The sequence below is a fragment of the Mya arenaria genome, chromosome 3 (assembly GCF_026914265.1).
Source record: "Mya arenaria isolate MELC-2E11 chromosome 3, ASM2691426v1".
NCBI lineage: Eukaryota > Metazoa > Mollusca > Bivalvia > Myida > Myidae > Mya > Mya arenaria.
Window position 1 is genome coordinate 53,922,097 of NC_069124.1, and position 72,089 is coordinate 53,994,185.

At 34.7% G+C, this 72,089-nt stretch overlaps 3 protein-coding genes across 7 annotated transcripts in view; 2 read left to right on the forward strand and 1 right to left on the reverse strand.

The window, feature by feature from the left end:
- Positions 1-21,160, forward strand: part of LOC128227635 (myosin-1B-like) — a 22,293-nt gene extending 1,133 nt beyond the window's left edge. The window contains exons 2-11 of the mRNA XM_052938350.1: positions 334-4,351; positions 4,486-4,684; positions 5,074-5,148; positions 5,260-5,349; positions 5,609-5,898; positions 16,399-16,597; positions 16,870-16,944; positions 17,322-17,411; positions 17,530-17,678; positions 20,645-21,160. Coding sequence (XP_052794310.1) covers positions 1,257-4,351; positions 4,486-4,684; positions 5,074-5,148; positions 5,260-5,349; positions 5,609-5,898; positions 16,399-16,597; positions 16,870-16,944; positions 17,322-17,411; positions 17,530-17,678; positions 20,645-20,789 — 4,407 coding nt within the window. The 5' untranslated portion in view covers positions 334-1,256 and the 3' untranslated portion in view covers positions 20,790-21,160. The remainder of the gene's footprint in view (positions 1-333; positions 4,352-4,485; positions 4,685-5,073; positions 5,149-5,259; positions 5,350-5,608; positions 5,899-16,398; positions 16,598-16,869; positions 16,945-17,321; positions 17,412-17,529; positions 17,679-20,644) is intronic.
- Positions 21,161-26,041: 4,881 nt separating this feature from the next.
- Positions 26,042-29,471, forward strand: LOC128227638 (uncharacterized). Of its 4 annotated transcripts, XM_052938356.1 has the most exons (7): positions 26,042-26,096; positions 26,641-26,732; positions 27,019-27,350; positions 27,614-27,812; positions 27,939-28,058; positions 28,181-28,270; positions 28,467-29,471. In XM_052938356.1, the coding sequence occupies exons 2-7, from the start codon at positions 26,652-26,654 to the stop codon at positions 29,163-29,165; spliced, it is 1,521 nt and encodes a 506-aa protein (XP_052794316.1). In that variant the 5' UTR covers positions 26,042-26,096; positions 26,641-26,651; the 3' UTR covers positions 29,166-29,471. The 4 variants fall into 4 exon arrangements, with proteins under 4 accessions (XP_052794316.1, XP_052794314.1, XP_052794315.1 ...); XM_052938354.1 differs by lacking the exon at positions 26,042-26,096 and having other exon boundaries at positions 26,522-26,732; XM_052938355.1 differs by lacking the exon at positions 26,042-26,096 and having other exon boundaries at positions 26,522-26,732; positions 27,978-28,058.
- Positions 29,472-42,544: 13,073 nt separating this feature from the next.
- LOC128226682 (extracellular matrix protein 3-like) lies at positions 42,545-49,146 on the reverse strand. 2 transcript variants are annotated; one of them, XM_052936662.1, is made up of 7 exons: positions 49,001-49,146; positions 48,121-48,305; positions 45,010-45,137; positions 44,577-44,812; positions 43,849-44,030; positions 43,409-43,559; positions 42,548-42,921 (listed from the first exon to the last, which is right to left on the reverse strand). In XM_052936662.1, exons 4-7 carry the CDS (start codon positions 44,590-44,592, stop codon positions 42,917-42,919), a joined length of 354 nt encoding a protein of 117 aa, XP_052792622.1. In that variant the 5' UTR covers positions 44,593-44,812; positions 45,010-45,137; positions 48,121-48,305; positions 49,001-49,146; the 3' UTR covers positions 42,548-42,916. The 2 variants fall into 2 exon arrangements, with proteins under 2 accessions (XP_052792621.1, XP_052792622.1); XM_052936661.1 differs by lacking the exons at positions 44,577-44,812; positions 45,010-45,137; positions 48,121-48,305; positions 49,001-49,146 and adding an exon at positions 44,190-44,385 and having other exon boundaries at positions 42,545-42,921.
- Positions 49,147-72,089: the final 22,943 nt, after the last annotated feature.

Below are 72,089 nucleotides of genomic sequence, written 5' to 3' on the forward strand. Positions count from 1 at the left end.
TTGATTGACTAAGAAATATATATACATCAATTTTTCTCTTAATTGTTCAATTGCAAAACCCACTGAACTGTTTTCTTATTACAATTATAAGGTCATGCCCGAATTCAGACCTGTAGTACAAGTTATTACAGTCGATTACTAATAAGAAATAATATTCTCTTGACAAATCATCAAAAAGTACAATTTGTGATTCAGGAAAAATATCAACACAACTTACAGTGTTGAACACACCATCTTCGTCGATTAAAAGTCTCACTCGAACCGATATAGATATTATTTTCTCTTCCAAAGTATTTTATAACGAAATATAATGTTTTGTTATATCCTTTCTAGGATTGCTTCCTTATATGAAGAGATACCAGATTAGCTCGTCAGATACTTTTGGGGATCGATACACAGATATATACAAGTTTTAAACTAAACGGTGAAACCATGGACTATTTAAAGGATGAGTTGTATGATATGCAACATGACAAAATTGCACGTCGAAAAGAAGTACATAGACTACAATTGGATAATGAAAACTTATTACTTGAAAACGAAAGTCTCAAAGAGCAACTTAATCTTATGCAACCTGAAAACAGTACATTAAGCAGTGATAACGACAGCTTTGAACAACAATATGAAGAAGACGGTTTAGACGACCGAGATCACATGCAGTATAAAAACATGTTACTTTGCCGTCAAATTGATTACTTGCAACGGGAGAAACAGGATATTTTGCTTAAAAATCAGAATTTGGTTTTAGCTAATAAGCGACTGACAGTCAAGCGAAACAACAGCGATTTGAACCGTTTACTGGATGAGGAAAGAGTGAAGAACAAACTTCTAGAAAGAAAAAATTCTAAACTTACAACAGTCCAACATGATACATGCGAACGTGAAGCCAGGGCTCAGAGTAAAAAAGCTTCCATTGCAGAGGGAATTACACAAACAGTACAAGACGAGAACCTCCATTTAAGGACAAAAGTTGCTGAAAGTCAACGACAACTGATTGGTCTACACAAAAATATGATCGATTGCGTAAAACGAAGATTTTTATCAAAAACGACAATGTAAGCAGTCCTAAGGAAGTCATCGACAATTCCTCACCAAAATTGACCACTTGTTCAAAACGATCTTTAAAAACGACAATTGCAAACGATAGTGCTTTGAATATCGGTTTTAATTATCATCAACAAGAATGTGATGACTGTAAACACTTACATACACAAAATGAAGAGTTAAAAAATATAAATGCGTCCATACAGCGAAAGATGGACTCGCTCCGTGCTGAATCGAACGAATTTAAAAAGGAAATGCAAAAACAAAAAAATCAAATGCAACTTTACGAAAATTCCATTTCAAAACTGCAAAGACAGAACGGAGATGTTCAATCCCAGTATGAGCGATACCTTAGTTCAACACAGCAAGAACTAAGCTCATTACGTAACACAATTAGAAAACAACAAGATCATGTAAACATGTTAGAAAATAAAAACAACAAACTAGAGCAAGACAGCAAAACTGATATATCAGAATTGACCAGACATTCAAAAAATGAAAAAGAGCATCATTATCTTGAAATACAGAGGCATAAAAAGGTTTTGGAAAATGCTCAACAAGCACGGTATGATTCCCAGCTAAAAATGGGGAAACTAGAACTGCGAATCAAGCAAACCAAAGGTGAGCTTCAAAGGGCCAACGAAACAATCAAAAGCGAAAAATCTAGAAATGCAGTACTGTCTAAAGAAAGAACACAATACAACGAATCTTCTGAAAATCTTCGTATTTTGACTGAAGAACTGGATAGCGAACGGTTAGCAAAATCATTATTATTAAAAGAGAGAATCCATTACAAAGGGCAAGTTGATAAGATGAAAGCATTGCAATTAGATCTCGAACATTCCAGAGCTCTCCTCAAACAAGAACACAACAACTCGGAAGAATTACGAAATACAACTGAAAGAAGTCTGCAGTTGGAAGGACAACTTTCTGATCTCAAAACCTCTGAACAAGTCTTGATTGAGAAAAATGATTATCTTAACAATGAAGTCAAACAGTTCTCAAATGTTCTCGAAGGTAAAGATGTAGAAATAGGTATGCTAAAAATTGAATTGTTGGAGAAAGATCAAGAGATTAAAGAAAGAGTGAATGAAATTGCCGTGTTAAAAGAGAAGCATGTAGAGAGTCAAGAACTGGTATCTGATCTACAAACCGAAATCAACCAATATAAAAGTAACTTGAACGCCGTTAATAATTCAAACCTACAACGCGAACGGGATGCATATCAACGGAAACTTATGAAGGCCTGTTCGGAATTAAAAAACGCAACTGAAAACAACAAACTGATGGAACGAATGTGTTCTGATCTTAAAACGTCTAAACAAGCGTTAGGTGAGACTGTCCATTCTCTTAACAAACAAATGAGAGAGTTAGCCATGGGAAAGGAAAGCGAAATAAACAACCTAAATTATGAATGTCAACGTAAAGGTAAAGATATTGAAAATACAATGACTGAACTCTCGTTGATAAAAGAACAAAATAAATCAAATGAACAACTGGTCACTGATTTACAAGTTGAACTCGGCCGATATAAAAGTAACTTGAAAGAAAAAGACTCTGACGCAGCAAAGATGATTTTAAACCTAAGACGTGAAGTGGAAACATATCAGATCGAACTAAATCAAGCACAGGACAAACTCAGACATGTGACTGAGAATACTTTTAAAAAGTCTGAACAAGCGTTCATTGATGAAACAGGTTCCTTAAATGATAAAATCCGAGAGTTAACAAATATGCTCAAAAGAAAAAATAGCGATGTGCGGAAGATGGAAACGAAAATGGCTGAAATTTCCTCAATAGAAGAGAAAAATACCAAACTTGAACAACAGGTCACAGATTTACAAATTGAAGTAAACCAATATAAAAGTGCCTTGAACGACAAAAGTTTCGCCTACACTAAATTAACTGATACTATTTCAAACTTAAGACATGAAATGGAGACGTATCAGAGCGAGATCAATCAGGCACGAGATGAACTGAAAAATGCGACTGAGAAAACTAAACAGATGGAACGAAAGTGTTCCGATCTAAAAAAGAGTAATCAAGCGTTCATTGATGAAACAGGTTCTTTAAAGGATAAAATCCGAGAGTTAACCAATATTCTCAAAATAAATGACAGTGATGTACGGAAGATGGAAAAGAAAACGGCTGAAATTTCCTCAATAGAAGAGAAAAATAATAAACTTGAACAACAGGTCACAGATTTACAAATTGAAGTCAATCAGTACAGAAGTGACTTGAACGACAAAAGTTCTGCCACCGCCAATTTGACTAATACTATTTCAAACTTAAGACGTGAAGCGGAGACGTATCAGAGCGAGGTCAATCAGGCACGGGATGAACTGAAAAATGCGACTGAGAAAACTAAACAGATGGAACGAATGTGTTCCGAACTAAAAAATAGTGATCAAGCTTTTATTGATGAAACAGGTTCTTTAAAGGATAAAATCCGAGAGTTAACAAATATTCTCAAAAGAAAAGACAGCGATGTACGGGAGATGGAAGAAAAAATGGCGGAATTATCCTCAATAGAAGAGACAAATAATAAACTTGAACGACAGGTCACAGATTTACAAATTGAAGTCAACCAATATAAATTTGACTTGAACGACAAAAGTTCTGCCTCTACTGAATTGGCTAATACTATTACAAACTTAAGACGTGAAGTGGAGACGTATCGGTGCGAGCTCATTCAGACACGGGATGAACTTAGAAGTACGACTGAGAAAACTCAACAGATGGAACGAAAGATTTCCGTTCTAAAAAAGTCTCAACAGGTGACTATTGATGAAAGAGGTTCTATAAACGATAATGTCAGAGAGTTAACAAATATTCTCAGAGGAAAAGACAGTCATATACAGAAGATAGAGACAAAATTGGCTGAATTGTCCTTGATAAAAGAGGAAAATGTAAGAGCTGAACGACAGGTCACAGACTTACAAATTGAAATGCAGAAATATAAAAGTGAATTGAAAGACGAAAGTGGTAATTTGACGAAACTGACCAATACAATTTCGAACTTATGTCATGAATCGGAGAATTGTAAGAGTGAGCTCAAAGAGGCCCATGAAAAAATACGGAAGTTTGATCTACAATTGAAAACTGTAAGTGACGAGCATGAAAATTGCAAACATCTCATTTCTTCTCTACGTAAAGAGAATGAAAAGCTGTCTATGTGCAAAGTTGACCAGGCAAGACGTTCAGAAGCAACGCTTAGTCAAAGAGAACACGAACTTAGTCTTGCTTTGGAAAAATCAAGGCGCGAGTTCCGTGAAGTTCAGCATGAAATAGATGATACAAAAACACGGTGAGTTCCACAGTTTTATTGTATATTTCATAATCCTTCTGATTCAGGTTTGTCCCCAATTTAAAAAGAAATGTTCAAAAAAATAAAACGCATCGAATCAAACAACTTTGATATTATATAAGTATGTTATTCAGGCTTAGTAAGGTCATGGAGCAGAAACGGACTGACAACAATCCAAATATCGCCGAACTAAGCGATATAAATCGACCAACAAAACTTTCTGAGCGTTACTCCGAATTGTATGACAACCAATGGCCACAAGCATTTGATGTCATTTGCAAACAGTTACACGACGAACAATCTACAATCGAAACCCTCATTGGTATACTGATGGTATGGTATCAATTAATATTCTGTTTAAAAGCGAACGCCTCTTTTATTAATAATAAATCATGTTGGCATTTATAGACGACCCTGCTATGCTTGAAGTATTACAGTAGAAGAATGTAAATAGCAGAGTTTTATATAATAGAAACTGTTGCGTGCTCGCTGAATTGGTCCAGCCTGTAGTTTAATTAACAGAACACATCACAATATTAGTTAAATCAGTGGCGTATGCATTTTGCTTTTTAACATTCATTAAAAGCGTATCTGTTACCTTGATTTGAGAACATCTCATAAACTGTATCAAATATGTAAAAGGAAAAAAGTCAACTATTATGTAAACTATTTTTGCATATTGCATTCACAATTTGTTTGTATTTTGTACTATATATTTGAAGAATGCTGCCAAATATTGTCGGGAAGAAGCCATGACACAGTTGGAAGCAATACAAGGAATTTTGCTACCCCGGAAGGTAGGATTTGTATTTTATAGTTTCGTCATTTACGATGATTATTGTATCTAATATTGAAAGCCCATATACAGTGTAAAGCGTTAGGGCAACTATTCACGAATCTATATTCAGACTGGATCCACTTTTCCGTCACTTCTTCACAAGAACTTGAATGATTTTCGAAAAGTACTTGGAGAACAAACAGGAGCCGCCATTTATGAGGTAGGAGGTAATCATTAATATTAAGTTTGCTTATACCCAGAAACCCTATTTTACCTATCGCTCAATTGTATACAGCGTGAACATTACAATTGTACACGTCGTAGTTACTCTAATAAACTCTGACTACAATTTAAACTACATGGACAAGCCAGATGAAACGCACTGGTAACACAAATGCAATCATTTCAGCACCGGATATGTATCAATACACATTACATGAACAATAAATAAACATTGTTAGTTGTCTTATTCATTTTAGAAATACATACGAGACATTGCTAAACAGCGCCAGCAGTCTTTGCAACTAGACGTAAAACCATACGTCAAGGAATGCGTTGAACTCTGTTGGCTTATGAGCATACAGGACCCACCTGTTGTTGTTGCCCAAGAGGTACAACACGGTGAAAATTTCGACACGGACTTCTACAAGGCATACACCAAGAGTGGTCCTCTCGTTGACTTCGTCGTCTGGCCCGCCCTTTGCCTCCACGAGAATGGTCCACTGCTTTGCAAAGGCATCGCACAGGGATATGGCGGGAAGAACACAAAGTACTAGCGATATATGGTTGTGTTTCTTTGACGTTAATACTTATTACTATGTTTGGTATAAATATGCTTATATTTACATTATGGTAAGATGTAAGTGTCATAAAGAAGTCACATTTTATTTTTGAGTGACTTAACTTGTATAAACAGCAATGTTATTTGTTATATGTAAATAAGATATTCCGTCCTGTTACTTGCAATTAATTTCTAATACAGCCACTAGTTTTACCTTTTACATATTATTTCACATTTATCCAATTCATTCTTTTAAATGTGATTACTTTTCCGAACATTTAAGATCAATTGTTTTCTCGAAAAGTCAACAAATAAAACAAGTGTGATTATTTATAGTTTGAATAAAAGTGAATGTAACAGTATTGATTCCTTTGCACAAGGAAGTTAGAAAAATACTTAAATTGTCAAAAGCATAGTTAGCAATATAAAAACAATGGGAACAATGTAAAGTGTGTTATTATAATAACAATTCCACGTCAATGATACATGCGTTTGAATTTCAATGATTTTTTTTTCATTTACTCATCATCTTTTTTTGCAAGAGCACAGTATAAATAGTATATATACGTTAAGCCAAATATTTTGTATAACAAGTTTATGTCTACTCGTGTTTTCCGTGTGTGTGAGTAAATTCTGACATAAATAATTGTGTGTGTAAATTCTGACATAAAGAATCTTTCACGCATAACATTACTAAACTATTTTGTTTCGACTGATTCCAGTCCATGTTATTCTATTATATGTATGTAAGTAAACAATTCGAGCGTAATGGTTGTATTACTGTTACTTTTTTTTAATTAATTATGTTATATAAAGTCAGTGTACCAAACATAAATACATGTTATTAGTATGTATTTCAAAAATAGACATGCTTTAACCAGATAACCGTTGCGAACCTTGAATTTCAAATTGCGTTTTAAAATAGTAGTAAATGTCTTTAATGGAATTAAGATATTTAGCAAAAAAGTTTTATAATTATATTGTAGTTATTCATAAAATGACTCTTTTACACAGATGTATGCTTGATTTAAATCAGAAAGCATTATGATTAGTGGTGTTAAATGTATTGATTTGCTACTCTTCCACAGAGGGTTGTATATTTACAATATTTAATTTGTTCTTATCTCAATGAGTTTGAAATGGTGCATACGCTCTTTAATGATATACTTACTTTATAGCCCCTGAAGTATTTCACTCAAGGTTTAGGTGAAAATGAAACGAAAGTTATTCTTGGAGAGATTTTGCCACGTTCAGGGCGTTTGAACAAGCAGGTGATTTTTTTCCGTTGCATATAGGGCTTCAGGGGGATTGTTCATATTTATATGTAAAGTATATTCTAACAGTTCAAATATCCCTCAAACGTATGTTTTCATTCTCCTGCAAGACCTTGTACTTTCTTAAGTGCTCGTACGTGCTGCTTAAAACTTTAGTAGTATGTCAACATGACGAGAGTCATTTTTAACATAGGATTTTGGCCCTCTCTTTCATTATTCAAAATGCCTAGAATGGCTCAGTTATGTTTCAAAAATGGACCTTTTTTGGTAATTTCCATGAAACAATTTATGTCATATATATTTTCGAAATGGCCTTAAAGTTTAATTATTTTTTTCAAAGATTTTATGGATAAACAAGCCCTTCTTAATTTGTCGTTTTTAAAGTTATGAGATGAACGAATATATGTAATTAAATTAAAAACTTTTGCATGGAGTATATATGAATTTAACACCACCTTTTATGATAAAAAAGGTCAGAGTTGCAAACCGACTCACAAGGATCAGCGAGATAGAGACGATACTAATTTCTTTGTATACAGAATACTGTTTCAAATACGAAATAATATTAGTAATACGACCAACTTTGGTTATCAATTATATGTTAAAAAATGATTTTTATCCGAAGCAAATGATCTTGTATTTTCAGGTTAAATTGTAAACACACAATATTTACAAATAGTATTATCCATTTAGCCAATGAATACATAAGATCTCGATAAATGACAACCAGGAAGTAAATCAAATGACATACACTGAATGTGCTTAGGCCAAAAAAAGAGCTTCTTTGTTTCCACTAACATCACTCAAAATAGGGAGTAGGTAGATTAGCATAACATTTATTTTTTGTTTTTTACTCTTTTTTTGAAGAAGAGGGAATCTTTATCAAATCGATCTATATCAGGGTTTATCACTGTTGTAGAATATTTTAAATCATTTCTTTGTACGTTACGCCTTAGGTATTTAAATGGCTGATATCTACTGATATATGGCTAAGATACTGTGATTTATATGAATAAATACCTCGATATACAAAGGGTTGATTTATACCAGCCCAACAGACCGGACGGATAAAATAGTATGTAAACACATGTATTATAAAAAATACAAAGGACGAGCAATACATTTTAATGATGGCACAATTTAAACGTTGATATAATTAAATCAGTTACAATGATGTTTGTACTCATATAGATTTGGACTTCCGCCCAGTGGCCGTCGATTCTAGGATAGGGGTTACAATGTTAAACTAGAACTCCGTCAATCAAATATGTCGCCTGCTGGGAATACTCAATTTAATGTCCCCCCAAAGGATGTGTATACACTAATCGCAATGTCCCTTCGTTCGATAGTCCGTCCGTTTGTTTGTTCGTTTGTCTGCGTTTCTGTCCGGCACAATGAACCTTATCTCAGCAAAACATTGCTATCATTGTTGGGATTTCATTAAACATGCACAGACTTGAAGAGCACCGGGGGAAGGTGAGTTGTGCAAACACTTTTTTTCAAAAATCAAGGTCGTTCATTGAGGTCAGTTTTGAACTGTATTGATTTATTTGCAATAAAATTGTGTCTAAGCCATATGTTTTGACTATAAATGGGAATCAAGCGCCACACAGCACAAGGGCACAATCGGAATGTGTGTCGCGTATAAAATACGTGCTCTTTTCTGAAAGGTCAAGGTCACGGTTGGAGGTCAATGTTATAGAATGTGCATATGCTATTCATCGTAATAATTCGTGTGTCATCTGTATAATGTGAACCAATATATATTTAGATAAATGAAACAGTTTTCACGCTTTAGATTTATATGTCAGTTACAACCTAATTCAACTGTCATTTATAATACAATGATCGCTTTGACAAGGCCAAATCGGGGGCAAAGGTTTCAGCTCTTAATAAAAGGAAATGTTACTAGAGCGATATGTTGCACTGTTGAACTTGATAAAGTTAGTCTAAAAATATGATGTAGTATATGGAGAGATTGTCAAATCTTATTTAAGGCCAATAACTCTAAATTGAATGCAACAATCTGGCAAGCTATCAAACTTTGTCAATTTATTATGCAGAACATGTTTTACGTTTATACAGATTGCATAAGAAATGATTATGTAAGGGTTATGGACAGACTAAATTGGGTAAGGTTTGGCAGTTCAATGGTCATTACTCGAGGTTCTTTAGCATTAACTGGCTGGTTATTGAACTCAGTTGTGACATGATGCTAAAAACATTGAAACCAATGTTGGTTTATATGGATAGCATATGATTAAGTTAGACAGCGGAAATGTAAGTATGATGTCGTGATTAAGGACGACGACGCGGATGACGACGATGTCACAGGTCAACATAATCTCTATATGTCTGTCATGTTACGGAGTCGACATAATAAAGTATCCCTTTACGCAATCCAAAATATATGATATTTCAAAATTTGGTTTAACGTGTCAACTCTTTGTACAAACTTCTATGAAACGAAAGCCTTAGATTACCTTATTTCTGTAAAACCTTTGTATTGCACAAGTTTTTCAGAAACCATTCGTTTAAAACTTGGTATAAAGGACGAGTTTATGGATACCTTTTATTGGATTGCGTTTGGGTCCCTCGGGTCAAGGTCCCTGTTTAAAAAAAAGAAAAGCGGTTGAAACAGAATAACTTTAGTTAAGGTTGTCATATTGTGACCAAACTTGGTAAGTAGGAAGGGTTTTAGAGACCTTTCATGGCATTGCATTAAGGGCCCATAGGGTCAAGGTTAATGTCACCGTTAAAAAAAGAACGGTTGAAATTGAATAACGTTAGTAAGTGTTCGCATATAGTATACTTGGTATGTAGGAAGAGTTAAGGAGGCTTTTCATGTGATTGCATTAGGCGCCCATGGGGTCAGGGTCAAACTCACTGTCACTACAAATAGAAAAACAGTTGAAACTAATCTTTGAAAATAGGCTGAACTTCTTCAGTCAATCTTTAAAGTAAGTCTTACTTAAAATCAGAAGTAATTTATCGTGATACGTCAAGTGCATGTCCAATAAATGTAATCGAATGTATTCTAAAATAAGCACCAATAACATGATTTGTCACCATTCGTTCTCTTTTTGTTATGAATATACTTTGATCATAAGCCTTTTCCATTTCTTACTTCTGCTTTGATGAATCTGATGAAACAAGAAAGAGATATATGCTAAAATGAAAATTTGGAAATACAGTTATAAGAGGACAACTGTATCTGGTCATGACTTTTTAATTACTTGCATATATTGTTCAGTTTATTTCAGTTTATTTTTGCTTTTTTTCAATCTATTCCCAATTTGCAATTGTTTTTCTGTAACAGTATGTTAGCACAATTAATCTTCAAAGCAATAGTGGCCTGTAAATGTCAGGTACACTTATGTTGTCAAAAAAGGAAATAACTCGACTTAGAAATTTGCCCCCCTATGTCAGTTATAAGGCGACATATATGATCTAACAATATACTTAAACTATACTGACTTACATGTAACTATAAGGCATTTTAAGATATCAGACTATTAAACGCATTTTATTCGAGAAATGTCATTGACTTTAAAGTGTATATAAAAGGGTTATTTTATAAATTTGCACAAATGCGACATATATTATATCTACATTACAAAAATCATAATTAGTATATTTGACTATATTTGCCTTACAGAACGAGGTCGAATTTGGCAAAGATATTCAAGTATTCCAGCAGACAAAAACAGCACTGTGGTAATGTATACTTTGATAAGAGTTACCTTTAACGTTTTTTCCTTTATTCAGGATTATTGGGATAAGAGTGAGGTTTGTGCACGTAAACTGGTTTAAACCCTCAGTAAATTTACATTTTACTGACTTTTCCTTGCCACAATCCTTGATAAACATACCTAGACATGTATATAGTATATATGCACTGTACTGTAGTTTTGTGCTGTTGTTCCATGTTTGTGATTTTTTTGTTTTTGTGTTCTATGTCTTTGGCGTTTAGCCTGTGCCATTAAACGGGGTTTATGTTTAAACTTTTAGCTACAGAGCTTGTTTCTGTAGTTTTTCACATAGGTATTGTCACGTGATAGTATTTATAGGAAAGTAATAATGTTATTTTTGCATTCCGGCTGAAAAACAACAACATTTTCTTTAAAGTGTTGTCATTTGCCAGTCTATAAGAAGGACCCTACAGTATAAACGGTTGATTGTTAATGTGTTTTTCTTCTGGAGTACGAGTCATACGCTACAAACGGATGTTAACACATTATATAACTACAGCAATAATAAGCAGTTACAAGTTATGACTGATGTATCTAGAAATACAGGGCTAACGAGGAAGCTCTAATTTATTATCGATTTAAATAGTTGTACAATTATAGTTTGCCTAGATTCCCTCGGTTTTCAAAACCATATCATTGACTGATATAATATTTATCTCAAATTTGAAACAATATACAGTACTTAGTGTAATGTGGCTTATTGTCTTAAATTCAACAGTCCTGTTACGTAATGACCACATCCTCAAACTTAAGTAACGGTATAAAGAATAAATGCTAACAACTGTTCCATTGCATTCAACTCTGAAAATATGCATGACGGTATGAAATTACAAAGTCAGATTGAAGAACTATATTAATGAATTTATCTCGAATTTTGAAACAATATAGTACTTATTTAGTGGCGTATTGCCTTTAAATTCAACAGTCCTGTTCCGCAATGACCACATCCTCAAACTAAAGTAACGGTATAAAGAATAAAGGCTAACAACTGTTCCATTGCATTCAACTCTGAAAATATGCATGACGGTATGAAATTACAAAATGAGATTAAAAAAGAATTAAAAAAACTAACGCCGTTTATGCAGGGCAGATTGAAATCGAGCCAAAGTGTATTATGAAAGATCCATTTGAAAAAGGGAACATTTTGTAAAAACAGTCAGAATGAAGGAAGTACAAAACATGTTTTGGAAAAGCAAACCAATGGGGAAGACAAACTCAAACAGAGCAACTGTAGTAAAGCACCACCATCACACGTGGGTATTGCAATATGTTAGGAACCCAAGACGTTATAAATACACGAGAAGCACTCACAGACATAAACTTTGGCATAAACTGTATAGCGAAAACAAATGTTAATTTCATGTTCAACAGAAACTAGTTGTTTTTTTCTTATTGAAAACCAAACACTGCAGTCATTATCGGTTGGCTACGCAACGTTGTATGAAAGCGTGATAACATGTATATCATACGTTCACCGATCGGGGAAACATGCTGACAGAAAATGCGGTTCTTGTAAACATTTTAGTGTAAATATGACAATAAAATGTAATAAATTTGATACAAACTTCGAAATTTCTTGACCCCAACCCCCAAAACACGACTGAGCCATAGGGGGGGGGGGGAGGGGTACGTCCTAAATAGTGCCCCTTCTAACATCAAACCCTGGAGCCGCCATTTCACTTCTTAAAGAGATCATTCTGGCATAATATAAATAAACCTTTTATTGGTCAGTCTAAATAGTTAAAATAAAGTGTTGGGGTGGAGGTCTGCACCAACAAGAAATACATTATGTAAATTGAAGCAGAAAAAAATGGCAAAGAAGTGGTTGTTGGATCGGGAAGGTCGGTTTACGATGAATTTAAATATCGTAAATGGAGAACTCGGAAGGCTTTGTAAATCGCAATTTGAAGGCATGCAATTTGAAGGGATATTAAGTTAAGTGGGCTGATTTCAGTACTGCAGACTATTGTCAGGGAAGGCACTTCATTCGGAACTCCTCTGCCATTTTTTTCAAAAACAACCTAGGATATATGCAGGAACATCAGTTGAAGTAGTTAGTAAAATTTTGAATTATCTCATTAATTAAATGTAGTGCTTTAGAGCTGTATTTATTGATCTAAGTTTAAATTGATTGCCATTGAATTGTTTACTCACATATACATTTCAGGGCGATTTTCGCTTTATCATACAGTTCATATGATCAGACATAAACCGCGAACCCGTTTAAGCTATTGGCAGGGGTTCAAATACACCTATCATTGATTTAATTTCACGCTTAAGGCTTCCTACGGCTCATGTTATTGTAATGTTACTAGACAAGGAAGTAAGTTAAGTATTCAAATTTGAAAGTTTGAATTTGATTATAGAGTACTTGCTGCAAAATGTGACGGTTAAAAGTTAAACGGAAAGAAATATGGCGATGGATATAAAGGGATACTTTGGTGTATATAAGGTAAGTTGATTCAGCTTACTTAAATAAGTAACAACCATGGTGCTTCCATAAAATGCATAAACAGTGTAAGCTTCAGGTTTTGTTAAACATTTACTTGTAACGAAAATTGACTGTACATGGTTTCAATAGATGACAAGTTTGCTAATTGGCTTACGTGTTAAATTATCAACATATCACATATTTTATTCATGTACTTTCAACAAAGATAGTATTTCATTCTTTAGTTAAAGCATATCATATAATATCTTCTTGATTAAAAACGACTCAGCTAGCGAGCCCTTTCAGCGACATTAAGTTTTTACACAATAATGTATTTATTGACTTAGATCATAACATGTCCTCACCAGGAAGGGAGCTAAATGATGGCGTCAGTGATGTTACTGCACTTCTTAATAACGATCAGGCGCGTTACTTATTGAAGGCCAATACGCGTTGTTTTTTGTCTGAGAATGTAGGTACTAATCTAAGATTTTACATTTATAAATCATAAAATGAAAGACAGAAATGTGACTTGCGCGAATATAAATGTTCAGTGATAGTCATTTGAGCTACAACAGCTCTGTCTAGATAAGATCATAGGGAATAAAGACAATTTAACCCATATTTGGGTAGGTGTTTAATATTTCAAGAGGTAAATGGTTGGAATGAACAACTATGACTATCAACATAATTAAATAGTATTTGTTATGCAGGATTTATATTTAAATAAACGTGTATTCGGAAGACAAGGGGGTACAATCTCATTTATAGTCCCTTTAAGCCATATATATATATATATATAAATATATATATCAATTTTAAAGATATTTGTTGTTTGTTGCGGCTGCTAAAGCGTTGTATGTAGGTGGGGGTCATTTATTAAACGTAATTACAGTATGGTGTAGAGTTTCAATACATGCACTTCTAACACGTCAGCATTAGACTAAATACTGTATGGAAGGGAATTTACATTAGTTTTTATGAACTTGTTTTCCGAATCTTGAATTGTTAGTTCTGTGTTGTCAATTTTGATTCAAATATGGTGTCGCTAACAGCGCAAGTGATATGTGGATATATTCTAGGGTCGGATGGACTCAGTGTGCAGAACCTGTCAACTTTATGAAGTGTTTTCGATAAACGATTTGGATTTTTATCAAAGGCAGCAGCAGTACAACAGCGATTTAGTTGAAAGCTCACGGGATGAAATTTACGAACTCCAGCAAGAAAATGAATACTTACGGAAAACATGTCAACATCTTAAAAGTTTGCAAAATTGTTACTGGAATTGTGACCAAAAACTTACGCAGAAGAAAAACCCGGTTCATATTTACCAAAATCGATATCCCGAATACCAATTCGAAGAACTCCAAGATGAACAAATAACATATTCGCTCCATATGCATGACAAAGACAGTGTAATTGAGACTCTACATCAGGACATAATAAAACAAAACCATGAATTGGATGCTTCTCGGCGTCAGTTTAATAACGAAAAGCAAACAAATGAAGAACGAACTTGCATTATTTTGGATCTCCAGAGAAAGCTTCAACAACAAGAAAGAGATAACAAAAGATATAATGGACATGATGAAGAAATCAGTCGACTGAGAAAAGAACTTGAAAATTGCAAAAACAATCAAGATATACAGAAAAGTTTAAAACCGTTGGAACAAGAGAAGAAACTGTATACTGAAGAAGAACAAAATGAACTCGCACTGGCGTATGAAACGATACACAAAATGCAAGCAAAAATAAAAGCACTACCGATCGAGTTGGCGTCGAAAAGGGACGAGGCCGTTGATACTGGTAATAAAACTAAACAATTATTTGAAAATAGCATGCTTCTCAATAAACAAAACCATGACCTCACCGAAATGTCACAATACCCGGAGAAAGAACGGGAATGTTTACAACTGAACATGCATCAATTTAAAGAAAAGTTTGACTCGGTTTCGCTCAATAATGAAATTTTGAGGAAAGAATTTGAAGAAATGAAAAATCAACACCAGAAATTGAATGATGAATCAAGAACACTGAGATCAGAACTACACTCGGAACAAGATCAAAATGCTGATTTGCAAAAAAAAATAGCTACTATGAGTCAGGAAAATGATCTGTATAAGACACGTTTTAAAATCGAAACAGTCGAACAAAGTCAGAAAAGTAACAGCATGCGAAATTTTCATGAGGAAAAACATCAACACAAAGCAGCTGTTGATGCGTTAGCAGCTGAAAATGAACATTTAAAAACACAAATTCTAAAGGCAAATGCTGATTTAAAAGAGCTTCAGAATAAAAATGCCCAGTATCACAACAAACTGCAGAATAGAAGTGAAGAATTACATTTGATTGAACAAGAAAATAATAATAATAAAAGGCACATAGACACACTTAAACGGGAAAACGAAACACTGCAAGAAGAGCTAGAAACTCGGATTTACACTCAAAAGCAACCAGGAAGGATCCCGAGTCAAAACGCAAATCTTGAGCGTGAGCTCGAAAAGACACGACATGAGCTGCTGGAGGTCAGACATGACCTTGAGGATGCAAAAACAAGGTAAAGTAAACATTTATGAGTGTTTTGTTTACATGTCTTAGTTCACGATTACGATAAGTATACCTATTTCCTATTCAATTATTTAAAACGAGCTGTACTAGTTAGCATTAAGGTAAACCATTAAATGTTTCAACCTTATTCTAACAGAACAATGTTTTCATGCAAACGTAGGTGTGTGAAAAACAAACACGCAAATAATAGTCTGTTTGCTGTAACTAGTATCGCTGTTATACTGTTTAATAGTATCAAATAAATCAAAATAGATTGTTGGATTTGATTAACATTATAAAAGCATAATACGTTAAAATATAGACTGTATATAATGGTTGTTCTTTGATTTATATGTTTTATGCTGCATATACTGTAGGACAACAGTGTGTGTTCATAGTGTATTAAAATGAACGAGATTGGACAGCGAACAAAGAGCGATTGACAAGGTATTGTTTTATTTATTTGATTATGAATACTCAACAGGTTAAGCAAAGTGATGGGTCAGAAGCTTACAGACAACAATCCTAATATTGCTGACCTCAGTGATAAAAACCGGCCTACAAAACTGGCTGAGCGTTACTCGGAGTTGTATGACAACCAATGGACAGATGCCTTCGAGGTCGTTAACAATCAGTTACACGACGAGAAGTCTACAATAGATTCACTATCTAACATTTTGCTGGTATGTTTTATTGTTGCATCTGTGTAAGGACGCACTTTCACTTGTGGATGTCCAAAGTCCTCTTATATCACAAAATATAGCGATTGCATAATTCTACAAGTTTCGAAACACTTAATAAACTTCCTTATGAAACAGTTTTCGAAGGAAAGTTCTTAGCCGAATGCATAACGGTCATTAACAGAAAATCGGGGTCAGAAAATTAAAGAGATGGTCTACGTGAATGTAGTATTTTGTTTTTCTTAAATGAATGTTTTGTTTCTTTCATAAACAAGAGTGCCGCCGATTTCTGTCAAATGGAATCTGAAGCACAGATGACAGCTTTAAAAGAAATACTGATTCAAAATCAGGTAGATAACATTATTTGTATGCTTACTAATCCAAAGCAGATTTATTCTTATCAGCTATTGCTTGATTTTTTGTTAAGAAAACGTCTGAAATTTCAGATTAATTAATTGAGATTTCAATGAAAATAGGTCCATTACGTTAAAACAAATCGTTGAAAAAATAATAAAAAACACAGCAATAAATACATGCATCTATATTGTTATTAAAACCATATATTTTAAACAGTCTTAGACATTCGTGCGATGAGATGGTTACGGTTTTTTAAACTGCTTGCAATCTCAAATAAGGCTCCATTAAATGATTCTTGTGATTACGTTTTATGCATAATTACAAAACTTAATCTTCTTGAGTTGACACGTCAAGTTTTATTATCGAACAGGCTGGATCAACTTTTCCGTCACTTGTTCAGAAGAATTTGAAGGATTGTCGAAAGGCATTAGGAGAACAAACTGGCGCTGCCCTTTATAAGGTAAGGAAACGATTATATCTATTTCATAGTTCACGCATTTTAAAATACATGATAGATGGGTTTTGCAATAAGATACATACATTTAAAAGCATAAGTTACATGTGTATTACGCTTTTAGAAATACATCGACATAATGGCAGGTCAGCAACAGAAACCCCTACAGTTGCAAGTTAAACCCTTCGTCAAGGAGTGCATTGAGCTTTGCTGGTTGATGAGCATCCAAGACCCACCCGTTGTTATTGGACCCAAGGTAGAACACGGAACCAGGTAAGTGTACAGACAATTATTATGCACTATGCTAAACGATTATTTATGAAGCGAAATGCATTTTAACACGATCTGAATTTCAACAATATATAGCTAATGAAGGCACCATTCACTTAGTCAACACCTATCTGTCCCGTAAAATCAAGCTACCATCACACGGTGATAATGCATAGCGGATTCTATCCATCTACATTTGCAAATTGTGGGTTCTATCCGAAACCGATGCGAAATCTATCCGTCCTTTTTAAATGGACAATTAGTTGATGCAGCGGAAATCGGTCGGACAAAGAGCAAATGTTGAAAGTTTGATTGTGATTTGATTCCTAAGAAATTCTTTATGAACTGTCGATGAAGATCAAAGGTTTATTTTTTGTTTTATTTATTTAAACGAATGAAAATAAGACGGCAATCATTATTATTTTGAAACCATATAATGTACTACCAGCTATATGAATAATATTACTTACGTTTCTCTGTTCAAAAAAAGTTCCCAGGTAAGACTTATGTAATTTGTATATAATCTATGGGATAGAAAACAGACGATGCTAAAATGCATCGGATTCTTTCATCATTAGCAACGGCATAGAAAATTTCGATTTATTTAATATAATTTGTTGTTGTTTTTGTTGTTGTTGTTGTTGTTGTTTTTCGGTCGGAAAAATATCTTATCCACCTCTAAGTAAAAGAATACTAAACAAACGCCACTATAACATGTATTTCTAATGACGTTATCAACTATCTCCCTGTGGATTGCCCCCTCAACCCAAAACAAATTAATAAAAAAACCTTCGAGAAACTAATGCAGATAACTATTCTTATGTAATTTTAGCGGTCGAAGACTTAGGAATTTGTTGAACATATCTCCAACTTTTCTGAATAAGCTAAACAAATCTTGACCTTTCTACCCTTTCTCTTCCATTTAATTTGGCATATATGTTTATATATTTCATAATTAGGTATTAAAGGCAACGGTCCACAAATCTTTTGCTTTATTCATTTCCCCTTTTTAAACTATAACACTTCAAAGTGATAATGCTCATGTCTCCGTCAAACGAACATGAAGTCATTCAGATGAGCCCTGGCAACCCACAAAAAGCAAATCACAAAACAGCCAAATGTCCACTTCGTAAAGAAAACAACCATCAAACTTTCATTAAGTCATTTACTGGTTATATTGATTGAATGTTCTAGAAGATTGAGCATGCGCATACGCACATCTTAAATATGAAAACTTTCATAAGGCATTTCTTGCTGAACACAATTAAGCATTTATGTTTGGTCTTCTTTAACAATAAATTCAAAATTAATGTAAAATTCTCCATTGCAATACTCCCCGGGCTTAAATATGTCAGCTATAAGTACAAATAAGCACTGTTATGAAACTCTTCCATTTTGCACGATTTTAACTTATATTCCCTGTTACGCACGATTTTAACTTATCTGCCCTGTTTCTGACTGTTTTTACATGTGAGGATAAGGCAGTGTTAACATGTTAACAAAAAATTTCAAAGCATGCGATATATACTACAACAATGAGCATTGATTTAAACTTACCTGAGATCGACTTCCAAATAACTATGAAACTGAGACCAAAATTTGTTGCTGTGTTAATTAGGTAGAGTCGGGTTGACTCTACCTAAATATTTTGATTCTCTAGCATAATGTTCCTAAATTAACCAAGTTTTTATAAAGACCAGGTCAGTAGTTTTTTTAAGAACTTCTTAATTTTGCTTTTTAATGTCTATGTTCCAATTTTAATCAGGTCAAAACAGTATGTTAAAATTGTAAAACAATATCACATTTTCAGTACAGTTTGATTATATGATCAATAATGTAATATTTCCGGAAGCAAATATTTTTCCTCTTACTCTGATACCAAATTATTTAAAAAATGTTGACCATTAAAAGAAAAAAAAGATTTTTCTTGTCTCGGGTGATGTCGTTTTTATCAAAATTCTGAATTTGGCGAAAGCGTCATGAAAGTTATTAAGAAATTGTTATTTGACAGTATATTTCTTTAACATTTTATTTAGGAATCCAGTAAATGATATACATTAAAAAATAAGAAATGATACTTATTAGGGTCTTACTACCTTAAGTTCTGCACACAATTCTACAAGGCCTTAAGATAATAGTAATAAATCGAAAATTTAACGAGGTGTTCCGCTTTGTCACGATGTGTTCGAATAGATTCCGCATCGGCGTCGGATGGGATACACAATGGCCTTATGTTGACTTAAAATCCGTTATCGTCGTCCCCGTGCATTAGTGTATCATCAACGAAGAGTTAATTTAAAGTGATTTAAGTAATAAAACATGCATTTATTCAGCTACAATGATAAGTAACCTTATAAAATTTCACCAGAACTTGTTCATAACATATGTTGGCATTTAGATTTAAAAGATTTTACTTTAAGTTAATGTATTTGTTGAAACAAAGTAAGTTGTTATCCCAAAACCTCATATATTACCAATTTAGCATGTAGCAAACTTTCAAATATGTTCAACGAATAGAAGAGCATTTTTTTAGAGATAGATGAATATTTAATTTGCTTAATTCTGCATCCTAAGGACAATTCATTCACTACCTGACAATGTGCACTTAATACACAGGTAATAATGATTTACAGAGAATCAAATCCAGAAATTCTACGTTGATGCAATGCTTGATATTTCGCAAAATATCAGATAATAATTTGAGGAGTGTTAAAAATGCTTTTGTTTTGAAAAGTTTATTTCCATTCCTTTGTTTCAATATCATTTAATCTCCTTTTGTTTAAGATAGTTTGTCGTTTTTGTGTTTGGATTCTTTAATCATATACAAAATCATGACGGACCATACTTTAATATTAGGATTTTATTAAAATGGTCTTCTTTCTCTATCAAGAAAAGTAATTTAATACATGTAAATTTATTCGATTACGCGTCCGTACTTTGATAAACTTCTAATGTTTTACATTTTGCAGGTTTGACACGGACTTCTACAAGGCGTACACCAAAAGCGGTCCCTTTGTCGACTTTGTGGTCTGGCCCGCCCTGTGTCTTCATGTGAAAGGGGCTTTACTCTGCAAAGGAATTGCACAGGGGTATGGTGGGAAGAGGATAAATTAAAATGTTCAACTGATTAGCATCGCTTATGTTTCAACTATCTAGACAGTTATGGGTTTTTGGTGTGGCATATATCAATTACAATTTATATTCTCTGCATACATACGTGCAAGTTTGTACATTAGATATATTTGTGAACATATCAATTTGTATCAACTGCATTGGATGTGCTGTTTGAATCAGGTTTATTTTTGAGTAAAATCGAACAATTATTTGTTTTAATAAGACTTGATTATACATTCCTCTTTCGTGCCAGACTGTGTACAGCTTAATGCGTTGTCTTCGTGTATTTTTATGCTGTATTGCTTTTTTGAAAGTGTTTGTATCATGTATTGTTTTATGATAATCAAAAAATAAAAATAATGTATGGCGAATATTTAACAACATATTCTTAGTGTCTCCAAAATAAGGCTACGTGTTCGTTTGTTGTAGCCCAAGTTGTGATGTTGTGTTGATTGATAAATAACTGCGGTAACCAATGTTCGATTGGAAAGAAATTTCCTGCCTAACACAAATGCGACCAGAACCAGACTAACGTTTGTTTGGGAACATTACGAAAAGGCATGTGAATTCAGTCAATGAAATAACAAGCAATTCATGACCATGAGCCGAAGACCTCGAGGCGATCAAATCACAGACATAGTTTTACATTAGGTTATATTAATGTATTATCTAATTTGAACAAAATCCAAACATTTTTTCATCGCGTTGTTGCGCAGCGCTAACGAAGGATTTGATAGTTCAGTTCGGTTTGAAGTGGCTTTGGTAGGTAGTATAAAATATTTTATATATTATCAACACTTGTTCTCTTAGACACATTCACGTGTTTAAACTTAAATCAACCTTGTCATTTAGTACTTGTTTTGGCAATAAGCTTAACAATTATGCCATTGATAAAGCTCACAACTAGTTTAAGATTACCAAATACATCGACCAATTGATCAATAACTAAAGTATTGACAGAGATTTTAAAATGTTTGATCATTCATGGAACAGGAAGTAAATTCAGAAAATGTCGTAGAATAGTTAAGACAATTAATATTCGTTAGCAATAAGGCAATCCCCAGGGTTTTTTACATGTTTTCATGAGTTTGTAAGTACATAAAGGAAAGCATACATGTGACAACATCTTTATTAGTGCTACTTTGTGAAGACCTCTTTAGCATGAAGATCTAATGATGCACAGAGTGTTTTAACAGCATGGCATTAGTGCTAAACAATACGTTAAAATTATCGTTCTCAATTCAAGTTATCCCATTTTTTGTTTTATTAAAAGAAAAACGAACATATTATGTAAACGTACAAAGTAAAGGCATTGCTACAATCGATCATAAGCCTCAGCATTCATATACTAGTTTGTGTGAAACGGGAAAAGACAATTGCGAGATACATCGAACCAACCGCAAACTTTATGTAACATCTGTCTCAAGAAATATGTGTGACATTTATTTTACTACGCACTACAATATAAACGATGCGTATTGTTAAAACTTGAATTTATGTTACTCTTGTAACACATCATTACTGAATGATTTTACTAAGGTTTAACTTGTGGTTTCCGTCTATATTTAAATAAAAAAAACTTTAAATAGTATCATTATTGTATTTCCTTAGAGTTTTGCAAACATGATGACGTCAGAGCGAGCAGAGCATATAAATGCTTATCCAAAGTATCTCCAGCGAGATTAAAGCTCTTCCTTTAAAGGTTATACATTATGTAATACATGTACTTTTATATATTGCTCAACGTAAGGTTATGTTATTTTCAGTATTCGAAAATTAGAAAATTAGTGTACCTCAGTACATTTCTTTTTGTTTTGCTGCTAGATCAATTGGGTAAACGTACGTTATATAAGTATTTCTTTATTTTATATCTACAATATATTTGTGCAGTATTGCTGTCGTAATGATGATTTGACCAAAAACATCACGCTCCGAGCTTGATGTTGATCCGCTTTGGTTTTTGGCGTTGTTCTGCTTCAATGCTATGTGACTGCTCGGTTTGGCACTTTATTTGCCATTACTTGTGAGCAAATGTCTGTGTTGTGTTGATTGATTTAATCAAAGCAGACACGAATATGAAAGCAATGTAAATCGATGTTATCTTTATAGTCATTTTAAAACTTTGTTAATTGTTGAACGTTGGCCCGATTGTTCAGAAAGTTTTATATTAGATTCCTTTGTGTGGGTGTGCGTATGTGTGTATATGTGTTAATGTTTGTGTTGTTTTTTTAGCGTGTGTGTGTGTGTGTGTGTCCTCAGTTGGCGGTGCTTGCAAGTATGTGTGTACCTGCGTGTGTGCGTGCGTGCTTGCGTGTGTGTGCTATCAAGATAATAATACTATTTATGTCTTATACTGTGAAAAGCATGCATCTTTCATATGTTTACATTACCATTATTTATTTAATTGGTATTGTATAAGGCATATATTTAAATGCCTTTGATACTTTTTGAAATCAAACCATGCAGAACAGTACATAAATTAACTATGTAAGCAATATTTTATTGAAGATTTATACTTAAAGGGAAATAATCATAGTTATTATATGTGACATACTTCCATTGATTCATTCCCTTGAAACATGCAAATCTGCGATCTGATCTTTTGTCAGCAATCTTTTATCATTGGTTTGCAGATATTTACGCAAAAATGTGCTCTTTCTAAGACATAAAATAAAAAAGTTGCAAAAACGGCAAATCTGTGGGAGTGCAGCTTTAAAAAACCTACTATACATGTAATCACAATAGTTGATATTATTCTATAGACCTAGTATTATTGTTAACGGATTAGTACTTGCTACTGCACCAACAAACCGAGTTATTTAAATTATACAAAAGCGCTTCGCGCGGGTGCAAAGATTTAATCAGGTTGTGTTTTGTAACATATCGTCAAGGACAACGTTCAATAACTACCGTCTGTATAACGTTGTAAGGAATCCGCATCATAGTTATTGCACGGTAAAGCTCCGCTTATTTGTTACGGTTTCACTATTGGAGTAAATGTTAAGAATAAAACAAAGGAAACACCTAATTTTATTATTTTACCTTCGGAATACCAAAATACATCAAACGCGAATCTGACTGAAGTACATAATAGTCCATGCTTGCGGAAAGAGCTTCCCTGAATATTGAGCGTATAGTTTAAATCCTAGGACATCCAAAGTTCGCAGAAAAAAACGTCTCAGATGGTGTAGATCATTGTTCATTGACAGCGATGGTAAATGTAACACTTGTCACACATATGCACTGTAAGGCTGTGCCACGGTAAAGCTTTTTTCCTTTTAATCGATTATGAACCAATTATGTATTTCAATTTTGTCGAGAAAGCGTTTTAATCGAAGTGTATTGTCTCTGTGGTTCATGACAAACACTCGCACGTTAAGTTGAACGTGTTACTAACCTTCTAGTATGGGCATTGAATGTTTTTCTACATATTTTGAAAAATTAAGGAAACATAATAGGACAGTTTCTTTGTTTTTAATTCGATTCAAACATTCAACTCAAAATGTACAATGAAAAGGTAATAATACCTGATCATTAAAGCATGTCACTTCAAGACTTCGATGGTCCTATTTTATTTTTAAAAATCGAAATCGTCAGTCAGTTAAATAAAACCACAGAAGCAATTCTAAATTGATATGTATGCTCCATATGCATTTTAGCCTTTCCGTGTTTCTTTGCGTTTTTAAAGATTTTTGGGGTAACGCGGTGCATTTTTGTTTCAAAAAAAAATGTTCTATTCTCTGTATATGTACCGTATACGTTGGAAGATACTTTTCATTAGTGCGTACAACGCACATATTTGTAAAAAAAATATAAAGTGGTATATATTGCATTGGATGTTAAATTTGAATCAGGTTAATTTGTTAATAAATTCTAACAAGTATGTATGTTTTTACAGGATTTGATGATACATTTAATATTATTCTCCTGTAATCGTTTTATGCATTGTTTGTCATTATCAGTTACTTTGTGTTCTTTGTCCTGTATTGTCTCATAATAGTCGAAAATTAAGTTTGTATATAGGTTCACAGTAATATATATATGTATGGCACGTACTTAACAAGTTGCTCAAAAATAAGGCGACGGGTCCGTTTGTAATAGACCAGGTTGTGTCGGTTTTGTTTCGTCTGTGTTGAGTTGATTCCTAAACAATTGCGGAGATCATTGTACATGTAAATGAAATATGGTCTTGATGCAATAAAACTCGACCTGAATTACTGTGTGCTACTTGGCTATATCATGTAGATCCACTCGATTCAGGTACTACCAAGGTTGTGTGTAAGCTTATTTATACTCGCAATCGGGCCTTGCCCATTCGCCGAGTGTTCCGATAAGATTGTTAAATACTCATTTTACTATTTTTGGAGCATAGTGCACATTCAGAATGAAACCCTTGTTGGAGCTTCCCTTTTTTAACGTGCACCAGTGTATAGCATTGTCACACGGGACCCCCATTTAACGTCCCTTCCGGAAGACGATCAGTATGTATTTAATGATGCGGCGGGGAATCGCACCTGCGATCCCTGGATTGACAGTCCTCTGTGTCACCACTAGACCTCGGATCCGCCACACGAAACTACCAAATGACACCCAAACCTACTTGTATCTCATGTTGTGGCACACATATCAAAAGTCAAATGGAAACCGGACATACAAAACACACACAACAATCACAAACTTAACTAACCGCTTGTTTATTTGCAAACAGTAGGTCAAGGAGACACTCAAGACAGCATACGCATATAACAAAAATATTGATGACCCAATGTTATCATGATACAGAATACGCGTTGAATATTAAAGGGCTATGGACCACCATTTGGATTGAATCGTTACCATATTCAAACCAAACCTAAAACCGACACTGGCACCTCTTTCGTCTTTTTAATAAGTCATCTACCGCCCTATGTCTCCATGCAATAGGTCGTAAATTCTGTAAAGCATTACCTGATAATATTGGGAAGAGGACAAAGCTAATCAATTTTAAACAGATATCGTTTGTTACTGCAATGAATTTTGACATAGGTTTCGTAGGTTTGGCTTAAATGTGGTATCTATTATCAAGTTTAATCTTAAATAAACATAATCGTTTAGTACTTGTAAATGTATAAATCTAACCCGTATTTGGCAGTAAAACTATTGATAATGCTCTCAAGGAGTTGAAGGTTACCAAACATATCAATTTATCAATAACCTATAAGTTTGGCCGAGGTATTTAAATGATCGATCATTCATGGAACCGGAAGTAAATTAAGGGAGATTCGTGATCGTGATTTTAGGACATTTTGGAAATTCAGTAGGAAAAAGGTAATAACATTATTTTATTCGTTTATGGAAATTATGATCACAAATATGCATTATTAAACAAAAGAATTAAACTATTGTGTTAATGTTCAAAGGAATTGCATTACTTCAATTGATAAGTGGTCTCAACATGCATGTACTAGCGTGTGTGAAAGCGGGAAATACAATTTACGAGATATGCTCGAGCCGACTGCAAACATCATGGCATCGATTACAAACCTTTTTATTAAGGAGGGCGAAGCGGACAAAGCGGGCAGTGGTAGCGAGGCAAGCGAACCCTTCTTAGTTATTCAGAGTTTTCTTAACATGTTTTAAAAGTCTTTAATTATGACATGTTTTTAGCTGGAAGAGAACCAACTAATGACATCATGTCTGTTAAGATGTTAAACTAAAAATCTTAACGTTATTGTGCGGTACCATCTGAATGCTGATGTAGGTTTTAATCTAAGTAGTTATTTTTGCATGCTTATACCACTTTTGATCACGTTGATACTGTTCATGTTCAATGCAAAACACTTTAATTCATGTCATTATTGTATTACTTCAGGGGTTTGCAAAATGACGACGCCAGAGCGTGTACAGAAAATAGTGGATACCTACGAGAGTATGCTGGGCGAGTTAAAGCGTATTCCTGTTCAGGTAATTAATCATGTATTGTTGATAACTAAAAAATCCTTAAAGAGTGGAACAGATAATTCCATAATTGGTGAATCCGAGTGCATTTCGGTGTGTGTTTCTTTCAGTTCCAATGGTTAATTCCAATATTTGTTATTAAATGTAATATATATCTTATGTTAAACGTTTTGCTGCTGTAATGATAAATGTTTGGTTGTTGGCGTTGTTCGATCTCTGCTCTGTGCCATTTGACATATTTGACCTTGATTGAATGAACAAGTACTATAATAATTATGTTTCTGCATTTTAGTTAAAAAAGCTTGAAACAGAACATCTGCAACTGACTAAAGACATAGAAAAATTCAAGGATTCTGATAAAAACTCTGCAGCAAACATTCAAAGGTTAAAGGAAGCGAATTCGGAGGTAAAAAAACTGCAAAAAGAGAATGAAACTTTGCAGAGAAAGCTAGAGAATTTAAGCAATCGAGTAGAAGGGATGCAGATAAAACGCCAAGAAGCTGGGAATGGGACCAGTGGTATCGGCGCGAGACAAGATCGAGAAAAACAGCTGCAGGAGCAATTGGGTGAAGCCAAAACCCAAATTCTCGACATCCAAAATGAGTTAGACGACACAAAATTAAGGTATTTTTTATGAAGGATATCGAAGTTGTAAGGCAATAACATCAACATTTATCAAAAATGTTATTTTAATGCATACACATGTTGGTTTTATTGTGACGCTGTGCGACTTGCGTTAAATTTCCTTTCAACCTTGTGACTCTAAACAGGGTATTCGTTAAATTTTGGCATCTTTGCTTGTCATGGTATTTTCCACTGTATAATAAATAATCCATTGAAAGATGAACTTTGTTTCATTGTGAAACTCCATTACCTTTACTTTGCAGGTTAAGTAAAGCCTTGGGAGGACGCCTTAACGATGGAAATCCTGACATTGCTGATCTTAGCGACAAGAATCGACCTACTAAACTTGGTGAACGCTACTCAGAATTGTATGACAACCAATGGACTGATGCGTTTGATGTGTTTGACAAACAAGGGATGTCAGAAAGGGACGTTATAAAGCTTCTTCTTAAGATTTTACAGGTAATTTACTAACCAACATAATCAATAAAAGTCCTACTTGATTTATCAAAGTAATATCAAAATTGATAAATTGAGGAAAAAAACTAAATTAGCGAACCTCATATAACTATGTTTGCTTTATTACAGTTTTACTTGATGGTAATTAATTCATTGTGTTTAATAAAGGATACTTACGACTTCTGCCAAAAGAAATCTCTGGAACAAATGCAGAATATCATACAGGCTATGCTTATCAAAGACAATATGGTATGTACTCCTTTACTTCATTTCTTAAATTGAATTGCATGTTTCAAAATAAATAACTATTTTGTTTTAAGAGTTGTGAGTTTTATTTAGTTATATATTGTTTTATATGTTTTCTTTCGCAGAGTGGTAAAGAGGTGCCGTCCCTGAGACTGAAGCAGTATAAGGACTGCCGTAAAGAAGTAGGAGAGGAATCAGGAAAGGCTGTGCTCGAGGTACTGCCACGCCTTCATGCAAATAGATCGTTTATGTTTACATATTTTGCAATTCGCGGCTATCAAACAGTTGATCATATAACTTGAAACGTGTAAATTAAACATGAACAAAAACTAGATTTGATATGCAAATATATTAATTTATTTATCACCCAAATAAATTAGTGTTTGTCACTTGATGTCTGCTTTATTACAGGAATACCTGAGAACACTGAAGTATTCATCTGCGGCGAGCAAACCTCTTCAAGTGCAGCCTTATGTCAAGGAATGCGTTTTACTTTGCTGGTTGATGTGCCTTCAGGACCCTCCAGTTGTCCTTGATAAACCTCGTGGTCGCGGGGAGAGCTTCGAGAGCGAAATGTACCGAGCGTACACCAAGAATGGCAAGAAGATTGAGTTTCTCGTTTGGCCGGCTATGCTTTTGCACAAAGATGGCAACGTTCTTTGCAAAGGAGTTGCCCAATGCTACGATTCACTCAAACAAGATTACTTGGACAACGGTATCAATGGCAGACAGGCTTGGATGGAAACCCCTCGATCATCTGAACATAAAGATTATACAATGGAAATTGTCTATCCATCTAGGCAAACGCACCACTCTGGATCAGCACGATCTACCCGCTTTTATGACACTTCAAGAAATAAAGATCATAGTATTGAAAGGAGTCACCCTAGACAAGAACAAAGCCGTGTGGGCAAAAACCTATACGATCTTGAGACGGCTTCAAACCCTTCGACTCCCACAGTTCAGTCAGTAAGGTACGAAATTACCGATCAAGACATGGACGACTTCTTTTTTTACAGACGTATTTGGTCGAATGACCGTGAACGTGCGAGAAACTGCATGGGAAAGAAAAAATATGACCTATGCCGCGAAATATTTTACCAATCGTAAATATATTAGTTAATTTAATTTAGTTTAAATAAACATAAAGCGACTTTTTTACTGAAACACTGTAAATAATACACCAGACACACCAGTAAAACAATTGTGAAACACTAAAAGTAGAACCATATAAAGGATGAAATGCCTTTCCTGTACACCGTATTTTGAAAACAGTTTTTACTTGTGTTGTATCATTGATGCTTTTTTATTAACATAAGGAAATATTGTGGTAAATACGGCTTTTTCAACAATTCTTTGTTACACTTATTTGCTTTGATTATAATCTTTCATGTTAAACAAATTAATGTTTATCTATTTTAGCGCTTGTATATAAAACATTTCCTTTTGTTTATTTTTGTCGGATGTTTATTTGTGTGCGAGTATATATCATAGTTGTCACATAAAATATAAAAAAAAATTGTCCGAACTTATATATTTGCTTACACTATCTAGTTACTGATCAATTAACCGAGTTCAATAATCAGAAGTCGTACATGAGGCAACCTTGAGACTTAGTGTAATTTAACCAAATTCGTACTTCATAAAGTATTTCAAAATGGGGTTAGATCAGAAAATCCCCAAAAAATATTACCGCAATGTACTGTCATGGTTAAATCGTGTGTCAAACATTACATTCCGTCTCTCATTTCTTTTATATATCAATTGGTTAACGTCAGAATACAGTATTTGCACTATTACTAGATGACTATACACAGTTTTTCAGCAGAATGTTGACTTGGTAAACATGTAAACTTTATGTATTAAGAAGTTGCATTTTGCAGATGATCTGGTTATAATAGGTAACTCAGTGAAAGATTTGTAAAGATATTTTATCCATCTCTATGATTATAATCATACGTGGTGGTTAGAGGTAAATATAGCAAACACCAAGGTAGTAGTATTCTGTAAAAGAGCCCAGTCAGGGCAAATGAAACTTTGTGTTAGAGTGACGAACTACTTTTGGATGTCGACAACAATAACTATTTAGGCAGTGTATTTAACTGCACTGGCGCTTTTGTTTTACGTTACCAATTTTAGACGGCAAGGCCCTGAAAGCTATAAATGTATTAAGAAACATATCGACAACTATTTCTTGCCTCCTACAATTCCGCTTCATTTGTTTGACTCATTTGTAGAATCGACCCTCATTTATGAAGTATTAAAATATATAGAAAGGATCCACCTTTTATTTTGTGAATCGCTTCTATGAGTTAAGCAAATCACTTGTACAGCGGCTCTTTGCGGAGAATTGGGGCGCCATCATGAATTTATATAGATATAAATTACGTGATATTTGCTATTTAGAAAAGCTTTTACAAAATGTTAGTACCGTAAAAACGTGTACTAATGCAATGACGTCATCAAATCTTCGGCATCTTGTGTTAAAAGTTCACTTCAGGAGAATTGATTTCTAGGCCTCAATGTTAACCCGGGAACTATTATGTGTATTCAGTTTTTGCTTAAGATTTGAAACTACGTTTGACTGTTTTCTACAAAAGTGGCGTGGAAAATTCCAAGAGTGTGAATCTTAAAAGTATATACTTGCATCTGCATCGCATATGTTTGTATATCTGAATATCTGAATATGTTATATAATTAAACAAATAGAAAATTTCCTTCTAAATAACGTGTTTCAATCAACGGGCTTCGTATTGAAACTGGTAAGTACGGGCAAACTAGACTGCAATGAAATAAAATATTATGTTTATAATGCACTGGAAATTGAATATGAATTTGATTTTGATAATTTATGAAGTTGTTTCATTGACCTTTGATCAATGTTTTTTAAATACTATTTATGCAAAACCCCATTTGTTTACATGTATAACACATGTTAATAATAGCAAACCAATCGTTGTATATTTATGCAAATCCTTGTTACATGCAAATATTGGAAGAAACATGTCAATGACATTGTTTAAGTTTTAATAGTATATTCAATGTTTTAACAATTAACCGACCACGAAAGTCCATTATATCTATACAGCTTTGTTCTTATCAGTATTCACAATATTGTCAAAGACGAACATCCAATAGTCCATAACCATACTTGAAGTTTTATTAATAATTACTACAATGTAACGTTGTGTACATGTACGCAATTGTATTGGCATTGTATTCGTATGAAAAAATGCTTTGTTGCATGAATCGAAATAAACTTCTGATCTTTTCTGTTCTGATTATGCTGCCAGATACCAGTAACATTGTTATCTAAAAATGAATGTAAAATTGTTATTGTTAACATTGTTAACATGTGATAGCTATTGGTATTATATAAAGTATAACTTAAGTATTGCTGCCAAGATGTAAGTTAAATAAGTACAACTTAAGATTTGTCGTCCGGATGTAGGTTAAATAATCGAATACATGAAGTATTTCTTGGAAGGAAGGAAGGAAGGAAGGAAGGAAGGAAGGAAGGAAGGAAGGAAGGAAGGAAGGAAGGAAGGAAGGAAGGAAGGAAGGAAGGAAGGAAGGAAGGAAGGAAGGAAGGAAGGAAGGAAGGAAGGAAGGAAGGAAGGAAGGAAGGAAGGAAGGAAGGAAGGAAGGAAGGAAGGAAGGAAGGAAGGAAGGAAGGAAGGAAGGAAGGAAGGAAGGAAGGAAGGAAGGAAGGAAGGAAGGAAGGAAGGAAGGAAGGAAGGAAGGAAGATGAAGGAAGGAAGGAAGGAAGGAAGGAAGGAAGGAAGATGAAGGAAGGAAGGAAGGAAGGAAGGAAGATGAAGGAAGATGAAGGAAGGAAGGAAGGAAGGAAGGAAGGAAGGAAGGAAGGAAGGAAGGAAGGAAGGAAGGAAGGAAGGAAGGAAGGAAGGAAGGAAGGAAGGAAGGAAGGAAGGAAGGAAGGAAGGAAGGAAGGAAGGAAGGAAGGAAGGAAGGAAGGAAGGAAGGAAGGAAGGAAGGAAGGAAGATGAAGGAAGGAAGGAAGGAAGATGAAGGAAGGAAGGAAGGTTGCGACCCAAAAATAGACCAATGGATCACGGGCAAATAACTAAGAGGATTTCAAATTACAAGGTGTTTTTCATTGGCACATAAGAAATCCATTTTTCAACCATTCCATTGATTTGGTCGTATATGTTTGATTTATTTTGAACAAATTACTTGTTACAAGCATATGTGGTCTCGCGTTCTTTCAGTACCAAATTATTTGATAGCCCCGTTCCCGCTTAAACTTCAGCCAAAAGTATTCTTTAGTTCTCATTTTTGGCAGTAAGCTAAGCAAATATGGAAAACGATAACGCTCACGACGTTAAGATTACCAAACACATAATTTGACCAATTGATCAATAACGAAATGTTCGGCTGAGATATTTAACTGCTGTACCAGTGGTCATGAGAAAACATACAAACATAAAGGAATATATAAATGTGGCAAAACCTTAAATCTTGTAAGTTTGTTTTCGACATTCTATCATGAAGATAATTTAATTCACACATTCTAAAATAACATGTCATTCAGGCTAAACAAAACGTTAAATGATATCGTTTTCCATGCAAATGATTCAAGAATACTTTTAAAATAAAACGAAAAAAACTAAACGTTCATAGTTAAAGCATCCCTACAAACTGTTAAATACTAGTTTTATAAAAGCGGGTAATACAATTCAGGGGGTCCAACGTAACTTATTTTTTGCGGAATATGAAGTGAGGGAAATGTTAGATGCGGAACATAATGGCTGTTTGTTAAAGTATTTTTGTGTTTCGGATGATATTTTGACCTGGTATTACTAAGTAAGTTTATATCCCTTTTATCGCATTCTTGTACCTATTTAAGCTATTTTATATTGAGTTTTTGCGTCTTTTTCTTTCGACGGCCAGCGCTTAACATGGGCGCTGTACGGACAATTTGTTTATGTTTAAACACCTTTTATGTCTGGCGTGTAAGTTTTATGCAGCTTTTGTTCGATGCAGAATCAGAATTAGCGTGCGTTTATATAAATGTTATTAAGACACCTGCTGTAGGACATGTTAGTATTTATAACAAAAGGCAATTTGTTGCCCAATAAGAACGTCTCGCTTATGTGTAATGCAAAATTACCAACCAGATACACTTGCATACTAATCTTGCAATTCATCTATGTGCTCATAAAATTATAACTCTCTATATCAATGTTACAAAACGTCTCGCAATACGGCAAATAAAATGCAAACATTATCAGTCTAATATTATTTTACCACGAAAATCATGTAAATTCGTTTTAAAATTGTGGTAGTCTATGCCCCACAACACTCCTCTGGCAGTTGTCTGCCAATAGATCTGTGAGTATAACGCTAAATAATAAAATATATGTATGAAAAAGGTTAAAAACCGAGAAAAGCTTACACGTCTGGTCTCCGGGTAGGCGTGTTTATATTGCGATAAAAACTTACTTACCAGGTCAAAATATCCTCCGAACACACAAAAATACTTTAACAAACCGCCATTTTGTTTCGCATCTAACATTTCCCTCACTTAAGAATCCGCAAAAATAAATTACATTAGACCCACTAATTTCTGGATATATTCGCGAGTATCGAAAGGATTTTTTGGGAATCTGCCTCATTTAATAGTTAAAGAGGTTTTGTTGAACTACGCACTACAAAAAAACGAAAACAATTTAAAAGTACTTTTAATAAAAACACAATTATGTTACTATTGTAACATATCACAATTGATTCCTTATATCACTTTTGTTTACGTTGTTACCGTCCATGTGCAATGCAGAACACTTTAAATATTGTAATTATTGTATAACTTCAGAGTTTTGCAAACATGATGACGTCAGAGAGCGTAGAGAAAACATTGGATACTTTCCAATGTATGTTTAACGAGATTAAGGCCATTCCTCTTCAGGTAAAATAACATGAAAAAAATACTCATAATAACTAGTTTTAAAGTGGGTAAACAATAACCAGTCGATAAATCACGTGTAAACAAACAAGCATGTGACGTCCATTTCTAAATACTTTTTTTTACATAAAATAAATAAAAATATTTCATAGCCTATTAAAGAGTATTCTCTTTTTTTGCATCTACACGTGTGAATAATATTAGATTTGCTTGTTTTTTTAATGATGCAATCTATGGCCAAATTTTCAGCGTTGCATCGTTCTACAAATTTCCTTCAAGTTGAAAACTGGTCAAGTTAAAAAAGTTATTAGATATAATAACTTAGTACGTGTTTGTTTATATCGGTTGTGACCCGTGGTGACCCATGTGAGAACGCTTTTGAAGTCATGAGATTCCTCACCCTGAAAATGCATGAGGCCCAGTGCCTTTACGTGCGTTTGCTGTCAGTTCCAATTGGCTATCCCATATTTTTTTTAAATAATTCTTATTTCATGTTTACAACCTATGCGCGCCATCTTGTTATTATGTGAAGTGTGTCTGATTCGACTATTGTGCCATTTAACTGCTAGGTTTTCCCTTTTGTTGCCATTATTAATTAAGTTGAAGTTTAAATTTTGAATAAATTGACAAATACTGTGATCATTATATTACTGCATTTTAAGCTCGAGAAACTGCAATCTGAAAACCTGCAACTGAGTAAAGACGTAGATAAATTAAAAGATGCTAATAGAAATGCTGCAGCACATAAACATAAGTTAAAAGAGACGCAAGCTGAGGTAGAAGAACTGCGAATGGAAAAGGATATGCTGCAGGAAAAGGTGGACTATTTAAACAAGCAAGCAGAAGAATTGAAGAAAAATCGACAAAAAGCTAGAGGAGAGACCAGCGAGTTTGGAGACAGAAGGTATCGAGAACAACAGCTGCAGGACCAACTAAAAGAAGCCAACACCCAAATCAATGATATTCAACACGAGTTAGAGGAAACAAAGTTAAGGTATATTTTGCATGAAGAATGTCAATGCTTGAAGGTGATAAATGCGTTTGTTTATTTTTGTCTTTCGGTGAGTTTATGCTGGACCTTGTGCATCTAAACAGGGAAAACCGTTGCATATTTGCATAAGTGCTTGTCTTGGTAGTTTCCATTTTATAGTTAATGATGCATTAAAATGCATCATTTTTCGGTTCAGCAATTTTAATGTGTATGGCACTAGCGGATTTAGAGGGGGCGCACCCGGCGTGTGCCCCCCTCTAAAATCATCCAAGTTTACTGTTTTCATCAATATGAGAGAAACAAAGGTAATAAAATAAGCTTATAATGCACCATTTCCGACAACAAATTGTTAAAATTTAATGAGGGAGTAACCCTAAATCCCCATACAAACAGTTCATGCCATATACTTTCGGTTCTGAGTGAGGGGCACATGTCAAAAGTTGCGCCCCTAAGTTACGCCCCCTCTAACGTCAATTCCTGGATCCGCCCCTGTATAATGGGGTCTGTCTGAGGTGTCTGTGTACTGTGTGGTGTCTTTAGTTCAGCTCTTTCCTTGTGCCTCTAAACAAGGTTGTTGTTTTTATTGTTTTGCAAATGGGCTTGTCCCTGTAGTTTTCATTGTAGTATTGATATGTTTTATACATTGTGAATATTCAATTCATACTATTTGAAGGTTAAGCAAAGCGTTGGGGAAACACCTTAAAAACAGAACAACTAAACTTGATGAACGCTACTCAGAATTGTATGACAACCAGTGGACGGATGCGTTTGATGTGTTTGAAAAGCAAGGAATGACAGAAGAGGAAGTTATAAGACTTCTTCTGAAGATTTTACGGGTAAATTACGTCTCAACATAAACAGTAATACTACTGATAAGTCCATTTATCAAAGTAATATCTAATTTAAATAAAATATACTTAATTAAACAACCTCATAAAACTTTACTTCAGTTTAATTTTATTTTAACTTGCTGGTAATGAAATCGCTATGTTTCTTGAAGGATGTCTACGACTTCTGCCAAACGAAATCTCTGGAACAATTACAGAGCATCAAGCAGGCCATGTTAATCAAAGACACTAGCGTGAGTACCCACTCACTTTATCTGTCTAATTGAATTTTATGTTTCAAAACAAACAAAATATATTTTAAGAGATGTGAGTCTTATAAAGTTATCTGTTGTTTTATATGTTTTCGTTCGTAGAGTGGAAGAGAGATACCATCTCTGAGACTGAAAAAGTATTTGGACTGTCGTAAAGAAGTAGGTGAGGAATCAGGAAAGGCTGTGCTCGAGGTATTTAGACAAGTTATGAACTTGATACAAATGGATCGTATATGTTTATTTGTGTGTGTTTTTTTTCATTACTTCGCGTATCAGTTCACAGTTGATTATATGAAACGTATGAACGAACATAAACCAAATGATCGGAGGCCTCCACTCAGTTTGTCGAAGGTTGTATGTCTTATTTTTAACTGTGAATTAGTTGGACTGTTTACCTATTTGCCTTATTACCTAAATAAGTGATTGTCACATGGTTACTGGCTAATTGCAGGAGTACTTAGGGAAACTGAAAAGCACGTATTCGTCGGAGGCGAAGAAAGCGCTGCAAGTGCAGCCTTATGTCGAGGAATGCGTTTTACTTTGCTGGTTGATGTGCCTTCAGGATCCACCAGTTGTCCTTGATTCACCTCGAGGTCGCGGGGAGAGCTTCGAGAGCGATATGTACAGAGTGTACACCAAGAATGGCAAGAAGATTGAGTTTCTCGTTTGGCCGGCTATGCTTTTGCACGAAGATGGAAATGTTCTATGCAAAGGAGTTGCACAATGCTACGATCCACTCAAAAAAGATTATCTGGAAAACAATACCAAACGCAAAGACCCTATGATGGAAAACTACCCATTCTCTAATCGGAAGAGCAAAACTTTAGAAAATGCCTATCAATCAAGGGGAATTAACCAGTATGGATCCTCAAAGGCTACCGGCTTTAATGAATCTTCACGAAATCATGCTTATCATTTTGAAAGCAGCTACCTTGGGTATAGACAAAGCGATGATGACACAGATCGTTCCATTTTAGGAGGGCAGTCTCCTACTCGTAGATCAAACATGTACGGAATTACCGACCAAGACATGGACGACTTCTTCTTTTACAGAAAGCGTTGGTCGGATGACCATGACATGGCCAGAAGCTGTATGGGGAAAGAAAGATACGACCGTTGCCGCGAATACTATTACAAAACGTATTTTTGAAAGTTTTAAAGAGGACTGTTGACTTAGATTTAAAAAATATGCAGCAAATTTTGTAAAATTATATCGGTACTTAAGACGTAGATTTCATTTTACGTAATTTTTAGCGGCTAGCGTATAATTGTTGATAGAAAAATGCGGAAACTGTGCATAAGATATACGAGAGGTGTCCAGATTCTACTGATGAATAAGGAATTGTAGAACATGCATCCTATACGCCACTTTAGGTTGCTCTTTCACCTGAAACGGAACGTTTGACGTAAACTTCTATTGTTCATCGGTTTAACTTTCATTATCTCTGATTTGTTCACGTTGTTTGTGGTGATTAATAAATCAATAAAATATATATGCAACATATTTAATTCAACGCGGCTGAAATGAAAATAAAATATGTCTGAGAGTTGCATAGATCCTTACAATCTCATGAACGTCTTACAAAATAAAGTTCTCTAACTTTTTTTTACATTTCTGCTCTTCCCAACATTTTAAATAGTATAGAAACACGACTTGACAAGTATACAATGTCTTGAGTACATCAAAAGTGTATACATCAATTTGTTATACTATGTTATATTATCTCTTAAAAATCATTCTTACATAAATAGCGGCGTTTGACGTCCATCTGTTCCGTACGACGTCTTGGATGTCGTTTCTTAACTGGCGATCCAAGTTGACCAACTAATCTGTCTTCATGTACATGAAAACATATACTTTCCAAGAATGCATGCAAATTGGCATTTAACATTGTCTTTGCAGACAAACTTCATTTAAAAAATATAGTAATATTTCAAGTTAAAATTAATGATTCAAAAAAGGTTGATGCAATTTAATTCACATCGTACATGGCATGGTGGTGTAGCTATGTCATTATTAATGATCTTAACGATGGTTGAATAGTGTAAAATGGTATGTTGTATTTCACATCTGATGCAGGATAACATAAGATTTAAAGATGCGTGAAGTTGGCTCATCCATCAGAAACCGACTCTCAGCTTGACAATATAGCTGGCGTATCATCCAGCGCAACGTTCAGTTCAAAATTCAATACCACGTGTCAAGCTGACTTGTCAATTAACTCGACATTCAAAATGCCAAAATCCGAATGTCATGTTTGCACGAACCCTACTTGGTTGTTGAAAACCAAACGATGTTAACACTGAAGTTAAAGTGCGTACTCCATATTATTGGTACATATAATTCAACAGCACGCATTTCGTAAGTATTGTGTGCATTGTCATTTTGGTACATGTATTTTAGACAAGATCTAAGTGTATCATTATTTCGGTGTCTATTATCATAAGCATCATAAAAACACTGAGTTAGTAGTGATTATAGTCAAGGTACCTTGGTTTAAAGCTGCTCTCTCACAGATAAACCTTTTTTTACAACTTTTCATTTGTCTTCGAAAGAGCAAATTTTTGCATAAATATCTATAAAACAATGCTATAAGGTTGCTAACAAAAGATCAGATCGTAGATTTTCATATTTCCGTTCGAAAATTAATGTTTTATTGCTTAAACGGTTTAAGAAAAATACATAAACATCAATTTTTGTACTTAAATATAAAAAGCTACGATCTCATTTTTGTCAGCAGTCTTAAATATCTGATTTCCATGGATTTTCGCAAAAAAAATTGCTCGTTCCAAGACAAAAAAAAAAGTTGTCAAAACGTTCAATCTGTGAGAGTGCAGCTTTAAGTTACCATAGTGTGGAGGTACCATTGTGCGGTCCATACTATGGTGTTTAACTCGTCTCGCCTTCAGCTTGACGATCACTTCACTCTGGGAGTATGCTCTGTTGGCGTTGAACGTCGATGGAAGACCAGTCAGTTCGACATTGGAGGTTTGCTATTTTAATGTCGAGCTCAAAGACGGATCAGAATGGCATTCAAAAACTCAATTTCAAATGCCGAGCCGGTCCGTCTTTGAACGAATTTCAAGCTGGATGACAAGCCATTTTTATTTCGGGACTATCGAGATGAATGTCGACTTGAAGTTCGAGCCAGCTCGACAATGGGATTTGTATGTCGAATTGAATGTCGATTGCTGATGGAACTTTACGCACTCAACATGGCCACTAAACGCCAGATCCAACACTTTTCGGTGGCGCAAAGAAAATGAGCTGTCGACACTTCCGTGGTGCAGCTGTACCTTGTGTTTTCTTCTTTAATAATAATAAAAAAATGACGTGCCTCCGAAAACTGCACTTCCATTTTTCCTCAAAACTTGGGCATCTAACGTAAAATGCTTACTTAAGGGGAATTTTCTAGACGTCTGAGTTTATCCGGGGTATTATATTTTCAAAGCTTTTGCTCCAGGGTTTTTAACAACGTTTAATTGATAGTTTTGTACAAAAACGGCGCGCTGATTTTGCAAACAGTGCAACTCAAAATGTATATACTCACTTTTCTCGCATTATAAATACGCCTACCCGGAGGCCACACGTGTAAGCTTTTCTCAGTTTTTAACCTATGTTTCTAGAGGCCTTAACAAAAAAGTTATTTAGTGTATAAGCTGAACCATTGCTTGTTAACAAAGTGAAAAAAAGAAATTTGCGTGACTTAAAACTATATTCTAGTGAACCATTTTTGTATTAATTTTAGATATTTTTCAATGATTTTTGCATTTTTTTATCTTTTCGATGGCTAGTGTACTTACATGGGCACTATACGGCCGATTTTTTTATGTTTAAACACCTTTTATGTTGGGCGAGGAGGTTTTATGCAGTTTTTGTGTGATTCAGAATCAGGATAAGCGTGCGTTGATAAAAGTGTAATTAGGACACGGGCTGTAAGACATGTTAATATTTATAACAAAGGCAATTTGTTACCCAGTAAGAACGTACCGCGCATTTGTTATGCAAAATTACCTACCAGATACACTTGTATACTATTCAGGCAATTCATATATGTGCTCATTAAAATATTACTCTTTATATCAATGTAAGAACTCTAGATATAGTAAAATAGTATCAGACTGATAATGTTTGCATTCATAATTTTACTGTATTGCAAGACGTTCATCCTGTATCTAGAGAATCAGGCGGAAAATCAGATCACAATAATATGTTCTTTTTTATGATTTTATTTCTGTAATGCAAAATGCACATGTTATAATGCATGGAATATCTCAATAGTCAGTATACATATATGTTACCACATATTATCACAGGAGTATATTATTTCAGGTCAACTCAACTCAACTCAACTCGACATCTTTTTTTCCCCCATGGCTGGAGATATTCATGATATATACAAACATTGATAGACATATAATGTATATAATATATGTATAATAAAAGTATAGTTCAAAATTATTGCATATTGGTGTCAAAATATTTATACAAACATTGCAGGATAAAGCTTCATATCTAAGTATAAATAACAATTGTCTGATTATAATATCATGTTGACAACACAGATGATAACATGTCATGTTGACAACACAGATGATAACATGTCATGTTCATAACACAGATAATAACATGTCATGTTCATAACACAGATGATAACATGTCATGTTGACAACACAGATGATAACATGTCATGTTGACAACACAGATGATAACATGTCATGTTCATAACACAGATGATAACATGTTATGTTGACAACACATATGATAACATGTCATGTTGACAACACAGATGATAACATGTCATGTTCATAACACAGATAATAACATGTCATGTTCATAACACAGATGATAACATGTCATGTTGACAACACAGATGATAACATGTCATTTTGACAAAACAGATGATAACATGTCATGTTGACAACACAGATGATAACATGTCATGTTGACAACACATATGATAACATGTCATGTTGACAACACAGATGATAACATGTCATGTTGACAACACAGATGATAACATGTCATGTTGACAACACATATGATAACATGTCATGTTGACAATTGTTGACAACACAGATGATAATATGTCATGTTGACAACACAGATAATAACATGTTATGTTGACAATTGTTGACAACACAGATGATAACATGTCATGTTGATAACATAGATGATAACATGTTATGTTGACAAAACAGATGATAACATGTTGTTGACAACACGGATGATAACATGTCATGTTGCATATATACTGATAAAAACAACACAAATCTTGTACAATGTTTGCATAATCTTGCAATACCTTTTCACAATGATTTTTTACCCAAAAACAAGGAAAAGTTGACATATTGTTCAAGTTAGAAATCAACAATACAACAATGGATGCAATTTGTAGTGTAAAAAACTATTCAACTAAATAAGTACAGGGTTTACCAGACCATAATAATGAAAGATCCTTCAAAACATTCAACTTCAATAATTATTATGATTTTGCTTATATAATTAAAACACATACATTGTATACTATCAAATGTTTGAATCAGATAATATCCTACATGAGGGCTATTCCATTTAAACATATACCCCCCCCCCCTCGGGGGGATGTACTTTTAAAATATACCATCCCCCTACAGAAGCAAGTTTACCCTTTTGGGATCCAAATTAGCGAAAAAAGACACCCACCCATATACTTTTCAATTAATAGCCTTTCCCCTGGTGGGTTATAGCTTTACTGGAATAGCCCTGACCTTGTATGTCTTGAATTTCGCACATTTTTTTCCAAAATCCTAACTTATTGCTCCTCTTGGACACATTATCCATGCATCATTCATTGGATAAACTGAAGCAATTAATATGGCCATATCAAAACAAGCGTAGGGTCATTTTCAAACATAAAATGTCATTAAACTGACCATGAATTAAAGAATCACTGTACAGCTATAATGCAAACACACAAAGGAAATATAGACAAATTATTGCACATAATCATGTTACATCAGTATGTATTATTTTAAAGAGATAATATAATAAACTTCATAACAATAGGCTGATGCTATGTGCTCTGATGATGAAGAAAAATGAAATATATGACAAGTCTTAATCTCAAATTTCACTATAATATTTATATTAACTGAAGTTTTGGCACAAAATGGATTTTATTTGGAAGAGTATAATTCCTCTACAAATATTTTTATGCTTATTGTGTTGACTCAGAGAATGAGATGCAGCAAATAAAATGAATGCAGGACAAGAATTTGGAATTCCAGTAAACATAACAGAATTTTCTATAAATGTAATGACGCAAATATGTTTCTGTGAGAAAATATGTAACATTTAATCACCATGTACCGTTTTATTTTCAAACCAAACAAGACAACTTAAATTTTAGATTTCTCAATTAAAAAAATGTGAAAATTTCAAAAGCACACAATGTCACAGTCAGACTTCAGAATGGTATGGGAGTGACTGGTTGAAGACATGAGCATTTGATATGACTTTTGTATGTCCAGGAGAAGTTGACATCACAGTTATGGTTCCTGACGGAGTTGGCGGCAGAGACGTCTGCTTATGTTGGTGTCGTATAAATATCACAAGCACAAAAAATACCAATCAGCAGTAGAACATTTGCCCCAATCAGGGCAGCAATCACTTGCCAAGAAGTGGCATCTGGCTTTCACTGTTTTCAGTTCTTTTGCCAGGCTTGTATTGGTCTTCTGTCAAAGACTTTCCATTGAAGTTGAGAATTAAAGGGGCCATATTTGTGCCCTTTTCACCATTCCCAACCCCTGCAATGTCGTCGAGGGATCTCTTTATATGGTCTAGAAAAAACCACAGTTTTTCACCCTCAGCCTGTAATGATAAAACAGAATGTCAAAATCAATAACACTTCAAACAAGATCATTGCTAACTGATGCTTACATTCAATGTCTGCTATTCACAGTTGAGACAAACAAGACAACTCAACTAATATTTTAGCCTGACTTGCTACACATTGGTTGTGTGTACTGTTAACAAACTGCACTCAATTTTATGTGAATATCTGAATATAAATAACATTTCAGCTGTGGCTAAAGTTTAAGTATTTGATCCAGAAATGAAGACTATGACAAACAGGTAAGCTAAGCTTGACCAACAGCATCTGCAAGAACTACATGCATTGAGCTTTGAATTATACTATTAATTATACACGACTATTACACCCTAACATATACATGTAGGAATAGTTTATATAGGTTCAGAGGAATTAAAGTTTCTTATAATAGTTTTATGTAAAATGAAACATCATTTTATAACCAACCATCAGACAAATACTGTAGCCATTATCTGCTATTTTTACCTTCCTTAAAAAGTGGTGAGGAATCAAATGAGAATCCATCTGCCCCTGGAATGTTGAAGACTTCAGTGAATTCTGTGTCATCCTGGGACATCATAGCAGATAGAGGGAACCCTTGGAATGTGGTGTTAACTGAGGAGGGGTCCGTTATGTCCTGCAAATAATAATTACATTTTGTTTAAGCAGACACTGAAGATGCTGGTGGATTACGTGTCATCCTGGGCCATCGTGCCCCTCTACTGGTAATAAATCTATATCCTGAATATAAAATTACACATCTAATTAGGGTCGATTGATATTAATATGGGGAAAGTCTTTTGCTTGCTTTGTCTAATAATGGCAGGCAAATTAGATATATAAAATTACTGGCGTTATCACCTGTGTAACCATTTCTCTTTTGATTATTCTCTGCATAATAGTATGTTCCCTAAAACATAACAAACCAGTATTCTGATGACAGTGTCCAGTTGTTCTGGGTTTCCCACACATCCACCTATATCCGGATTGTATAGTGGAATGTAACCTTCCTGCCCAGCACACACAAACACCTTCTCTATGTACAGATAGACGTTCTGATCCAACAACTGTATGGGGCTCACATCTAGTCTGCCATACACTGTATCTCCTATAAGAAAAGGCTTATTTTTATTTATTTTACCTTACATAAATATGTCCCTTCTTTGTATATAAAAGGTCAATCAATCAATTCTGAAAGCATGGCCAGAATAAAATATATTTAATGGTAGTGTAGAATGTCATGTATAATATAAGAAATATAACAAACCACTTTTTCCATGTGGCATTGTATGGACCAGTAAGTCAGTCCTTTGTGAATGGATCTCCATTAATGCCTCGGTCCATAAACACTTTCGGGTGCTGACTGACTGGTCTTTATAATGTGACCCCCAGTGGTGTGTAATATTTCTTAACTATTGTCCATTTGGTTCATCTAGTGTGGCTGAAACTTACAACCTCTTTGATAAGAGTTAAACACCTATTTAGCATCAATCACTAGCTTATTAGGAATAAACTACATCATGATATATTTTGCAGTTTCATAAACAATTCAATTCTGTGTTAATATTTTTTCATCAAGAGTTTTGAGGATATATCTTTTAAAGTTGTTATATTTTTCAAATTTTCAGCACTGTTACAATAAATCATTAAATACCTGGAGCAATGGTCATGTCGTCCTCAGAAATGTATGGCAGTTTCTCTGAAAGCCACACATCTCCTATTCAAGCTGAACTTGGCCGGCACAGGGTCACTGACTTGCTGCAATTTGATTGGTAAACTGAATGTCACATGATCAGAAGGCGAGCAGCTGATTGGCTGTGTTGAAGTGTGGGTGAAGGTCAGAAAGCATGGCAACAGGATCACCACAAGGTCTCCACAATAGTTCTTGAGCTGTAACAGAAATAAATTTATGTATGAGCTTAAAAAGTATGCAGAAAAAGCTTCAATATTGAATAACCAGTTTTAATTTTTTCATAAACGCTGTGACAATGGAATAATAAAAAAATGACCTCACTCACAATAGAAAGCAGACAGTATCATCCCATGTATTGAAATCATTATCTTAACTAACAACACTTTAAACTTACCATAGTGGTTGAAGTGACAAGCCAGTTCTGGTGTGGTCTGTCAGACTTGTCCGGACTTGGTAGAAGCTGCAGGTCAAAGGTCACACCACCATGGCTCAAAGACTGGACAGTGGAATTGAGTTGGTTTCCTGCAATAATGGTTTCAAAAATAATGTAATTACTACCGTTGCTCACATTGTATATTTATTTAAGCCTGCCAATGATTTTTCATTTGAAAATATGTGTTATTACAATAAATCAACTTTTCTTTTAATGTTATTAGCACATGATTATTCATGCCAAAGACTGCAATTTTTGTGTGAAATATCATATTTAAAGGGGCTAGACACAAGACAAAAATCAGTAATTACAGTATTTCCTCAAAACAAGCCTCGAATTATCAATGCCAGCTAGAAGGAGGCCAATGATACATCACTTAACAAGGTTAAAATAATAAACCAACAATCCTGTTGCTGTCTCTTTTGTAAAACAGCGCAAAATGGTTTCCCAGTTTAAATCATATCTGAGTACAGATAAATATACTTATGCTATTTTTAAACTGGGATTTAAGTGGAAGACAACCATATCAATTTTTTGATGATCATAATATGCAGAATTGAGGGAAGTTCGTGAGTCAATTGCTATTTCTAAATGGCAAACAACTAGTTCACTGAAGTAGCTGTCTAGATAGTTTGGAAGTTTTTCTCTGCTTCGTGCTTATCCTCATGGTTCTTTGAAGAACATGAGAACCATGGTCCTGAATATTTACATGCGTCTGGAGCGTGAGTAAAGTTAGATATTTTTATGTATTTAAAAGTTGACAACTGGTTTTACCAGAACACTTTGGGGTTTTTTTTGTTGACGATATTTTCAGCAATGCGAAAGTAGTTCCGAGATTACACATGGTACTCGCATGATACGGAATCAGAAAACGACAGTATGATGATACGGATTTTTCAATACGACGTGCTGTATTTTCACTGTTCGATAATGGAAAAGGAATTTGATAGGCATATAATAAAGCACAAATTCCACATTAAATTGTGACAGTCAGTCAGATTGAGTAATAATGTTCTCAAAACAAATGTTTTGTCTATTTGATTTAAAAAAAAAACCAACAACAATCAAATAATAGTAGGAACAGCATATTATTTTCTGAACAGTTTACCCCACTCATCACAAGTGTGTCAAGTGATTTATATCTTATGGCATGCATATTATATTTCTATGATAAGCCCATTGAAATGCCATATCTAATGAGAAAATATAATTTATAACAAACCTGGGGTGGGAATTAATCCGATTTTAGCGCTGTTTAGACTTCGTTATAAGGCTGCAAAGGATTATGGTATATTGTGAAGTCGCGATCAACGGAAAAAAGAGATGAATTCCGAAAGAATGAACATTTCAAGGGAGATAACACAAATTATCTGTTCGATCGGTCTGAAGAGATTTTCACCCTTACGTCATATGCGATTAAAATTTTGACACCACCCCAATCAGAAGCAAATTTCACAATACAGTATGACAACCACCTACAGATGCAAATCAGCGAAAAAGACACCCCACCATATATGATTTAAAAAAATTGGCGCCCCCCGGGGTATATGTTTAAATGGAATAGCCCTAAGTGATTATCTTATTATCTAACTTGTAATTCAAATATATTGCAAACAAGAGGTTAATTAAAGTAAAGTGTTCATTTATTATTGTGTCACCCCTCTCAAACAAGGGCCAGCCAGCTGCACTTATGAGACACCTCCATTGATGTACACCTTTACTCCGGATTCCTATCTACCTATCTGCTGGGCATCTGGCAGGAAGGCAATCAATAACCTTTTAATATTCATCTAGCTGCTTGGTCAGCAACCATCTATATCAGAACAAGCTCTGTGTGGGGCTCAAACCTTTGACCACCCGCCCCATAGATTGACGTCCTAACCACTAGACCAGGAAGGCGATAATGCTGTTTACCATTATCAATTTTCATCAGTTTTTCTCAGAGGATCAAGGGAAAACTGTTTTAGCCTGAGTTATGGCTAACATTGAAGTTTCCTGAGTAATGGCTTACATTGAAGTTTCCCAAGTAATGGCCCACACTGACGTTTCCAGAGTTATGGTTTACATTGAAGTTTCCTGACTAATGGCTTACATTGAAGTTTCCTGACTAATGGCTTACATTGAAGTTTCCTGAGTAATGGCTTACATTGAAGTTTCCTGACTAATGGCTTACATTGAAGTTTCCTGAGTAATGGCTCACACTGAAGTTTCCAGAGTAATGGCTTACATTGCAGTTTCCTGACTAATGGCTTACATTGAAGTTTCCTGAGTAATGGCTTACATTGAAGTTTCCTGACTAATGGCTTACATTGCAGTTTCCCAAGTAATGGCTCACACTGAAGTTTCCAGAGTAATGGCTTACATTGAAGTTTCCTGAGTAATGACTTACATTGAAGTTTCCTGAGTAATGGCTTACATTGAAGTTTCCCAAGTAATGGCTCACACTGAAGTTTCCAGAGTAATGGCTTACATTGAAGTTTCCCAAGTAATGGCTCACACTGAAGTTTCCAGAGTAATGGCTTACATTGAAGTTTCCTGAGTAATGGCTTACATTGAAGTTTCCTGAGTAATGGCTTACATTGAAGTTTCCCAAGTAATGGCTCACACTGAAGTTTCCAGAGTAATGGCTTACATTGCAGTTTCCTGAGTAATGGCTTACATTGAAGTTTCCCAAGTAATGGCTCACACTGAAGTTTCCAGAGTAATGGCTTACATTGAAGTTTCCCAAGTAATGGCTTACATTGAAGTTTCCAGAGTAATGGCTTACATTGAAGTTTCCTGACTAATGGCTTACATTGAAGTTTCCTGAGTAATGGCTTACATTGAAGATTTTTTAGTTATGGCTTACTTGGATCCTGAGTAATGGCTTACTTTGATCCTGAGTTATGGCTTACATGGAAGTTTGCTGAGTAATGGCTTACATTATTTTTATACACTCACCCCTATGATAGGTACGTTAGTCCCTACCAGCCAGGGCACCACCACTTGGCTTTGTTAGTCAGACCACTGATTACCCCTAACGAACTGATAAAATTACAATTTACAATACAGAGATTATTGTTGTATACTGACCCCTATCATAGGTATTAAAGTCCCTTCCAGCCAGGGCACTCCCACTGCGTGTTGTTACTCGAACCTCAGACATCCCCATTGTATCCCCAAGTCTAACCACAGGGATACGGGCAATCTTCACGTCACCTTTGATGATGGGCTCATTCACTGTGTACTGACTGTGCTCAAACATGATCATTGGTCAGCTGAAAGATTTGTGAAGAATTATGGATCTGAAGGTCTACTTTTGTTAACTTTACAAAAACATAAACATCACTACAAGTTCACGGCTTCATCAAACTAGAATCTACTTCTGTATTGTATATACCCATGCTGAAACAAAGAACAATCATATTATGGCTCAAACTAAAAACTAAATGGCTATCAAAATCAATAAGTTTTGTCTGTTGAATATTGTAAACTAGAGTCTTATAGGTTTATTACTCACTATCTTCAGGGTCATCAACCACTTTATGTGTGGTGACTTGTCCCCCAAGAGTGGCTCCCCATTTCCATACAAATGTGTATGGTCTACGTAACATTTGAATACCTTGAACGTTTTTACTGTTATGGCCTAAAAAGTCCTCCTAATCAGGACGCTAGAAAAGCATTTGTTTTTGTAATTTTGTTTTTTTCTGGTGATTTGGAACAATATACAGGGAAAGATAGACGTTTTTGCTTTGGGAATTGGACCAATATAAGGCCCTTACAATATGGCCCAAAAACCCTGCAACGGGCAAGGGAAAGTCATATGGCACTATCAAAAGACCTATATCCCTAAGTTTCATGAAGAATATAACATGATCATGACAAACATAAAAAAGCAAAGATTTATAATTTTATAATGTGTGTAAGAATTGGATTTGCCTCCCTTTAACCACAAATCGGTTTTATTCTGTACCTGGAAGAAACACGACCAAGGATATTTCGGAATCCGGCTTCTCTACAAAATCCACATCTCTCTGTGCTGTGACTGCCCGAGTGTAGCACCTGACTTTTGATTGGATGCTCATGTCACCTGACCTTGTCACCTTGGCAACAACCTGATCTTCACTTTAAAGGACTCTGTTCTCTGCTGCATTGAACTCCATCTTAAGCACTCAGAATAGAACAATGTTCTGTTAGTAACATCTGAAGATGTATTTGTTGCACCTAAAAAATAAGAGCTTAAATCTTCTGATAATTATGAAGAAGTCACACTCAACAAAACTTTTATGAATTTTGAATTATGAATTGACAAACATTTGTTTTGCGAATGTCAATATGATTAAAAAGTTTTATATGAATTTCTTGATTATATGTCCACATGTCATTTCCCACGTTCATATGAAACTTGAAATGAATAATGGATTGAAGGACTCACAATCAGAGACGGTGTCATCTATAGCTGGGCTGCCCAACACAGCCCCCTACAGGGATATGGAAGTAGAGCTCAAACATCTTGGGTCCCTCTAGTAGTGGGCTCCCCACATCATCCAAGATGATGGCCTGCAGCGTCTTGGTCATCTGACCAGGACAGAAATCTAGGATATGGGTCACTGGTAGGTAGTCCATTCCAACTGGGAATCAAAAATCATGGTTAAAATAAGAAATGCCACAAATTATATAAAAAAATATACACAAATAAAAATTGACAATCTTATGCTGGCATCAATATTCGTAAGCCTGAAATTCTTTATATGCATTTTAACATAAATCATTTATCTGGGGTTGAAAGGGGTTTCACTTTGTTAACATTGTACAATACAGCAAGCCTCACCTTCAGCAGGGTAATTCCCCATCCTCTAGGAATGCATGGTACTATGGGAGGATTTGGACATATCCATGCCAGTTTTCCACACCTTAACCCAAAGTATTTCTGCACTCAATACAGCAAGCCTCACCTTTAGCTGGGTTATTCCACATTCTCCGGGAATGCACAGTTATACTGGAGGGTTTGGACAGATCCGTGCCAGTTTTCCACACCTTAACCTCCAGGGTGCCAGCACTCTCATCCACAGTGTAGTGGGCTTGGTCACAGTAAAACACAGGCTCTGAAATGATAAAACATATGTTTTGCTAAAATCCTTTTTGGACAATAAGAAAGTCTAAAGCTTACAATTAATTTTCAACTTTCACCTACATTGATTCATTAAAATGACTTAACTTCTATGGTGAATTGAAATCACCTAGAATCAAACAAATGATACTTTACTATTCATTTTTAGTTTTTGTGTCTGTTACATAGCACAGTAAGATCCAGAACTCGAAAGAAGGCTTTATACACCAACATAAGCATGGCCAGTGGATGCAAATGCTCTTTGTGTTTTCTCAGTCGCCCAACTGTTGGCATAACATTAAAAACATTCAGACAGACTTTTATACTTTTAGGACTTGTGTGTCATGTAAAATGAGTGGTGCTCAAGAATAAATTTCAGGATTCATACAACCAGACTGGCAAAATGTTCAAGGAGTTTTCAAGGAGATTTCAAGGACTTTTATTTGATTTCAATCACTATAATTAATAGCAAACTATGAAAATAACACACATTTGTGACATAGTAACTAACCTGTCAACCTGATAGACATTTCTAGGGTATAACAGGTGCTTATAGTACCAGTAATAGGTAGATTTCTAATGTGTTTTCCTGACTTTGCGTTGGATTTTAAGAACAGAATCTTTAAAAAAACTTTATAAATTCCTTTTTTATTTTCTTGTCATCACCATTTCCTTAAAGACTTGTATTGATCAAAATTAGTATCTTCCTCAAACAGTGTCCCAAGAAAACCTGTGGTGGTCTACAGACAAAATATCTCTGGTATATTACCCCCTCTTTACAGCGATATTTTTCCCAGAGTTTAAGACATTTTTATGACAATACCTTGCCAATTCATACAATAACTGAATTAGACAAGTTATATCTCAGTCAAACCTATGTCACATACATTAGCAAAATGTTGGATCCTACTGAGAAACAAATATTAACAAGAATTAACCCTGTTTGACACTAATATTTTGTAATCATTGTCTAGAAATCTTGCCAGAATTTGTAGCAATGCTAATTTAATTAAAATGTTTGGGATTTGTCTAGTCCACTATTATAAGCATATAGGTTCGTGTTATAAGCAAGAATTTTTTTCATCACATGCTTTTCCCAATGGTATGTCTATTTTCATGTCACCTTTATAATGCATATTAAAATGAATTATCATTCTTAATAGAACAAATTGATGTTCAAAAGTTTGAACACAACATTTATACATTTAAAGCTGCACTCTCACAGATATACAATTTTTACAACTTTTTTTATTTTTTGTCTTGGAAAGAGCAAATTTTTGCGTAAATGTCTGCAAACCAATGATATAAGATTGCTGACCGAAAAAAAGATCGTAGATTTTCATATTAATCCGTTCAAAAATTAATGTTTTATGGTTTAAACCATTACTAACGTTTTAAGAAAAATGCATAAAACAACATTTTTTTTACTTAAATATAAAAATCTGCAACCTAATTTTTTTGTCAGCAGTCTTATATAACAGGTTTCCATGGAATTTGGCAAATATTGGCTCGTTCCAAGACAAAAAATAAAAAAAAAAGTTGTCAAAACCTTCAATCTGTGAGAGTGCAGCCTTAAGCATAAGGTTAGGCAAATATGTCATGATTTTAATTTTTTTAGCACACTCTTATCTTGAGTTGAATCAATCAGTATCTATTTTGAAACAAAAATGCATTTAAAACATAAAGGTTTTAATAATAAGTGGAGAAAGTCAAGGCTTGTATGGAACGTCTTTCCTATCAGGAGTTATATTCCGCTTAGACAACAGCTACCTCCAGCCGGCCAATCATGGGCCTGCAAAAGTGTTAGATAAATCTCACACACAACTGTTTTTCTGTCGGATATTTCAACTGGTAAATCTCGTGCAAATCGTGCACCTACTTATGTTATGTTTGTTTCCTGTGCTTTCCTGACATTTTTCTCATACAAATGTATGGTATCGGACTGAGAAGCAAGCAATACACTTTCTGTTGTCTAAGACGGATAGATCACGAGTAGCCAGTTGATATGGAATTATCAACTCGCTACGCTCGCTGATAAATTCCATATCAAACGGCTACTCGTGATCTATCCTATACATATTAAACACCTTTTCACAATTCTGTACTTAACAGCTTAAATCCTGCAGGTGACCAGTGGCTAAAAGTCTTTTAAGTCACTTGATGTATTTTACCTTCATTGATCATCCGAGTGGTTTTAGATCAATTTAGTTGGCGATTGATTGCTTGAAGTCACTGAAATGATTTTTGGTCAGTAACTTTATGCAGAGGAATAGGTCATTGGCTGATGAGTGGAAGACTTGTCCATAAATTATTGCCAAACATTCGACATCCTATCAACAATCCTGTATCGCCATAATATGACATTAATAATCACACCACAGTCAGTTGTATTCTAGAACAAAAATGTGAGGTGACTGGCACTTTAGCCAGGAAAATAGAGGAGACTTCTGCCATTATCACCGGGCACTCACTACAGCCAAATCAGCAAAACTAGATTTTTTTCCCTCAACTGCTTGTTGAATAATGAGGTATTTGTCCGCCTATCCTAAACATGATCATGAATAGGCAGACATCATCAGCAGCCATTCGTTGAAGATCAGACAGTAATCGCTAACTGGTCGTTACATGACCAATTGCAAACCGGGTGCTGACTAAAATTTGTTCATAGCATTTTGTGAGTTTTGGTCACTAGAGATTGTCATTAATCACCTCAAAAATGATCATTGATGGTCACTTGTTAGTGGTAATCTTTGTGAGACTAGGGCTTAAAATTACAATGAAATACATTGATATTATCATACATATGTGGTTTTCAATCAATAAAATACCAACAGTGGCAAGCTTCTCAAAATCCCCTTGACATTCAATGAAACATTGTCTTCATGGAAATAATTGTAAGAATATCCCAATAAACCAATTAAGAGCTCATAATAGTAATAAGTTTAATTTTTGATCTCACTTATTTATTTGCTCCTGGAGAACATAAAACGCCACTGAATTGCTGATGAAAAATAGGAACAAACCCTGGGATACTCAAAAGATAAGAGTTCATTACCCTAATGAAATACTGTAAATTGTTCTTGTTTTTGTCTGCTTACTTGCATTTGGACTTGACTCAAAGTTGCCAATATCATCCTGGCAAGCCTATCATTTATTTAAGCTAAGTAAGAGGCAATTATAAGTCATGGATATGAGCCTTGACACATTATGCCATAGTGCACAATAGCTTTGAAACAGGGATGAGGCTAGCTTACGTTTGTCAGAAGGAGCAAAAACTCAATCCATATTGCAATTTGTAGTTTATGAATTTTCCACACGTTGCTATAACTCAAGGGACTTTATAATTAAAACCTCTGAAGACTTATCATACTTTCAACCTGCATTTCAAGCCTACAGAGATATGCACTTTCTGAATAACAAATGTATCTATCAATCTTATTGACAGTTTTTAGTTAATTATATGTCTTACTTTGGTGATTTGCATGTTATTTCCCAAAAGTCCCCTGTTACTTCACTGGCTGGCAGAGTTTGATTCCATATGTTAAACATCAAATAGTGTCTGCCAAAGATTGGAGAAAAAATATTTAAAGATAATAAATCATGATAAAATTTGGCAAAAATGGATGACAAACTATTGAAAAACGTATTTGAGTTGTTAACAACCCCATGAAAGATACCTGATTATCAGTCGCTATCATGTTGATGTTTGCTATTCATCAAAGAAGGCTTTTTGCCCATTAGTCAAGAATAGCAAATTCTATTATATAATTAGATTTCCGAAACAACCTAAACAATGATACACCAATTATCTTATAATAGACATAATGTAAAACACAGTCTTAGACAGACACAGTTCCATTACTACAATTATAAAACAAATACATTCTTGTTATAATGATTACATAGTTTCTGTTGTGAATTTGCCATCATACTTTGTTTTGTGTGTAATAATGTTTAAGTGTTATTTTCACCCCAAATCCTTACATTTCAAATAATTTGCTAATTTGCATCAATCTGATATATTCAAATTAATGTTCTTTCTTTGTTGAATAAACAATTTGAAATGTTTCATGGAACAAAATGAACTTATTTCTGCACAAAGTAGGTTTTTAATTGCAGATAGATTACATAAATGCTTTTGCATTTTGAAAAAACGTTTAAAACATGTCCCCCCTTTCCCTTTTTTCCTGAGCATAAATTTGGCTATTGTTTAGACTTCAGAAATAGTTCAAGATGATAGCTGTGTTTACAAAACATTGCCTGTTTGTTGAAAAGTGAAACAGATAACAATTATCTTACATACTTGTGAAAATAAACAACATTTGGCTACCCCGTTCTCCTCTGATAACACAAGTTGAGAATCAATATATTTCTTATACACCCAGTGAAACAGGGTCTGTATGATCACTTAGAGAAATAAGTACAAAATCATGCTTTAAATTTCTCTTCTCATTTTCCTTGTAGGTTATGTTATAAAATTTACAAAGTTGGCAATTAGTTTGTGTTATATCTGAGAATAATGGTTATTAATTGTTAAAAAAAAATCTTAGCAGGATCAAGATCTCTGATCTGAGTTTCAGGAAATGTAGCTAATTAACAACTCAACCTTCAAAAGAAGATTTCCATGACAAATTACCATACTCTTTAACAGAATGCCTATTAGCAGAAATTAGATGATGATTCCTAAGTATTTAATGTCTTATAACATGTAGAGCTGTATAATAAACATGAAACAATGAGGCAGGATGGTAATTTCAGCCAAGTGATTCAATTACAAATATACTTTTATTAATTGTTCACGTCTGATTGTTCTTTCTGTTACCATAATTTATTATATATAAAACACTTCAGAACCTTTTCTACACAGGAGCCCAACTCAGTTAGCACCAAAGGGCATTAACTGTGTCTGCACTGCGATGCTTCAACAACACCCAGTCTATAACATTTTTCATTCTTTGAAAAACAGAAGATAAGCTATAAGAGGTGAAAATGGAGTTCTGAAACAGATAACCAAAAAAGACGCCAGTGTTCTTATGTGGTAAGTGTCTCCATCTTACCCAAGGGCTTATGGGCTAATGCCTCGCCAGAAGCAAGTTCTCAAGGCATCTTAAAAAGGACACCAGTACTGGTTTCCACCTAGGTTTTTATATTTATTTTAAGCAAACAGACATTTATGAAATATATATTTTTTGATTCATTTCAATATTCCACCCCATCACTTACCATCGGCTGGGTCAGAGAGAATTGTGATGTCAGCTTCTACTGCGGTTCCCAGCTTGCCTCCCATTGGTTCACTCAACACCACATAAAACCGCTTCTGATCTTCATATAGGAAGTCATCAAGGAGCGTCACTCTGCAGATCTTCTTGTTGTCTCCCTTGCCAAACCTGACCATACTGCTGTGATCTGCTGGGCGAATTATGTAGTCGGAAAAGGTTTCAATATTGCCAGTAGCTGCCCCCTGGCTATGCCTGGAAAAAATACCTGCATATATATATTTCCAAACATGCTGATCAACACTCAGACAATATTGTTTAATGAAATGTATATTTCAACAAGCCCCAAATCCTGACCACCAGAATGTTATAATTGCCTAAATGACATTTTGTTTAACATCTGCAAGCTCAAACACTAAAATAAACTACACACTAACTTGTAAGAACTTCTTACCATCCCTTGTATTGCAGACTACAGTGAGTTCCTGTGATAGGTCACCAGTACGGACAATGGGGATGTCCACATGGCTTCCATTCTCCATCGTCTTGTAGCTCAAACCCTCAAAATAAACCGTCGCCTCTGAAAAAAATAATATCATTTGATTGTAACCTTGTGAGTGCCTTAGAAATGCAGTTAACTGCTTGAAAATAAGAGCACTGCAAAAGGGTGCCTTATCACTTATCTGATAATCTCAGTTGATAATGAAGCATAATGCAACAAGTTCTGACAAAACATGAGGTTATGACAGATATAAGATATTCAAAACTATCTTGTGTATAACTCATCAGTGTTTGGATACTCACCATCTTCTGGGTCATGGAGTGTTACCCTGGCAGCATATGGATGTTCAAGGACAGCAGATAGGGGTTAGCAAGCTGCAGTGTTAGAATCTCCTCTCCCTCATATATATTGTCATCCTTAATGGTCAGTCTCCACTGCTTCTCCTTCTGACCTGCGATAGAATATGAAATGTTGTAGGTAACCATGGCAACACAAAGACGTTCCAGGACAGCAGATAGGGGCTCAGTGAGCCACAGTGTGAGGGTCTCCTTTCCCTCAAACACATTGTCATCCTTAATCACCAGCCTCCACTCCTTCTCTGTCTGACCTGAGGTAGAATATTAAATGTTGTAGGTAACCATGGCAACATAAGGGTGTTTAAGGACAGCAGAAAGGGGGCCAGTGAGCTGCAGTGTGAGGGTCTCCTCTCCCTCAAACACATTGTCATCTTTTATGGCCAGTCTCCACTGCTTCTCTGTCTGACCTGAGGAAGAATATTAAATGTTGTAAGTAACCATGGCAACATAATGGTGTTCAAGCACAGCAAACAGTCAGTCAGTGAGCTGCAGTGTTTGGCTCTACATTCCCTCAAAATTGTTGATGGCCTGAGGTGAAATATAAAATGTTGTAAGTAGTCATGGCAACATAAAAGGGGTCAGAGGGGGCATCAGTGAAATGCAGGTTAAGGGTCTCTCACCCTCAAACACATTGTCATCATCTGCTTCTCTGTCTGACCTAAGGTGAAATATTAAATGTTGTAGGTAACCATGGCAACATAAAAGGTGTCAGATAGGGGGTCAGGGAGTTGGAAGCTAAAAGTCTCTCACCCTCAAACACATTGTAATCCACAGCTACTCTGTCTGACCTGTGGTAGAGTAGTAAAATATGTAGGTAACCATGGCAACATAACAGGGGTCAGACAGGGGGTCAGTGAGCTGCAGGTTAAGGGTCTCTCACCCTCAAACACATTGTCATCCACTGTTTCTCTGTCTGGCCTGAGGTTGAACTACAGTTATTATTTTGATGGTTAAATCCACTAAAATTATGACTGCATAATTACTTCACATGTTTCTTACTTGGATTTATTTGAGACATATGCACATTGTTTACTCTTGATGATGAAGTTAAAGCTGTACATGGTATACCTGGGTTAAACTGGAGCAAATTGCCTCGACACATCTATACCAAGGGACGCAGTTTTCTGATGCACCTCAACGGCTGAAAATTAAGTAAATATTTGTATAATATTCGTAAATTATACTTTCATAATTATATAAGCCCGTCAATATTAACATAATGTCAGGTCAATTTTGTTAATATTATTAACAAAATCAATACAATCAGTCATAGAATTGTCAACAGATGAAAACATGTATCAAGGTCACTGTCATAAATCCATCTGACAGAGGTCATGTTTAAAAATATTTTGTATGAATATCGTTCAGACATATTTTCATTAATAGAAACATAATTAAAAGCTTAAACTTACTGACAACACTGTTTCTCTAAGATAACCTCTTCTCTGCAGGCTGACATCGATGTAGCCATCTGTCTCGTTACCATGGTAACTGTCAGTCTTGAAGGATAGCCATGCCCACTGTAGGTGGAAGGGTTGGTTTTCCAAGGAATGGCCCTCTAAAAAAAGTTGAAAATTTGAAAATAAAAATCAATTAACACAACTATAATATATTCAATATAACCCTTAAAAACTGCTGCTATGGTAACTCATGCTAAAAATGTTCAGTTCTGTGGGCAGAAATAGAATTAATAATGTCACTAGGGATCTCCATAACTAGAATGATTTTAAGGATTTTATGTGTTTTATGAGGAGAACTCTCTGTCACAACGTCTAGTTACTCAAAAGGTTGTCTCCTCAAAGGTCTGTGTGGGAGTCTTGAAGATTTTTTTTTTTTTTAAATTCCGGGGGATTTTTTTCTCCCGCCGGGAGACCGGGGGATGGATCGAAATTCCGGGGGAATTTTCCCCCCACCGGGGGATATGGCATGTATGGTCTTCGAACACTAATGCTAATTCAAGGAAGTCCTTGTACACCGTTTCTCAAGTTTTATTCACAAGCTGGATAACCAACATTAACTACAACATACAAAGGATAATCCACATATATTACTTAAAAATGGTTTTCTTAGGAGGTCCTAACCATACGGCTGTCAACTCTAGACTGCTAAAAGCAAGTAACAAATTTAACAAGAAAGCTTTAGAACAAACATGAAATACCAAAGAGAATATTATTGTAACAACATATTTTAAGACGTTCCCTTAAGGTATGTATAATGGCAATATGTGTCAATTGATAAACAATCATTCTTTAAATTTTGAAGGGATTACAGAAAGATAAAGCAGGAAGGATTTAATAATAGAACAAAGGTAGTTAAGATAAAATGAAGCCAAATATGAACCTACAAGATTATTACAAACTGTTATAAATTATTCAACAAACATGTTTATAAAAGCAGTCTGGGAACAGACTGTTAAATAATCAATAATAAAATGTACATGTTGTATTTTAACAACATGTCCAAAAGTAAACACTATTTTGTAAATCAGTTTTTAAGAGGGTTCTGGCAAAGTTAGTCATAAAAGTTCCCCCGAACTACTTTTACTTTGGGCCCCAAAGTTAAAATAGATTCCATTCAGCAGTGGGAATTTCCCTGTGAGTCAGTCTCTTTAGGGTTCAAAGGTTTTGTCCGCACACCGATCTTGGCAGAGGAAGAGTTTGAGCTGGTGCAGCTAGGCGGAGACCTCATTGTGACTTTGATTGTTTCCACATCTTTTAATAGAGTTGGTACTACTTTAGAAATAGTTTTAAACTTTTCGCAGGCAATCATAAGATGATTTCGTTCCCCACACAGGATGCACATTTGGAACATAGACACACAATCACCCTTTCTGTGAAATATTGTACTCATACACTTAGGACATTGAAAATCTTTTGGGATATATCCTTTCTTTCTGTATTGATGATGATTGTTTTTAAGGTTTCAGTAGTATGCATTCAAAAAATGTATAAATTCATCGTTTAATTCAAGGCAATATGATTGTAGAAGTTCGAAGTTGTTAACCAGTCTATTAATTTCTTCAGCTGCAGCGACATCCTGATCATTTCCATAATATTCAACTGGATCAGTTTGTAAACATTCCACCTTAAATGAGAGTTCCATGGTATCTATTTTGTATTGTTCATTTTCAGCAACGAGATTTGCTATTTGCTCACCTTGTTGTTTGAGTTTTGCCTGGTCATTCTCACATTTCTCTTTTGAGAGATTCAATTACCTTGTTGAAGTTGTCAGACATGGAATTTGCTTTTGAAATCTCATCATTGATCTCATTTCGACAACAGCGTAATTCTGCTTTATATTGAAGATGTAGAAAGAATGATTTTGGAAAGAGAATTGCCAGAACTTCACTGTTAATATCATAAAATGGTAGTTTCTGGAAGTTCTTCTTCAGAATAAAAGCGGTCATGCGATCTTGGTCTCTGGTTCTTTTATACTGGAGCTGAAGACAAGATATTTGTTGCTGACGGAAGTAACATTGCCTGGCAAAGTGTCCATACCTTCTGCAGTGGAAGCACTGTGCATTCTTGGCATGGCAAAGCATCACAGGATGGGATAGTCCACATCGTTTGCAAATAGATATTGGTGCCATTAGTTTTGGGGAATCACTCAATGGCAGGTAAAAATAATATATGTCCACACAAACCTAAGTCCACAAAGGATCGTTAAGGAGCTGAAAAGTCCTTACCCGGATTCTCCACCAATCTTTTATGAGGAGAATTCTCTGTCACAACGTATAGTTACTCAAAAGGTTGTCTCCTCAAAGGTCTGTGTGGGAGTCTTCGAACACTAATGCTAATTCAAGGAAGTCCTTGTACACCGTTTCTCAAGTTTTATTCACAAGCTGGATAACCAACATTTATTTACATCATACAATGGATAGTCCACAAAAATTACTTAAAAATGATTCTCTTAGGAGGTCCTAACCATACGGCTGTCAATTCTAGACTGCTAAAAGCAAGTAACAAATTTAACAAGAAAGCTTTAGAACAAACATGAAATACCAAAGAGAATATTATTGTAACAACATATTTTAAGACGTTCCCTTAAGGTATGTATAAAGGCAATATGTGTCAATTGATAAACAATCATTCTTTGAATTTTGAAGGGATTACAGAAAGATAAAGCAGGAAGGATTTAATAATAGAACAAAGGTAGTTAAGATAAAATGAAGCCAAATATGAACCTACAAGATTATTACAAACTGTTATAAATTATTCAACAAACATGTTTATAAAAGCAGTCTGGAAACAGATTGTTAAATAATCAATAATAAAATGTACATGTTGTATTTTAACAACATGTCCAAAAGTAAACACTATTTTGTAAATCAGTTTTTAAGAGGGTTCTGGCAAAGTTAGATCATAAAATGTGCAATAAAAGATAAAGCCTTATGATGAACATTAACAGGTTTGTTGGTTTTTTTTGTCAGAATATTGATTTTAACTGCAGACAAAATGTTTTACAAGAGCAGACAGACTTCAAGTAATTAAAGTCTTAACACCTTTGAAATTGTTTACTTTAGAAAATTAATTAAAACTGAAAATAGCAACCCCAATTAATGGAATGACAACTATGGATGACTTTATTGACATGCATTTCGAAACTAAAATTCCGGAAATTCCAGAGACTTTTATTTCATAATTGCCTTTATTTTTGTTGGAATAAAACACCTTAAACCAGCCAAAAGTAATCAATATTCTGAGACAATCTTTGCACTAGTTCTGTGGAAATATGTATAGAGAATAAATCAAAAACGCTATCATTTCTTACCAACAAGAAAGATGATTGTAAATTTCCCTTGTGCATTGCAGAAAAACATTATAAACAGCCTGTAAACTGAGATACCTAAAATTAGCTCCCAAAAATCATCATTTTGGAACCATTTCAATGCATTTGGCTTAATATGGATTTACTTCTAAAAGCAAAATTTGGAGAAACATATGAGATGCAAAACAGTTATCTAATAATACATAAATCCAGGTTTATACAGATAAACAAAAAAGATAAAATTATTTCTTAATGAAAAGTTATGCAATTCTACTGATAGCCTTGGAATAAATCAGGAATTCCTCTGCAATTCCTATGATAGGATGTTTGCAAATAATATTAATGAGTTCCAACTGCTTCTAATGCTTGTAGCTTGAGATTTAACACACTCAAATTTAAAGACATGTGAAAATATGCATTATTCTGTCATAATAATGAATTGCAGCTGGAGAAATTGAATAACATGAGCAGAGTTATAACAGAATGGAATTTAGCAATCTGTGCACAAAATGTAAACAAGAGGGCCAATATGGCCCTATATTGCTCACATGTTTGGACAGAGGGTTCTAAAGTTATTGATTGACAGCATACTAGAAGTAGCTCGCCTGTATGCCTTAGGTGAAACTATACTACACCTGTTTCCTAAATTTGCATTAAAAAAACATGAAAATTTGTTTAAAAAGTTACAGAGCTATAATTCTTATGATATTAAAGTTGGAGCTATATAACCTGTCACAAAAGAGCACATTGTTACAGTTAATAAATTTGAAGAAATTTGATAGATCAATGCCAACCTAAGGAACATTTCTGTGAAATTATTTTAAAATCTGTCCAGCGGATTCTGGGGAAAAGATTTTCAAAGTTTCCATATAGACTTATAGTGATAGGTAGCCCCAACCTCTGGCGGCCATGTTTTATTATGAATCAACATGGGCTGATGGAATTTGATAAAGGGCCACCTAAGAAAAATTTCTATTGAATTATGTTGAAATCGAGCCAGCGGATTCGGAGAAGACTTTTTAAGTTTGTCCTATCGGTTTCTTGGCAACCAGAGTTTTGCATGGAACAACTCTTATTGAAGCAATCTGGAATGGGACCACCCAAGGAATATTCCTGGGAAATTTGGTTGAAATGACCCAGTGGTTAAGAAGGAGAATTTGTTTAAGGGAAAATGTTGACTCCAGACGGAAGACAGCTAGACTATCACCCTATCGCTAAACACTGAAATTTGTACTCAATTGAGCTAAAACAACAACAAATTTTATTTTTTAAAGAAACACACTTTTTCAGGGTTTCTAACAGGCGATTGATAATGATCAATCCTGAAAAATAGAATCCTCACCCCCCCCCCCCCCCCTAATCATACAAGTTTACTATCTATTTCTTATACAGGAGAACAAAGTGATAAGATACTCCAAAAATGCACCATTTCTGACTAGAAAATATTAGGGATTTTTTTGGGGGTAAGACCCCCAAACCCCACTGCCAAAACTTTAACCAAATATTTTTAGGCTATGAGGGAGGGGCCCAAATCAAAAATGTTTGCCCATAAGACATGTTAAACTTTATTTATAATTTCAAGCACATTACAGCATGTTCTGCAGAGGGATAAATCTTATAAAAATCATAATTTAATGCAGTTTACAAATGTGATAATTTGTCCATAAATGTCATCACAAATTTTACTAAAAATGAGGATAACATTTTTATAGCCAACTGTGTGAGGTATTAAGATAAAACTCAAACACCTTAACATTTTTATGTTCTCATTCAAGAAAAGAACTATGTATTGCATGCAGCCAATTTATTATTTGCACTGGTTTAGTCAAATGTTCTGGGAAACAATTGACGTACAGGAACAATTGGAAATCAAGAACAATGGTTACACTAGAACAAATTGTACAATAGAAAAATAAGTTCACTAAACTTATTGGTGCACCAAACAATGTTACAGCTAAACATACTTTACACTGGAACAGCTGGTACCCGAACAATTGGTGTACTGGAACAATGGGAACCCTTTATCAAGTGATGCACAAGAACAATTGGTTCAATAGAACTATAATTGCTACACTGTAACAACTGTTAAACTGGGATGAATTTTACACTGGTACATTTGTTAAACTGGAACAGCTGGTGCTGAAACAACTATAACAACTGGTACATTAGAATGATTGGTGCACTAAAGTAAACTACTAGCTAGTGCACCAGAAACAACTGTTACCTTTGAACATTGGGTGCACTGCAACAATTGGAACACTAAACAACTTGTTAACTGGGGCAACAGGTGCACTCGAACAATATCTGCCCTTAAACAATTGGTACATGATAACAATTGGTCCACTAGAACAATTGCTTCGCTAGAACAATTGGTGCACTAGAACAATTTGTGCACTAGAACAATTGGTGCACTACACTAGCGGATCCAGGGGGGGGGGGGGCGCACCCGGCGCACGCCCCCCCTAAAATTCCCGGAGCTTACATGTTCTTTGGTATGGAAACAATAAAATATACTATATTTTCCTATTTTTTCTTCGCTCGCTTTGCTCGCATATCTTTATACAACATTGCCTTTTGAGATGTACTCGTACACAACACAGAGTGCACGCAATTTAAACGTTCCCGCCTTCCCTTACTGTAATAATTCGGCACTATATAACATGATCATGTTGATGCGCCGTAAAACCCATACAAACAAACACATCAGTCAATTAATTTCCTTTGGGTACATTTATACGACAACAAATATGGCTGCGCCGTCAAGTCCCAAACGCCCCAAGAAACAGAAGAGTTTGCACAGTTTCTTTAGCAACAAAGAAAAAGAAAGAAGGTAAGCAATTTTAAATTGGTTGATCTAGGCAAATATGACTTGTTCACTGTTCCACCATGCATGTAGATATGATGCAATTGGAGCATATGTTTGTCGTTTAAATATCACGGATTTCTTCAAGCGCCGTGGATATTTGCCTCGAATCAGAGAGATAAATACTGAACGTACGCATGCTACTGATAGATCCATTGTGCGAATAGATACACATAGACAGCTATGCACTTAGAATATGTTGAATAGTAAAAGTATCTGAACATGGGTTCACAATTATACATGTATCTTCCCTCGTTTTTCCCGCTTAACAAAAATATACAAATTATATAAGCCACTTAGTCGTCCTAATAGAAACCTCGTTATGATATTAGAACTATAGGTATGCCCCTGGATCTGCTAGTGCAACCTTTAGAGTGATTAAAAGTTACGCCCCCCCTAACGCAAAATCCTGGATCCGCCCCTGCACTAGAACAATTGGTGTTGGTGCACTAGAACAATTGTTGCACTAGAACAATTGGTGCACTAGAACAATTGGTGCACTAGAACAATTGGTGCACTAGAACAATTGGTGCACTAGAACAATTGGTGTTGGTGCACTAGAACAATTGTTGCACTAGAACAATTGGTGCACTAGAACAATTGGTGCACTAGAACAATTGGTGCACTAGAACAATTGGTGCACTAGAACAATTGGTGTTGGTGCACTAGAACAATTGTTGCACTAGAACAATTGGTACATGATAACAATTGGTGCACTAGAACAATTGGTCCGCTAGAACAATTGGTGCACTAGAACAATTGGTGCGCTAGAACAATTGGTCCACTAGAACAATTGGTCTGCTAGAACAATTCTTTCACTAGAACAATTGGTACACTAGAACAATTGGTCCGCTAGAACAATTGGTGCACTAGAACAATTGGTCCGCTAGAACAATTGGTGCACTAGAACAATTGGTCCGCTAGAACAATTGGTGCACTAGAACAATTGGTGCACTAGAACAATTGGTCCGCTAGAACAATTGGTACACTAAAACAATTGGTCTGCTAGAACAATTGGTGCACTAGAACAATTGGTGCACTAGAACAATTGGTACGCTAGAACAATTGGTCCGCTAGAACAATTGTACATGATAACAATTGGTCCACTAGAACAATTGGTCCGCTAGAACAATTGGTCAGCTAGAACAATTGGTGCACTAGAACAATTGGTTAACCAGAACAATTGGTGCACTAGAACAATTGATTAACTAGAACAATTGGTCCACTAGAACAATTTGTGCACTAGAACAATTGGTGCACTAGAACAATTGGTGCACTTGAACAATTGATTAACTAGAACAATTGGTCCACTAGAACAATTCCTGCACAAGAACAACTGATGCACTAGAACAATTGGTCCACTAGAACAATTCCTGCACAAGAACAATTGGTGCACTAGAACAATTCCTGCACAAGAACAATTGGTGCACTAGAACAATTGGTGCAGTAAAAAAATTGGTGCACTAAAAAAAAGGTCCACTAGAACAATTGGTCCACTAGAACAATTGGTGCACTAGAACAATTGGTGCACTAGAACAATTGGTCCACTAGAACAATTCTTTCACTAGAACAATTCGTTCACTAGAACAATTGGTCCACTAGAACAATTGCTTTACTAAAACAATTGGTCCACTAGAACAATTCATGCACTAGAACAATTCGTGCACTAGAACAATTTGTGCACTAAAAATTGCTGCACTAGAACAATTGGTGGACTAGAAAAATGTGTTCATTAGAACAATCGATTCACTAGAACAACTGGTGCACTAGAACAATTTGTGCACTAGAACAATTGTATCACTAGAACAACTGGTGCACTAGAACAATAAGTGTAGTGGTGCACTAATACAATGGCAGCATAGGATTCACTGGCACAACATGCTCACTTGAGCAATGGTAGCACTTGAGCAAATTGTATGCTCTTAAACAATTGGTGCAAAGGAACAGTGATGCAATATAATGATGGGTGGTCTGAGAGCTGCCATTTGGATACATCTTCTGTATTGTTTATAAAATGGTGAGCATGATGCCCTCTTGATGTAACAAAATGTATGCCCCTTTAATGTAACAGAATGTACCATATTCATTCACACCTTGCCAGTGTCAATGTCTAACAAAACCAAACAATATCTGCATGTGACTTATCAACTTTCAAGCTTCCTGGAGCAAATATCTGATTGCAATATAAACAAACTACATGTATCTTTTAAACAGAGACAGTCTGAGATTCCTCACTGATGGACCACAGTATAGGAAACTGGCACCAAACATATTTGATGTTGGTGATTTTAATGAAAGTTTTCAACACATCGACGGTTGTAAACTCTGACTTGTTAACAGACAAATTGTTCAACTGACAAGTTTTATTTCTACAAATTAATTGTGGTTTGCCAAAAGCTTAGAAAAAAGCCTAACAAAATGAAACATCATTAAATTTTGTCTTGAATGTGGCATCAAACCTGTCTTTTTTTTTCAAAACAAAATATAACAAATGTCAAGGGAAGACAATTAATAAATAATTATTCTTTAAAAATTATTTTAAAATCACATTTTTCTTCCACATCATGTAATTACTGCAAAAAAAACCATATTTTTGAAATCAATCCAAGCGAAGGATAGGAACCAACTGGAAACTCTTAAAACTGTAGACAACTAATTGCAACAACAAGTTTTATTTCAATCATAAATACATTAAATACCACAGTATCATGCAGAGTTCTGCAGTTTGCCATGAAATTTCAAAAGTTTAACAGACAAGCCTAAAAGATAATAGTGTTACTAATGCATAAAACAAATATGCCTTCATAAAAATGCCAGGTACAGCTCCACACAATGGTGGAATTCTCTGAGGCTTGGAAATAGATATGGAAGAAATCTGCAAAACACACACCAAGGGTAAGAGGGCCGAGCATAAACAAAATAACAGCATTTCTGAGTGATACCAACGCTCGTCTGAAAATTTTCAGTCAAAAATGGGCATAAGAATAATTATTAAATCCAGAATGATGGGCCTTGCTGTACATGTGAGTACTGTACTCTGGCAACACCTACACCAAGTTTCATTCGGATATCTGTTGTAGAGTTATGGGCCTTGCTGTACATGTCAGTACTGTACTCTGGCAACACCTACACCAAGTTTCATTCGGATATCTGTTGTAGAGTTATGGGCCTTGCTGTGCATGTGTACAGTCTCTGGCAACACCTACACCAAGTTTTATTTGAATATCTGTTTTAGAGTTATGGCCAAGGTTAAAAATTTTGCATTCCAACGAAAGCCTCCGAAGATAACAGTATTTTCTTCTTTAAGTAGCAGACTAGCTAGGTTACTACCGGTAATCACCAGGTGTGATAATAATTTTGTGAATGTATTTTTTCTCATAAGACCCAAACACAACATTGATCAGATAAGTTGCCATTTATATGTAAGAAGTCATCAAATGCTTCATTAAAACATTTTTGTTATTTATAATAATAAATGTTTATATAAATATCAAAGGCTCACAATCGAAGTAATCTGAGGCTATTGAGGTGCACATGAAATTCAGGATAAAAATCACTGCAGCAGAGTAAATATAAAATCAAACACAGTAGAAAGGGAGGCTTCTTAATAAGTGAGTCAGAAATTTTGGACATTCATGTTATTTTCATATTCAAAGTGAAAGGGTCATCAAATGAAGTAGCATCATAACTGGTGCCAATAAACTTGTAATCTGAAGTAAATGTGTGAGGTATGTCAGCATCATCAAGCAAAATTCCATTATTATGTAATAATAAGCAGTTTCCTACAGCTTTCATTCTGTTTTATATTAGAAATTTATCTCTGTGATTTTTTTTATTTCAAACAAATCAGGGAGTATATATTTTTTTTTAAATTCATGATTACATTAAAATGATACCCGAGAATTCAAAATATTGAAAACAATTATGATATATCAACAAAATAAAACATTACCATATAACCTGTCTGGCCTTTGCCACAATACACCCAAGCTATGATACACCCCAAGTCTATATGTTGCTTCCAAAAAATGAAATGTCCAAAGCTGCAATAAAGGGAGTACAGGTTATTTTAATATTCGGTAATGGACTTCTCAGGTATTTTGTGTGTTTTTTCTCAAATAAGTGCCTACGTTGGGAAGATGGTCAAATGTAGTTAATTGCATGATAAAGATAAATTTGATGACAAACTAAGAAAATCTCCATAAATGCACCATTTTGTATGTACAATAAAAAAATTAACAAGGGGGCGCCAGAAGCCCCTAGCAAAAATGAATGTATTTAAATAGCCCTCGCTAATAAGACATGTGAAAAACGAAAGGAGCTACTGGTGCACATTGTGTCGATATGCTGTGTCCATGTGTTCAGTAGTTGTACGCCAAGAAGCAGATGAACACGGTGATCTGCGTACCACCGCATTGGCTACTGAGGAATAGACTTCCCAGAATTTACCACGATGATGCAATCTCTCTCACTGAAGGTTAAGTGTAGTTCTTTCACATGAACTGTTAAAGTCATTAGGGCACAGATTTTTAGGAATATTAAACAGAAATAAAATGCCCTGAACAAGTATCTGTGATGGGCTTTCAAACATATTTCATTAACTAGAAACAACTTTTCTCATGTTGACTTGACACCCATGGCAAAAAGGCAAGTTTGAAAATAATAAAATAGTACTAAAACCTCTTGAAAAGTTACAAATTGCATTTACTTCTTGCTGTTTTTATTTGTATTTTATGAAAGAACACCATTATTGTCTCATTATAAAATATATGTGTAACAAAACATTCATTACCCATTGTGATTTTTAAAGTAATATTTCTTTTCATTTTACAATGTACTTGAACAGTCTCAACTGGCATTAGCTGCAGCTTCAATATCATAATTAGTGCCATATGTGAGAGTGATTTCTTTGTTTTTGTCAAGTAACATTTTTAACATGCCATTCCCAGAACAATTAAACAACCATGCACTCTGATAAATTACAATGCTATAATAACTAATGTGGCATACTATTTATTGAACACTAGCTGTCCTTGATGACTGTATGTTATATAAGTTTTTAAATTGAGAACTATCATTTATTGCATTATCACTTTTTGAAAGTTTCAATAAAAACATAAATGCTTTTTGGATAGATTTTGACAGAACTGTGATTCAACCTTCATCAGTTGCCAGCTGATACAGCCATATACATTCAGTTTATGCATTAATACAGATAAGATGTTAATATGATGGAGACAATGCTACTTACAACGTAAATAAGATGAAAACACTACTATGATTATTGACCAATGGATTTCCAATGGCGTAAGCAAGAAAAGGGGGGCTAACTGTATGATGTCCAACTAATAGGTCACAGTAAGAGGGAAGTAACTGATAATGTATATATTCCTCTATTTTCTGTCTAATATTTTTTACACTTGTATCAAATGGGCAGGGCTCTTTTCTGGTGATTACCCAAATGCATGACAATCAGGCACATTTATCATCCAGGCATTTTGTTTTTTGAAAATACAGGTGCTTGCAAAATGTTATTACAGCGATCAATGCAAATTTTCAAAACCTCTTGAAGTCTGTCAGTGATGGGATAATGCAATTTTAATAATAGTTTAATCACAGAAAGTAGCAGGATGCTGGTGGGATTATTGAGGAAATGTTAATATACAAACAGAGAAATAACAATAAATCCATACTGCCCATGCATAAAGCATGCTGTTATGACAGCAGGGAACAATTGTTGTTAACATAAAATGGTTAACCTATGAAAGTCTAGATATGATAAAAATCTCCCTGATTAAATATTGTTTTTCACCACCTACATGTTCAGCCAATGAAATCACATATAATCTATCAGTCTAAAAAGTACCGGGCTCAATCGATAAAATTTGTAGTTTTACAACCTAACGACATGACGTCAAAATTTTGTTTGTAGCCTCCTGAAAACAATTGTTTTTACAATCTTAGCACATTTAGAACATTTAAGGTAAAATATGTATTACTAAGGAAGGTTCGCCTCCCTCACTCGATCCGCCCTTCCTCATTATTCAGAGTTTACCAACCAGTAATATGTTCTATATAGTACTGAACTTTTATTAGAAGTTACCTAAATAGCATGAAATTAGAATTTAATAAAATTATGTCAGATCGAATCATTAATTTCCATCTGCAAAAATTTTGTTGATACTTTTATGTATTTAGTTCTTCAGCAAATCTTTAATTTGATTACATGAGCAGGAACTATTTTGATGGAGTTTAAAGTTAAAAATGCATAGATCTGAATTTAGTTTAACCAATGATATTTTGTATTACATTCTGAAAATAGTGAATCCCTTTTCTATTCAAACTCTTGATTTCAAATAAAGTCAAAATGTAAAATACCTAAGCCTAATAAATGCAGATAAAATATGAAAATTATGCAAATTGAGTTTTGCTACAATGGCGATTTCATTTCTCCTTTCAAGGCAGCTGCTTGCCATTATAATATGTCACATACCTGCTCAACGATAGAACAAAATCCCATTCACGTTATCAATTTTACCACCTTCTTAGTGACAGGTGCTATAAAAATCCCAGGGTTCATTTGCAGATGACTGATTGAAATGAAAACAAAAGAAAAACAATGGCAACTCATTTCTGGTGTTCCGATCAGGTAGCTGTAATGAGTTGGTAGAGTAATAAAAACTTGGCCAAAACTTCTCCAAGCTTTGAATGAAGTGCATGGTCAGGTTTCCTAGAAAAACAAAACAGCAAATTGCTTAATGTTTATTACAAACCATTCATCATGTTTTGGACACCAATGGCATAGAAACAGAAAAAAACTAAAACAACAATGATAACTTTTGCTACTTGGGAGAAATTAGATCAGCCGTTTAAATTATATAGTTGTGAGTTTTCTTTCTGAAAATGCTTAACTTAGGTGGGTGTTAAGGTGAGATAATAAAAAGAATAAAATTCTTCGAAATGAATTTAGCTGCAATAATTGTATTTTTCCTAAACATTTTAGACCAACTGTTCAGAACTTTATTAAAGTTAACAACGCTATTAATGTCATCATTGTTTACTTTCAAATCTTTATTGCTCTCACACTGAAATGGACAATTATTTGTTAATCTGCAGTATTTTAAACAAAATTCAAGGCACCTATTTCATAAGTCATATAATTAATCAGTCAGAGCTTAATATTATAGAAACAGAAGTTATGATTGCCCAAACTTCTGCTTATAAAAATTAAGATATATCAATGATTCTATTTTAGACTCCATTAGAGGGCAAAATAATCTCTATAACATGCATGCTGTGCCAGAATAAACATAAATGGACTCATAAATAAAAGACTTTCCCCTACTCGATAATTTACAGGAAACAGCATTAGGAATCCATCCATCATCACTAGAGGCTGTAGAGTGATCCAATAACTCTGTAATATCCACTGCTATTTCTGACATCCCAACGGTCTCTTGTACCTCTTCAAAATGAACTCCAGTAATTGCTTTTGATAATGGTGAAAATGATATGTGCTTATAGAGCAAAAGACAATCTGCCATGGAAGTTAAAGCTGATTTCTAAGAAAGTCTTAGAAGAATCTTCTTCAATCTGGAGGAATTTACACATGCTTTATCTGTTATGTCTTCACTTTGACAGTGTGGTCAAAACAGTGAGCTAGTTGCCAATGCAGACATTAAGACAAATGTACCAGCTGGTCTTGGCTGATGCAGAAGTCTTGCAAACATCCTGCCAGAACATATCCAAAAGCAATTTGTATGGTCAATTGGTATCAACTCAGTGCTCCAAAGAAGGACTAAAACATTTATAACATTAGTGGCCGGCTGTTCACAGAAGTTGAAACACACTAAGAGAGATAACTCTCCACCCCCTCAAAGTATTAGCTCCTCACCCCCTCTGGTGGGAGATAAATTGTTTCTGACAATTGGTGAAACATCCAGCAGTCTAAAGGAGGTCTGGTGCAGGCTGGAGGTCTTTTATGCTAAAGTGATTGCCTTTGAACACGTAAAGAAGACAGGGTTTAAAGTGTTTATGTGTGGGTCATAATGTCAAAGCTTTTAAAATGATATATTTCATGTGGTCTATAAAACATAATTATATAACAGGGTAATGAAGATTAGAGGTCTTGGATATAGAAGAGCTTAACTAATTGTTATAGATTAAAGTGGCACATTGTTTGGTTCACCAAGATTGGAGCTTTATGAAAAAAAACCACATTTATTGTTATCTTTGGAATTTTTCAATT

What these genes read in the sequence shown, in the direction of transcription:
- LOC128227638 (XM_052938354.1), top strand. Translation starts at nt 26,556, where the DNA reads ATGCTTATACCACTTTTGATCACGTTGATACTGTTCATGTTCAATGCA. An exon ending in TGCTTATCAAAGACAATATG is followed by an intron (nt 28,059 to 28,180) that starts GTATGTACTCCT and finishes TTTCTTTCGCAG; the next exon opens with AGTGGTAAAGAGGTGCCGTC. An exon ending in CAGGAAAGGCTGTGCTCGAG is followed by an intron (nt 28,271 to 28,466) that starts GTACTGCCACGC and finishes GCTTTATTACAG; the next exon opens with GAATACCTGAGAACACTGAA.
- LOC128226682 (XM_052936661.1), bottom strand. Translation starts at nt 44,250, where the DNA reads ATGGAGATCCATTCACAAAGGACTGACTTACTGGTCCATACAATGCCA. An exon ending in AATGCCACATGGAAAAAGTG is followed by an intron (nt 44,031 to 44,189) that starts GTTTGTTATATT and finishes CTTTTCTTATAG; the next exon opens with GAGATACAGTGTATGGCAGA. An exon ending in ACACTGTCATCAGAATACTG is followed by an intron (nt 43,560 to 43,848) that starts GTTTGTTATGTT and finishes TATTATTTGCAG; the next exon opens with GACATAACGGACCCCTCCTC.